General features: G+C 46.8%; 3 protein-coding genes across 4 annotated transcripts; all 3 read right to left on the bottom strand.

Annotated features, from left to right (window-relative positions):
• Positions 1-390: 390 nt before the first annotated feature.
• On the bottom strand, positions 391-9,377 carry LOC117060050 (uroplakin-3b-like). The gene is made up of 5 exons (XM_033172109.1): positions 9,146-9,377; positions 5,525-5,674; positions 4,384-4,609; positions 2,200-2,276; positions 391-521 (listed from the first exon to the last, which is right to left on the bottom strand). The coding sequence occupies exons 1-5, from the start codon at positions 9,321-9,323 to the stop codon at positions 391-393; spliced, it is 762 nt and encodes a 253-aa protein (XP_033028000.1). The 5' UTR covers positions 9,324-9,377.
• A 7,831-nt stretch (positions 9,378-17,208) lies between these two features.
• On the bottom strand, positions 17,209-27,810 carry UPK3B (uroplakin 3B). The gene is made up of 6 exons (XM_033172575.1): positions 27,747-27,810; positions 23,654-23,803; positions 22,440-22,662; positions 18,500-18,576; positions 18,108-18,237; positions 17,209-17,400 (listed from the first exon to the last, which is right to left on the bottom strand). The coding sequence occupies exons 1-6, from the start codon at positions 27,808-27,810 to the stop codon at positions 17,229-17,231; spliced, it is 816 nt and encodes a 271-aa protein (XP_033028466.1). The 3' UTR covers positions 17,209-17,228.
• Positions 27,811-33,339: 5,529 nt separating this feature from the next.
• On the bottom strand, positions 33,340-57,864 carry DTX2 (deltex E3 ubiquitin ligase 2). 2 transcript variants are annotated; one of them, XM_033171719.1, is made up of 10 exons: positions 57,767-57,864; positions 51,758-52,158; positions 48,743-49,361; positions 45,862-45,920; positions 42,973-43,107; positions 39,366-39,436; positions 38,319-38,477; positions 35,805-35,966; positions 35,055-35,144; positions 33,340-33,865 (listed from the first exon to the last, which is right to left on the bottom strand). In XM_033171719.1, the coding sequence occupies exons 2-10, from the start codon at positions 52,035-52,037 to the stop codon at positions 33,641-33,643; spliced, it is 1,800 nt and encodes a 599-aa protein (XP_033027610.1). In that variant the 5' UTR covers positions 52,038-52,158; positions 57,767-57,864; the 3' UTR covers positions 33,340-33,640. The 2 variants fall into 2 exon arrangements, with proteins under 2 accessions (XP_033027610.1, XP_033027611.1); XM_033171720.1 differs by lacking the exon at positions 42,973-43,107.
• Positions 57,865-60,948: the final 3,084 nt, after the last annotated feature.

Genomic DNA, 60,948 nt, shown 5'->3' with positions numbered 1-60,948 from the left:
CAGGCGGCAGATGCAGCCGCCTCTGCTCACTGCCACCCACCCACCCTTGTGGATGTCTCCCCACCAGCTTGTCTCCTCCTCCCCCTCCTCTGCAGGATAAAATTCCAACAAATAAAGGAAAAAACATTTGCCCAGACCTTAGCTTGTATTCAGCTAAGTCCTACTCAGAGGCGACCCATTGAAATGAATGGACCTGTGTGTTAGCCATCTCCATTCGTTTCTGTTTCGGGCATGACTAATGTCAGAGGCAACCCCTTTGCTCCAGAAGGCTCAAGTAAGCAAGCCAAGCTGCAGACGGCAAGCAAAGGCCCTTAACTCCAGGGTGACACGGCCGTCGGGTTTCAGGCAAGGCCATAGACAATTCCCTCCGCAATTCTAAATGGAAACGTACTATTTATAGACCAAGGCAGCGATTAAGGCAGCCAGCAGGATGGCAGAGAGGATGGAGAGGATAGTGGTGATGGCAATCATTCCTGCGCTCCGTCGCCCGGGGGAAGTGTCAATCGTCTCGGGATCCTTCCCTGATAAGGACAAGAGAATACATTCAAAGCTGTAATTCTCAGACAGGCCATTCCATTGAAAAGTGACTAGAAGGAATGGCATACACAGTGTCATATATGTATATGCACCTAGAAGTCTAGATTCCCTGATTCCTGAGCATCGCAACCGGGGTTGGGGAAATATTTATTTATAATAATAATAAATGTATGCCGCTACATCACAAAAGTATAACAAAGTGGTTTACAGCAATAAAGCCATATAACCATACACCAAAAGCTTAAAAAAGTTAAACACAAGTTAAAAAAAAAAAAAAAAGTTGAAAACAGACACCAGTAAACGGTATTTGCGTGCATAGGCCTGGCAGAATAGAAAAGTTTTCAGCAGGCATTTAAAAGTTGCCACTGAAGGTGTCTGCTGAATCTCCAGTGGCGGAGAGTTCCACAGGACTAGGCCCACGGCACTAAAGGCTCAGCTTCTCATTGTCAAATGAGCCTCGCCAACTTCAGGTGTGACTAGCAATGCCCCTGCAGATTATCCTAGTGATTGAGCCTGAGGTACCTTGAGGTACCCTGGACCTAACTTGTTCAGGCCTTTGTAAATTGAGACAAGGACCTTGAACCTGGCTCAGCAACAGATGGGCAGCCAGTGCAGCTGTTTTAACAAAGGTGTTGCATGCTATTGGCCAGCTGCCTCCATCAGCAACCTGGCGGCCACATTCTGCACCAGCTGGAGCATTTGAACCAGTCCCAAAGGCAGCCCCACACAGAGCGCATTGCAGTAGTCCAGCCTTGAGGTTACCAAATAATGGACTGCAGTGGCCAGGCTATCGCTGCCCAGGACTGGCCATAGTTGGCAAACCAGGCCGAGCTGATAAAAGGCACTCCTAGTCCTTCGGTCCTCTAGTGATAAACATGTATCTGCACACAGTGATAGGGAGGCATTTGAAGGCATCTGCAGTGGTCCTCTTGAAACTGAGGGGTCTCCAACGTGCTTGGCAGTGTGCAGGGGCGTAGCAAGGTAAATTGGTACCCGGGGGCAAAAAAAAATTGCCCCCCCCCCAGGCATGGGAAGGTCAGGTGGTACCCGGTGCGGAAAATTTCTTGTCAACCCCCCCATTGATTCCACACACCCCCGCAAAAATAGTTTTACGTTATTTCATATTTTCTTACAAAGGAATAATAACAAGTAATAATAAAAAACTTTTATTTATATCCCACCCTCCCCGGCCGAAGTCGGGCTCAGGGTGGCTAACATCAGATACATAACATTGGTATAAAATCAAACAATAATTGAATTACCTCCTAAAAACATCTCAAAATCAAATTAAAGTCTAATTAGATGGCTTTCCACAGGGTTAGGGTTGGGAACAGTAAGTGTCCTCTGAACTGAAATTTCAGCCTTCATGACATAGGAAAACAGCTATTTTGGTGGAGGAGGGTCAAGATATTAACCGATATGCATGAAATTTCATATATAGCTATATAATCCCTAGTATAGTAAGATAAGACCTTCGGAGCAGGCATTTCCCCAAAAAAAATTTCCAAAAAAAAATTCAATAATTTCCCCCCCCCAAAAAATGTTCCTTGGTAATTTGTCACCCCCTCCATTATGGAACCCAGGGCGGGCCGCCCCCTCGCCCCCCCCTTGCTACGTCCCTGGCAGTGTGTGGATTGCACCCAGCAGATCCTGTTCAGTTACCTTGGATCAGCGGGATGGGATCCGACCATCTCGACTGTGCTGCGAGGCCTCCTGAATTAATGGCCAGAAACTTCACTCTGAGAAGAGAAAGGTAAGAACTTTGATGGACTCCGGCACACCCTCTTCCAAGCCACATGAATAAAGGAAGGAAGGAAGCTGCCTGGGACTGAAAGAGACCATTGTTCCTTGTTGACACTGGCTGGCAGCATCTCCCTCCAGGGTTTGAGATAAGGGGCACCTAAAAATGATTTACAGGTGGTATTTAACGACTGGACCTAATGGTCAGGGGTCCTTTTACCTTTACCTAGATTTGCTAGAATGAATCAGATAAGTGTCGGAGATGTAAAGAGGTTGAGGGTACATTTTATCTTATGTGGTGGACTTCTAAAAGAGTATTGGGATATAGTATATAGTGAATTAGGGGGAAAAGGTTTAAAAGAACATTTCCAAAAAAAAACAGGGACCTTTTTGTTGGGGATAATTCAGAGGGAAATTCCCAGGTGTCAATAAAAGGCTATTTATGTACGCTATTTCCACAGCCTGTGTTTGGTTAGCCCCAAAATGGAAAACGAGCGAGGTCTCAACCAATGAAGAATGGCAACTTAAACTGATGTTATGCGCACAGCTTGCAGACTTGACTTATAGAATAAGAGAACAAGAAGAATGCACATGTAAAGAAGACTGGAAAATGTTTACTGAATACAGGTGAAAATTGTGTTCATTTAAAAATGCTGGCAGCATTAAGAAAAATTCAACAGAGTAAATAAGTTTTGATGGATGTAACAATGGATTACTGAATGGTTTAGTTCGTGTAAAATATGCAGGGATGTATGGTATGCAAAATGAACCACATAAGAAGAGAAGTCATTGATTTAAGGTTGTTTAAATGAACATTTTGAAATGTAATTCAGAAAATTTAATAAAACTATTTAAAAAACAAAAAAGAGAGAGTTAAGGGGCACCCTGAGTCCTCCCTGGAGATTGTCAGGAGCTAGGGCCAGGGGTAGGTCAGCAATAAAACACCCAGTGTCAGTGACATTAGCTTTTTATTCAAGAAACCAAAACAGTGCAGGCCTAGTGATCACAGCAATTCTACCCAGTAGGTCTTGCCCCAATGAGGCAGTTGTAAGGACTGAAAGTCCCTTACTTCCCACAGCTCTCTAAGACTCCTCTCCTCCCCCAAGCAATCTGAGACTTCTTTGCTGTGTCTTTCTTTGCTCTGCCCTCTTCATACCTCTGGGAGACCAGGGGGGAAGTGAGCTGGTCTCAGCAAAAGGGGGAGACCCCCTGGTTTCTTCAGCAGCCTGCCTCATCTCTGCCTCTTTGCCCTCCTCCTCTCCACCCTCCTCTTCTGTCTTTCACCCTAGACTGCTCTCTGCCACAGCCTCTTCCTGCTCACTAAACTCAGTTGCCTCTTCAGTTTCTGACACCCCCGCTTCTCAGTCCTCAGGACTCTCCCCAGGTAACCCCCACCCCCACAGGCTGGAACGTGTCATGTGCTTTTTTTCCAGAAAGCACAAATATGATAGATTTGGCTCTAATTTCATTTTTTGTTTCATAGAATTTATACACTGCTGGATTGCAGAAAACAAAACAACCCTCAAGGCAGTTTACACAAAAAAAGATAAAACAATCAAAATTATCAATAAGGAAAATTAAAAGCGATATTGTAGGACTTCTGAAAAGCTGAAATAGCAACAGGCCAAAAAAAATTCAAACTGGCACCAACTTTCTAATAGCGTACTGAATCAAATTTCCACCCCTTCCACCTGTCCATTACATGTCAGCCATCAAATGCCATTGCATGTCAACAGTTATTTACTGGGAGAAAAATAGGACCATTAAGTTGTCTTCCAAGACCCTCGGCCATTTTCAAGAGTCCGGTGTGGTAGAGTTGTTGTTGTTGGGGAGTTTGGCAGCCACTGCTCTAGATGTCATTGGACTCCAACTCCCATCATCCTCAGCCAGTGTGGCCAATGATCAGGGATGATGGGAGTTGTAGTCCAACCACACCTGGCAAGGCTTCCTGTTGAAGAGGGTTGCACCAAATGGAAAACAAGCAAGCAAACCCTTTACCCAGATGTAGACAGTACTTTAATTCAGTACTGGTTTAATTCAGAAAACAGAGACACCATCAGAACTTTGAGTGATGGGTGGGGGAATCACCTGACATAGGTAACTCACTTGTAGGGCCCTGGGTCAGGCAGGGGGCCGTTGCAATCTGTCCTGGTGGGATCTGTCTTGCAGTCGACTTCATTCCCGACCCGCAGGACAGTGAGATCGCTGCTTCCTTCCGCTGGGCAGGGGTAGTTTGCTGCGGCAGTGCCCAGAGTCATGTAACAGGAATTGTTCTCGAACGACTGATAGGGCAGCTCGTCAGGGGATCTGGGGATGGGGCAGGTTTCTGCTGCTGTAAGGGGCAATAAGGGGAAAAAAGGATTATTCGCCAGGTCTTGCTGGGCGACTCTTACAAGAACAATGTGGCAAAAATAGTGCAAGCGCAGGAAGAAATGAACTCCTTTATACGGCATAAAGAAATGATAGAGGATGATCTGGCAATGCTTGAGATGCAACAAAAAGAAAATCTCTTAAGATTCCGTGGGGTTCCTGAACAGGAGGGGGAGGACGTAAGAGAAAAAACTGCAAAGGAACAGGTGGAATTTCTGGAGGAAAAGCCAGAAGTAACTATGGATGGCATGGGTGGTAGGCAAGAGATATTTGGGAATTCCTAGGTTGCTGAAATGAGGCAGAAATTACAGCCTCTGAGACTAAGAGGAGATTGTGAGGAAGGTGAGCTGGATTTTGAATCTGATTTAACTGATGGCTGCCTTCCAGTGAAATTTAAATATGCCAAAGTTAGGAAAAAGAATGGGAAATAATTGTTGTATATGTGAAAATAATGTAACTAAATGGATACATTGGCAGGCTTTGACCGCACATTTGCAATCAGCAAAATTTGGAAAAAAGGAGGAGGAGGAGGAGGAGGAGGAGGAGGAGGAGGAGGAGGAGGAGGAGAAGAAGAAGAAGAAGAAGAAGAAGAAGAAGAAGAAGAAGAAGAAGAAGAAGTATGTGTATAGAAATGCAGAATAATTTTGTTAATATAAGGAACCAGAAGAGGGAATGGAGGGAAGTCATGAGGTTTAAAGAACCTCAAAGATAAGGTTTTGAAAGGTGTTTGTGAATGGGGATTGGGGGGTTGTCTTTTGTAGTTAACTGTGGAAATTAATTGTGAAAAAAACCAATAAAAATATATTTACAAAAAAGAGCTCAGTGGAGGAAAAAGGCAGGATATACCAGTAATTGCAGCCAAACACACACAACATACCGCTGCTGCGGGCGACCACCAGCCATATCTCATCGGTGGCATTGACAAACTTGTTGAAGACGCAGCGGGGTTGTTCCAGAGTGAAGGTGGAGGAAGTTCTCTTCCCAGCCAGGTCCTTGGAAGTGAGGCGAGGTGTATATCCTACTGACACTAGAGAAAGGCAACGAGAAAAGGAAGTGAGTTGTTAATTTTGCTTAATACAGGTTTTTTTGGGTTTTTTAATCCCACTCTTCAGCAGAAAGTTTCCCAGAGCGGCTTACAACAGTTGATAATAAGGTGCTTGTTCTCAGCCTTACACTCTGAAGGGGGTAGCACAAAAGGAAAAACACATTGGGGGGGAAGAGGAAAAGAACGCAACTTCGAGAAGTGCTTCTGAAGTTCTGATGTCCTTGTAAGTGTTCTCCCCCTTGTCGTTAAGTTCTTCCCAGGAGGAATATTCCCAGAGGTCTTTATTTTTCTGGCTGATGGTAGAGACCCTGTACTCCATCTATGCAGGAAAAGTTCGTGCAGGTGATAATCCATTTGGTGGAAGAGGAAGCAGGCTTGTTTTTCTGCTGCTCCAGAAGGTAGGACCAGAACAAATGGATTCAAGTTACAAGAAAGAAGATTCCAACTAAACATTAGGAAGAACCTTCTGGCAGCAAGAGGTGTTTGACAATGGAATGAGCTCCCTTGGAAGGAGATGGACTCTTCATCCTGGAAGGTTTTGAACAGAGGTTGAGTGTCCATCTGTCTTTGGATGTGACTCCTGCATTTTGCAAGGGGTTGGACTAGAAGACCCTTGGGGATCCCTTCTAACTCTTCTATGAATCTGCAATACTGTTATCATATGGAAAACATATTTATTCCACTCTTCAATTCTCACCACATTTTCTTATGGGACTCGTCTACCGTTTGCCCTCCTTGCAAATTCTAAACTACTGAGTCTAGGGCTTGCTGATCAGAAGGTTGGCAGTTCGAATCCCCATGACGGGGTGAGCTCCCATTGCTCGGTCCCAGCTCCTGCCAACCTAGCAGTTCGGAAGCACGTCAAAGTCCAAGTAGATAAATAGGTACTGCTCCGGCGGGAAGGTAAATGGCGTTTCCATGCGCTGCTCTGGTTCACCAGAAGCGGCTTAGTCATGCTGGCCACATGACCCAGAAGCTGTACACCGGCTCCCTCGGCCAGTAAAGCGAGATGAGCACCGCAACCCCAGAGTCGTCCACGACTGGACCTAATGGTCAGGGGTCCCTTTACCTTTTTAAAGGAGGATAGAATGTTTAGCACACCTTCCTCAAGACTGTAAAAATGTGTGTGGCTTCTTTAAGGACTTGTTCCACTAAAACGGGGTTGAGGGGAGAGAAATGCCCTCATTAATCGCCTCATTAACCGCCCCCGCCCTCCTTGCCTTTCTACAGTTTAAGTTACTAAAACAATGTACTGTATTGCATTTTATGGGAGGTGTAAATTAGAGAAATCCAGTGTCTACCTTTCCGAGGCTTATTCTCTAAATGAAAAAGCTAATCCTCCTCTGGAATCTTATTAGCCACCCCCTCCCCAAAGTTTTCACCCCCCACATCGCTGTCAACCTTTCCCTTTTTTTGCGGGAAATCCCCTTAATATAGCATTGGGAAACAGCAGGGAGGGTTGACAGCTATGCTACAGACACACCACCCTGCCTTTTCTATTTTAATCTTTTCTCAAGAGGTCAAAATTCTTTGCCACCCTTTCCAAACCGATGGCATGTCCCTGGGGTGTGCCAACTGGGTAAGGGGAAATCTGGGGAGGAGGGAGGGCTCTGTAAACAAGAGGTTGTAGCTGTCATTCTATTATTTGTTTCGTTTATCAACTGCTTCTCGCGAAACATGCAAAGGGAAGGGATTAAACATTAAACCATCATAAAAGGCATCAATAAAAACACAGCCAACCAAAGCATGTACTGTATATAAACTATTCCAGATTTTGCTGCATTTTTCTTAACTGGGCCACAAAGCCTTTGTTAATTGCTCAGTTTTATCTATTATATAGTTTTAAACTGTTTTTATTTAGTTTTTCAAAAGTCTGAACACTGTTCTTGTATTCTTGTATTCACACTTCTCTGAAGTCTCTCAGCCCCACTCACCTCACAGATTGTTTGTTGTGGGGGAGGAAGGGAAAGGAGAATGTTAGCCGCTTTGAGACTCCTTCGGGTAGTGAAAAGCGGGATATCAAATCCAAACTCTTCTTCTTCTTTTCTTAATTTATATTGACTCCCCCCTACATTATATTTTACGGTATGTAAGCTGCTTAGAGATTTTTTATTTTTTTGGTGGGGGTATATCTATCATTAGTCCTACGCAAGAGCACACCCACTGAAATTAATAAACCATGGCCCATTAATTTCAAAAAGTCTACTTTGTGTACAACTTGTATCTATTGTTTGTTTATAATAGAAGAATTTCATTTATTTTAAAAAAAACTGATGAAGAAAGAAAAACATGAATGAGAATAAAAATAAAAGAAAAATACTCAATTACATTTCCATACATTGGAATACAGATGTGTTTGGTCTTATTATGCTATTACAAAGATCTTTATCAACAACCTAATATATTCTGTATAATTTATATTCTGTAGATCAGGGGTCAGCTAACTTTTTCAGCAGGGGGCCGGTCCACTGTCCCTCAGACCTTGGGGGGGGGGGGGCGGACTATATTTTGAAAAAAAATATGAACCAATTCCTATGCCTCACAAATAACCCAGAGATGCATTTTAAATAAAAGCACACATTCTACTCATGTAAAAACACGCTATTCCCGGACTGTCTGTGGGCCGGATTTAGAAGGCGATTGGGCCGCATCCGGCCCCCGGGCCTTAGTTAACTGCGAAACTCCCTTCCCACAGAGGTGTGTCAACACCTGTATTATGTACAGTACCTTCCATTGTATCTTAAATACACACCTCCAGACCACAGCCTTTGACGCCACAGATATACATATACAGTGGTGCCTCGCAAGACGAAATTTATTCGTTCCACGAGTGTTGTATAGCGGAAATTTCTTCTTGCGAAACAAGGTCGGAGGAAGTGCGGTTTTATGGGGGGGGGACCGCAAAACGCGGCCATAGGAAAATTCGTCTTGCGAGTCACCCTTTCGTTAGCGAATGCCTTTCGTCTAGCGAATTTTTCGTCTAGCAAGGTACCGCTGTATTAGGACTCAAGCTATTCTCTTGACAGCCGTTTGCTGTAACTGGTTTTCGTATTGTATTCTTAAATCGTTGTCGCTCGCCCTGGAGCAAATCACAGAATCAAGGAATTGTAGAGTTGGAAGGGACTCTGAGGGTCATCCAGACCAACCCCCTGCAATGCAGGAATCTCAGCTAAAACTTCCATGACAGATGGCCATCCAACCTCTGCTTTAAAACCTCCAAGGAAGGAGAGTCCAATATTCTCTGTTCCACTGTTGAACAGCTCTTATGGTCAGAAAGTTCTTCCTTATGTTTAGAGAGTTCTTCCTGATGTTGAATTGTTAGTGATCTCTCTCTCTCTCTCTCTCTCTCTCTCTCTCTCTCTCTCTCACACACACACACACACACAGGCAAAAATACATTTTACAAATAAATTAACGTCCCCATAAATTGACTAAGGCAAGGAACATCCCTACCTATTGCAGCTGTGATGCCGATTCCCATCACCAAGAGTATCCCAGAGCAAAGCATGCTTCCCACAGGTTGTCCTTCCTCCTTCTGGGTCTCGCACACAAAAACGCCACCAGGAGACTTGAGCAGACAAATGCCTCCTGCCCCTATTTGTGGTCCTGCCCCACTGGGCCTCGCCCACATTTGTCATCCAGTTTTTAGACAGCTGTACTTAAAAAAACAAAACCAAAAAAACCCCCAGCCCTTCATACACACGGGCAAGGGCTGGCAGCAAACAAGTCCGGCTTGTTTTCGAGAGCGAGGGATAGATGGAGCGTGAGCGATCCAACCGACCGTGCCAAAGAGGGGTGTGCCTGGGGGCTGGTGGGAGCAAGAGAAGGTCCCTCGCCTCACGTGGACTGGCATTCTCTGGGCGTCACTTAGAGACACTTGGTTTCTAAAGGCAAGAGGGGAATCAAGAGGAAGTCACTCTTGCCTCAGAGGGATGTCATGTTCTGGCCTGGCATCTTTGAGCCGGAATGATAATAATAATAATAATAAATTTTTATTTATACCCCGCCCTTCCCAGCCAAAAACCGGGCTCAGGGCGCTAACACCAATTAAAATCACAGCAAAAACATAAAACAATCAATTTAAAAATACAGATTAAAATACAAATTCGAAATTCGAAATTAAAACTGCAGTCTCATTTTCAAGTAGCCCACCAATAAAAGAATGAAGCATGAGTATCAAACAGAAACCAACCCAAAGGCCAGGTGGAACAGCTCCGTCTTGCAGGCCCTGCGGAAAGATGCCAAATCCCGCAGGGCCCTGGTCTCTTGTGATAGACTGTTCCACCAAGTCGGGGCCAATACTGAGAAGGCCCTTGGTGGTAGAATCGGGGGCAGAAAGGAAGAGAAAGCAGATAGAGAAAAAGTTTCTCTCCCCCCCCCATAACACTAGAACTTGTGGACATCCTATGAAGCTGCATGTTGGAAGATTCCTCACAGATTAGAGAAAGTCCTTCTTGATGCGGTGCAGAGTTAAACTGTGGAACCCCCTCCCGCAGGAGGCAGTGATGGCCACTGGGCAAATTCACAGAGAGGAAGTCTACCAATGGCAACTAGCTTGTAACTGAAGGAGCATCTCCACCCCATCGTCCAGCCCAGACATGGAAGTCCAGCTCTGAGGGCCTTCTGGCAGTTCCCAAAGAGTGGTGAGAAGTAGCCAGAATGAGATGGGGCTGAACAAGGGAGATGAGTGACCCTTTGTGCCACAGAGCAGAGGTCAATGGACTCTTGCTCCCCCAGACCAGGCAACATTTTTCACCACTGTCTTCTGATGTCGACCAGCTTTTGTGTTTTTTTTTATTATTGCCCATTCACTTGGGTTGTAAAGTTCCCCTCAGGTCATAAAAAACGTAAGACAGGGGTGTAGCATGGGGGAGGGGGGGCTACTGGAGCGATTGCCCCGGGTTCAAAAAAAGTTAGGGCCGCGCCTCTGCAGCTGACACCCCCTACTGGAGGCAGTCCCCATCTGGTCTCCCCGCCTTACCTGAGCAGCACACTGAGCAGGAGCTGGGAGAGGACAGCCACACTGATGGGGAAACTCATGGCATGTTCTGCTGCTGCTCTGTCTGGCAGCAATGCTGCGTGGAGTCGCCAGTTAGGGGACACAATACTTTCTTTGCCCTGGACTGGCAACACATGCTACGCCACTGTTGATGGAAGAGCCTGCTGGATCAAGCCAATGGCTCATCTAGTCCAGCATCCTGTTCTCATTGTGGCGAAGTAGATGCCCCAAACAGAAAGCCACGAGCAGGACCTCAGCACAAGAGCCCCTTCCCCTCCCTGTGGTTTCTACAAACTGGTATTCAGAAGCAGGACTGCTTCCAACTGTGGAGGCAGAGCAGAGCCATCATGGGTGGCGGCCGTTGATAGCCTTCTCCTTGACGGAGTTGTCCAATTAAAGTTGATGGCCCTCTCTGCCTCCTGTGGAAGTGAGTCCCATAGTTTAATTATGTGCTGTGTGAAGAACTTTATCTTCCTGAATCTTTTGGTATTCAGCTTCATTGGACATCTATGAGTTCTAGTGTTACTAGAGAGAGAGAGAAATATATATGTGATTTTATAAACTTCAATCTTGCCTCCTTTTCCCTGTCCCATAGTCTCCAACGTTAATCTGACGAAAATCAATAAGTGTGTCTTTCGGAGCAGCGCTGCCACGCAAGTCAGCTGGCAATTGCAAGAGTGAGGCACCAAAAGATGTGCGTCTTCCACACTCTCGTGGGAGACAGATGACTGGCATGAGAACGTGGCACCACTGCAAGCACCCGCTCCTCCCCAGGATGTTCCAGTATCAAATCAGAAGCCTGGATGGCCTCTGTAATTCCGGGAATGTTCCAAGCCAGGCTTCTTCAACCTCAGCCTTCCAGATGTTTTTGGCCTACAACTCCCATGATCCCTAGCTAGCAGGACCAGTGGTCAGGGATGGTGGGAATTGTAGTCTCAAAACATCTGGAGGGTTGAGTTTGAGGAAGCCTGTTCCAGGCAAATACTGTAGGGACAGGTGGGGGTTATGCTGTTCTCTAAATTTAAAAGTCAGAAACACTGCAACCTTTCTTCGTACGAGGGTTTCTCTATCCCCTTTATCATTTGTGTTGCCCTTTTCCTACTCTACAATATCCTTTTTGAGGCAAGGTGACCAGAACTGTGCATAGCATTCCATATGCGATCGCACCATAGATTTGTAAAATGGCAGTTTTATTTTCATTTCCTGCCCTTATCATCCCTAACATGGATTTTGCCTTTTTCACAGCTGCCACATGCTGGGTCAACATCAGAGGTAGACTGCATCCGAACCTGGAGGTTCTACTGGTTTCTTGTGGCTAATAGTTGTCGAGAGACATCTCTTTCCGGCAGATACGTCTCCAAAGCACCGTGGTGGCCGTGTGGCCACACCTTGTGGGTCAGAATTCCAGAATTATGTGCTGTCGAAGAATTTAAGAACGCTACGCAGCTCGACTTTCTTTCTGCTCATTGCACTCCCATTAAAAAGACCCCAAACCCTGCCCAGAAAGAAAATGGTGACAGGCAACACAGCTGTCATCCTTCATGAGGACTCGGTCACACCCGACAGCACAGGGTTGGGGCCTTGTCGAAACCGAGCCCTTTTGCAACGGAAACACAATGCAAAATGTCGAGGAAAAGTTCTCAAGTGCGTGATTGAAAGATCACACGCTGACAAGCCCAAGCAGGTGAGCAGAAGGCTTCCAATGCGCTGAGGTCAGCTTGGCCGCACCTAACAACAAGGCTTGGTTATTTTTAGCAGAGTGGCGCTTCCTAAATTGCGAGGAGCCTGGGCTCGGGTAGGCAGCTCAACCTGCCTTGGGGCCTTTCGCTCCTCAGGTACAGGTATTTAATTGTCCAAATATGGGCACAGATTTGCTTAACATTTGCATGTGCCAGTTTATACAGATCGTTGTGAACTATTTGATGGATTGCAACTGATAAAGAACAGGGAGACCCTCAAGGCTGGGGGGCCAGGGATGCTAACAGGATTTCCTGGGCCCAGTATATTGTATGGGGATTACTGCCCCACTTATTGAAAAGATCTGCTGCTTCTCTGCATACCTTAACTTAGCCTAGCAGGACTGTTGTTGTAATCAGTTTGGTTTCTTCACTGCTAATTGAAGCTCTCCAGGCCCCCCCCCCTCTGGCCCTCACGATGCCAGAATCAGGCCTTTAGTGGGGCAGCACCTTTCCTCTGCAACATCCTCCTGCCTCTCAATACCTTTTCGGTGCTTACCTTCCACTTCCAGCGAGATTTTTCCTTTTAAATCCCAACCTGCATTGTACTGGATCTGAAACGGTTGTTGTTTGTTTCCGTCGGTGTTTTCATTAAAGATTTCCTCGTGTTACAAAACAAGCAAACAAACATGGGAATGTGCATCTAGCACCTCCACTTTCAATTCATAGAGCCTTTTCCACAGTTCACTTACGTTAGGGATGAGACACTAGTGCAATGTTTTTTGGTTTTTTTATTAAATCGCTTTGGGGTGCTTGTTTTCAACCTCAGATGCGGCCCTCAAGGCCTCCTGTCAGGCCCTTGGGACCAGGGTTCCTTTGTACTCTCCTTGAGCATTTTGCCTGACTGGAACATGTCCTTGAACTCTGATGATAAGCTCCTAAGAAGAACCTGCTGGATCAGGCCAGCGGCCCATCTAGTCCGGCCTCCTGTCCTCACAGTGGCCAACCAGATGCCTCTGGGAAACCCGCAAGCAGGACCCGGGCACAAGAGCCCTCTCCCCTCCTGTGGTTTCCAGTAAGGTAAACAAAAAACAAAAAAAAACGCAAAGGAGCCCTGAACGGTTAAGTCCAGTTAAAGGTGACTATGGGGTTGCGGCGCTCATCTCGCTTTCAGAACGAGGAAGCCGGCGTTTGTCCACAGACAGCTTTCTGGGTCATATGGCCAGCATGACTAAACTGCTTCTGTCGCAACGGGACACCGTGACGGAAGCCAGCGCGCACCGAAATGCCGTTTACCTTCCCGCCACAGCGGTACCCTGTGGGAATACGTTTTAAGGTGTTCCTGCACCTGTTCACTTTAAGGTAACCTTCCGCGCATTGCACGGAAGGCAAGGAGATCCGGCAGAGGTTGCTGCCTGGATCCCTCCGCGCTTGGGGCAAAGCGCGCCAAGAAAAGCTTCATTAACGGTCAGTTAAGAGTTTCCTGCCCAGAAACTCACCTAGGTACAACGTTGTGATTGGTTATTGACAATGTTCAACTTCCTAATAAATAGCCCCTGCTCTCTAGCGGTGTGGAGAGTGCGCGAGACAAGCTAAGAAAGAACATCCGTGCGAGACAAGCCAGAGAGAAACCGAAGGAGAAACCAAGCCGCACAGAGCAGTAGAGCGCAACTTCACCATTGACTGCAGTCTCTTAGTCTTATTTCATTTTATTTCAAAAGTTTATTTGGCCTTCTTAGTTTTGGCCGCTTCTTTAGCTTTGCCTATCTTTCCTATCCGGAAACCTCCAGAACCTCCGTAACCTTCAGAAACCTTCGGAAACCTTCAGAACTCCCAACAACAATCTCACGACCTTCAGGTTCATAACCAGCGGACCATTTCACGGCCAGTGGGAGTAGGAACTCTGGGAATTACTGGTCGTCCCAGATGCTGGTTATCGCCACAGTACCCAGTGCTTTTTTTTTCTTAAAAAATGTTTAGGGGTACTCACATTTTCCTACTCATAATGAAATACTACCCCTCAATGAGGCCAAACTTAGATTCACAAAATGTTTAGGGGCATGCATACCCCCAGGAAACAAACCACTGGTGGTACCTATTTATCTACTTGCACCGCCGACCTTCTGATCGGCAAGCCCAAGAGGCTCTTTCATTTCCAGCGGCAGGAAGGAGTCCCACCCGGTGGTGTTGGGGGGTGAGGTGGTGTTGGGGTGGGAATCCCCAGGCACCAGCGTCCAGATCTGTGTATCCAGGGTGGGGCTCATATGTTACTACGCTGGGTGACTCAAACCCTTTCACACTTCAGTGGCAGAGAAGTATTTTCAATCTCGCCCAGCCCTGCTTTAGGATTTCCACGTTCGGATCTCCAAAGGGCTTCTTCTTTCTTTTTTCAACGTTTATTTATGCAACGTCAAGTTGGCACATGCAGAGCTTTTTGTACATAGATTCTATCGGCAGAATTAACTCTCATTTTGAGTAACTTGCTCCTAAAAGTAAATAAAAGAAAAATAGGAACAGGGAAATTCAGGAAATGAAAAGAAGAAGAAAGAATAGTAGATCTGTTTAAGGACATAAGAACCTGTTTGTTCAGGTCCAGGGCCGCTCTAGTCCAGGATCCTGTTCTCACACTGGCCAACCAGATGCCCATTCTCTGGCTTCCAGCAACTGGGCTTTTCTCTTAGCCAAAATTCCCAAATGCTACAGCCTTTCTTTATTATTATTATTATTATTATTATTATTATTATTATTATTATTATTATTTGTACCCCGCCCATCTGGCTGGATTTCCCCAGCCACTCTGGGCGGCTTCCAACAAAAATCACATACATTAAATATCACACATTAAAAGCTTCCCTAAACAGGGCTGCCTTCAGATGTCCTCTAAATGTCTGGTAGTTGTCTATCTCTTTGACATCTGATGGGAGGGTGTTCCACAGGGCAGGCGCCACTACCGAGAAGGCCCTCTGCCTGGTTCCCTGTAACTTTGCTTCTCGCAGTGAGGGAACCGCCAGAAGGCCCTCGGTGCTGGATCTCAGTGTCCGGGCTGAACAATGGGGGTGGAGACACTCATTCAGGTATACCGGACCGAGGCCGTTTAGGGCTTTAAAGGTCAGCACCAACACTTTGAATTGTGCTCGGAAACGTACTGGGAGCCAATGTAGATCTCTCAGGACCGGTGCTATGTGGTCCCGGCGGCCACTCCCATCTTGGCTGATCTGTCCCCACCTTGATTATTTTGGGTCCCCTTTTCTGAACTTTTGCCAACTCTGCAATTTCCTTTCTGAGGCGAGGCGACCAGAACAATTTAAGCTTCAGTTCCTTCAGTTCCTTGTACTGTAGCAAATAAAATTGTCTGATCCATGCCAAAGGCAGCAGCATGCCTTGTGTCCAGCACCAAATTTGAACCGTGCTGGATTCAAGACAACAGGAGGGCATGGTAGGGGAGGGGGCCGGGTCTGCATTATAATATTATTGTTGTCATATTTTTTTAATGTCCCACATCTTCTACACACATGGTGGGTGAACATACAAAAACCCAGCCTTTCTGGAATTTGATATTCGGAGAAATTGATAACAAAACAACAATTGGCAGTCGAACCAGAATTAGCTTTATTAAATATATTTCAAGGCAACAATATGGATTTCCATAGTAAAGAATGAATAAGCCATTTATTACAAGTGGCAACATGCAACATACTGGAGAGACCTTTCTGGCACAATGATAAGACAATTGGTACAAAACAGTTTGAGAAACAGCCCTCCTTCAGTGATTAACAAATATATTATGGTTGACACGTGGACAGATGGCTTGAGCCCATTGTGGTTGAATTTCATAACATATCCTTCACTTGGGGGGGGGGTTTAAGCAGAGGTTGGATGGTCATCTGTCATGGATGCTTTAGCTGAAGTTCCTGCATTGCAGGGGGTTGGACTAGATGACCCTTGGGATCCCTGCCAACTCTAGTTTTTTGAGTCTATGCCAGTATTCCAGAAAATGAACAATCTCCCCTCACCCCATCAGCATTTGTCTCAATCTGGTTGATCGAAATTTAAGTTTAAACATAAAGTATAATTTTCACTTTGAATTCCCCCTCCCACATTTATCAATCAACCAACGTTTTATATTTTTTTCATTGGTAACGTAAGAGGAAAGATGTCTATTGCTCATACTTAATCGAAGCACAACCCTGAGGGCTCCCGATTGGACATTTAGCTATGCGATGCTGAATGTTACCTGATAATTCTGTTCTATCCTGTTTCCCATTTGTGCTTGTTTAAACCAAGAACCTTTACATTGATCACTAATGCACCGTATGCCGCAGATGTCACTGAAAATTTATTGTGGTTTTTTTGTGATATACAAACGACATGAGAATTTTGTGATATACAAATGACATGATTATTCGCGTCTTTTATTATTCCCAGGACCATTGGTTACCAAACCCCCCAAAAAAGTTATTTAAAGGAAAGGAAAAGAGGAAACAATCACAGCCAGCTTAGTAACGTGAAAAAGTGAACGGAGGACAGGCTTATTGCTGAGTGGAAGAACAAAACCTGGAGGTGGTCAAGGTGGTGGGATTAAATTGTGAGTGTTGATGTAACAGGGCTACTTTTGGGCGAGTGGGTGGCTGGTCTGGATGGAATGAGACTGCAAACAGACTTGGGAGGGCAGAGCCACACTTAGACAACTTCCACCAAAGAATTCTGGGAACTGTAGTCTTCCTGTCACCAACGTCCTCAGTGAGCCTAGCAAACTACAGTTCCCAGGGTTCTTTGGGGGAAGTCATGTGCTTGAAACGTGCGTTTTAGACGTATAGTGTGTGTTGATCTGACCAGAGACCCAACGGGGGGGGGGGGGCCTCTAGGAAGCAGTGCTGATGTGGTGGGGACTTGGCATGTCCATGGGAGGGGGAGGGGGAGGCGCAGGGGGGGCAGGAGGGATGTGGTGCGTATCATAGCGGCTGCCTTGGAAGGGGTCTTGGCGCGGTGGCTCCTCTTGGTTTTCTGGTGGGCCTGGGCGGCAAAGCTTGAAGCTGCAGAGAGAGAGAGAGAGAGAGCACAGAGCATGAATGTCGGAGGAAAGCTGGGAACGAGTGATGGGGGCAGCATCAGAAACTGCCTTCTTATACTGAGTCAGACCACTGCTCCATTTAGCTCAGTACTGTCTACACGGACTGGCAGTGGCTCACAGGGAATTCAGGCAGGGAGCCTCTCCAAGCCCAAACTGGAGGTGCTGGGGCTCGAACCTGGGATCTTCTGCCTGAGAAACAGATGCTCTCCCATGGAGGTTTGGCCTTAGCTTTGCAACTCAGTGGTGCTTACATCTGACATTCGTTCATTTTTTAATATATTTTGAAATATCCCACTTAATTTAAGCACAGATCTTCCAGCGGTTTACATACAAAGCAGTGCAAGTGCAACTCAGTTCTGCTTGTAGGAAGATGCTGAGCTTTAGCAAAATGTGACACAGCTGCTGTTGGAACTGCTAGCATGAATCAGGAACCCCATCAAAGGAAAGGGAAAATGTACCTAGCCTGTGGGCTGGGTGGTTTTCCTCATCCTCCGACTCTCTCTGTGCTAACGAACCTGAAAGTCCTGTTATGAGAGGATCCCTTTGTTTTAGCAGAAAGCCTCACTGGAGTAAAACCCGGGACCTACCGTCTGCCGCAATCCCCCTCCACTACCCCACTAAGCCTGCCGGCTTCTCCGAAATCTAGGGTGCCAGGCAGCAAAGTCTTACCATTCATAGCTGACGGTGCTGAGGAAGCCGATGGTGACAACCCCACAAAGGGCAGAGAGAATCACGGTGATGACGATCATGTCCCCACTGCGACGTCCAGGCCAGGTATCCACTGTCTTCCACGCTTCAGCTGAAAGGAATAACAAAAGGAGGCAATTTTCTTATCGGTTCCTCAGCTGCCTGAAATTCTGGAGAGCAGCTGCCGGTCAGTGTAAACAATATTGAGCTCGATGGTCCAACTCAGGTGCCTTTGTGAGGACTCTGCCAGTTACCCTGCCCGCTTGGTCAGCTTCTGGCTACAGGGCACCATGTTGCCCTTTGCCTCAGGTGGCAAACCACATTGAGCCAGCCCAGATCTTCTCCTCCGCGAGCCTCTTTGTTTTATAACATACCTTTTTTCAACGTAATTTGAGCAGACCACCTTGTTTCAGCTTTGGGTCCTTTGGAATCCATGACGAGGAATTTCACTCTGAGGAAGAGTTTAAAAAGAGACAGATGTGGGTGGGTGGGAATATCAGGGATGTCTTACTGAACTCTATTGGAACAAATCACTGGTTGAATCTAGGTCTAGCGAGTGCATCTGGCCTCGGTTTTTCTCTGTCTCTCGTTTTCCCAGCCTTAAATTTGGCTTTTCACATTTCCACATGGGCGTACCCGGGGGGGGGGGGAGGGGGGCAGCTGCCCCCCCGAAGCAAAAAAAATAAAAAATAAAAATAAATGGTTATCGGCAGCCTAAAAGGAAAAAAAAGCTCAAGACTGGTCTTTCTCCCCCTCCCAAAATCTCAATAACAATTGAGCTCTTCTGCTCTTGCCGAGGCAGTTGGCCACTGTGTGTGTGTGTGTGTGTGTGTGTGTGTTTTGCGCCGGCTGTTTCCCCCTCCCCTCATGCCGACAAAGAGCTGGCGTGCCTATCAGAGACCGGATCCTAGCCTGCACCCTGCGTGGTCAAATGGGGATGCAGGCTGAGACTTGGGCAGTGTCAGGGGGCGAATTCATTGTTGCCGGGATTCATCGTTGCAAGGGAGCTTGGCAAACTGAGTTCCCTTGCTTGGTGAGTAGTTCCTTTGCGAGGACTGAGGATCCTGGGAAACTGAGTTTTTCAGCCATTTGGGGCTTTCTGTTTAGGGGGGAAAGTTTTTCTGTTTTTTGAAGCTGTTTTTGTTTTTGAACCTGAACGATCATGGCTTGCCCCCCCCCCCAGTTTTGATCCTGGGTATGCCTCTGCATTTCCACATCACTCTGCCTTAGGAAAATTACACCTTTGTATGCAGTCCTGCTTAATATACACATTCTTTGCAAGATGTATTTCCCCAACTATTTATATTTCCCCTAATATAAAGCATTAGTGTATGTTATTTTCACTAATATACGCAATCTTCTGCACGCTTTACCCCAGTATATGCATTTGGGTACGCATAACGTAACCAGAGAATTTCAAAGGATGGCTGGGATTTTTTTTGGTTTGCATGTTCTTTTGGAAATAATTATGTGGGTTCACCTTTCAATGTAAACTGAACTGAATCTAATGGAACCACGTTTGCCATCAGGGCCTGCTGATGACCCCAAGATCTCCTGCAATTATTTTGCAAAGTTCTTTGCAGATAAAGTCGCTCGGATTCAGAAAGAGGTAGACTCCATCATGGGAGCAGGGCTGGGGCGGGAGAGTGCTAGAGCCCTGTCTAGTCAAGTTGTGTAGGATCAATTCCAATCTGTTACCTCCGAGGATGTGGACAGGCTGCTTGGACGAGTGAAACTAACCACCTGTCTCCTTGACCCTTGCCCATCCTGGCTTCTAAAAGCGAGCTGCAAAGGGCTGGGCGATGGGCTCCAGAGGGGGGTGAATGCTTCCCTCAGTAAGGGAGCCTTCCCAGACCCACTGAAAGAGACGGTTATTAAACCGCTTCTTAAAAAACCATCTTTAGATGTGGGCCAATATGGTCAACTATCACCCAATCTCAAATCTTCCATTCTTGGGCAAGGTGATTGAGCGAGTGGTTGCTGAACAACTCCAGGCACGCCTGGAAGAAGCGGACCATTTGGATCCCTTCCAGTTGGGATTCAGGCCTCATCATGGGACTGAAACTGCCTTGGTCGCACTGGTGGATGATCTCCGGTGGGCTAGGGACAAAGGTGAGAGCTGTTTCCTAGTTCTGCTGGATCTCTCAGTGGCTTTTGACACCATCGACCATAACATCCTTCTGGACCGTCTAGAGGGGTTGGGAGCTGGGGGCACGGTTATACAGTGGTTCCGCTCCTTTCTCCTGGGCTGTGTTCAGAAAGTGGTGGTGGGGGATGAGTGTTCAGACCCCTGGGTTCTCACTTGTGGGGTGCCTCAGGGTTCTGTCCTCTTGTAGCAGTGGCCCTGCAACACTCTCCCCCATGCTTTTTAACATCTACATGAACCTGCTGGGAGAGATCATCAGGGGGTTTGGGCTGGGTGCCCATCAGTATGTGGATGATACCCAGCTCTACCTCTCCTTCAAATCAGTACCAGTGAGGGCAGTGAAGGTCCTGTGTGAGTGTCTGGAGGCAGTTGAAGGATGAATGGTGGCTAACAGATTGAGGTTGAATCCTGACAAGACAGAAGTACTGTTTCTGGGGGACAGGAGGCGGGCAGGTGTGGAGGACTCCCTGGTCCTGAATGGGGTAATTGTGCCCCTGAAGGACCAGGTGCGCAGCCTGGGAGTCATTTTGGACTCACAGCTGTCCATGGAGGCACAGGTCAATTCTGTGTCCAGGGCAGCTGTCTACCAGCTCCATCTGGTACGCAGGCTGAAACCCTACCTGCCCGCAGACTTTCTCGCCAGAGTGGTGCATGCTCTAGTTATCTCCCGTTTGGACTACTGCAACGCGCTCTACGTGGGGCCACCTTTGAAGGTGACCCATAAACTGCAAGTAATCCAGAATGTGGCAGCTAGACTGGTGACTGGGAGCAGCCGCCGAGACCATATAACACCGGTCCTGAAAGACCTACATAGGCTCCCAGTATGCACAATTCAAATTCAATTCAGTATGCACAATTCAAAGTGTTGGTGCCCTTTTAAAGCCCTAAACGGCCTCGGCCCAGTATACCTGAAGGAGCGTCTCCACCCCCATCCCAATCAGGAAGCTCCAACTTGCTCAATAAATGTCAATCTAAACTTTCTCTGCAAGGGAGACTCTCACCTGATCGCAGGGCGGAGACCTTTTCTGTATCTTCCAGGCCTGTGTTTAAAGTAGGAGACAGAGCCCTGACTGCACCCATAATAAGCTCCTTCGCCTGAGGCCTCGTTCCAGTCCCTCAGAAATGTCAACTCACGTGGAGTGCAATGTGGAATTTCTGGCTGAACAGATCTGCCCTGCCATAGATGTTTGGGTAGAGGGAGGGTCCCGAGCCGTCAGAAACTCAAGGTGCCTCAGGCTTCAAACAAGCCAGGACTGACGACACAGTCACTTCATTTCTAAGAGGGGTGTGTGGCGTTTTCAGACATCTCTGGAAGCCATGTTTTAATTTTACTTTGTTTAATTACTTTTTAATTATTGTCTTTGAGCTTTCTATATTTATCTGTGTTGCTTTAATTTGCTTTAAGCTGCCTTGAGTCCTGGTTTGAGGGAAAGGCGGAATGATGATGATGATGATGATGATGATGATGATAATAATAATAATAATAATAATAATAATAATAATAATATAGTGTTAAGAGTTGAGGTGTTAGGATGTATGCCGAGACCCTTCCAATCCCTGGATCCAGCAAGTGTTAGAATTTAATCAGGCTTCTAATGATGGGAAGAGCCAGGCTAGCCTTCTGGTGAAGCGATAGCCTGGGTGATGAGCCATTAAGGGGAACAAAGGAAAGGGGCTCTGTGCGAGATGGCCAGTGGGTGAAGCCCCTCTCTCAACTCCAGGTAGTTAGAAAGACAGAGTGAGAGTTGAGAGCAGAGAGATGCAGTGATGTGAGCTAAAGGCAAAGCAGAGAGAGAGAGAGAGAGAGAGAGAGAGAGAGAGAGAGAGAGATGTTTGGTTTCTGACTGAATCCAGGGCTGCATCCATACGGGAAGCAAGGCCCCATTGGAGTGTTAATGCTGTGAGCCCCTCCATCATAGGCTCAGGTTGTATATAATTGTCAGTAAACCGTTATATACTAAAGACACCACGGTCTCCGTTGTGCCACATTTCCAAAAGGGAACACAAACCCTGGGGAAGTGCCTGGAACCCCTGGAATCTCACATCACTCAGAGATTGGGGTGGCAGGCAACAACAATAATAGTTGAATTGGCTATGGGTCTCTGTCTGAGTTTCCCGTGCAAATTCAGCTCCTCTGTTCTGCATCAAATCAGCTGATGAATTGTTACCTGAAAGAGGCAGGAGAAGGCAGCGGCCCATTGCAGCTGGTCTGGGTGTCGTCGTTCTTGCAAGACGATTCGCCTCCTACGCGGAGGACGGTATTGGGATTACCGCCTTTGCAGGGGTACTGGGAGACGGTGGACTTCATGGTCATGTAGCTGTGAGTAGTGAACAGAGCTTCGTATGGCGGGATCTCTTGAGGGGTTTTGGGGTTCTTGAAGCTGGCTGTGGCTGTTGGGTGGAGGAGGCAGGAATGAAACATTTTGCTGGTGAAGGAATATTTCTGTAAGGACCAAGACAGGCCCCTCTGTTTGTGGAATACCTCCAGCCTCATATAACCAACATGCTTAACTCTAATTAATGCACAAAGGGGTTAATATCATAGAGTAAGCTGTCCTGCCAGGTTTAGCGAGTTCACACCCCATCACCCTGGGAGGAAGGACTACCAAACTCTTCTTAAGCCTTTCCCCCATGTGAACCGACCAGTAAGAATGTTTGGGCTGGTTGCTCCAAACCCAGACTGCATGTTTTTAGCAAGCCATCTTTGCATTTCTATCAGGACCAGATTTAGGTTTGATGAGACCCTAAGCTACTGAAGGTAAAGGGGCCCTTTATATGTCCAGCTGTCCTTTGTCAACAACAAATTGTCGCTGTTTTTTTGTGTTGAATATATGCTGTATGGTAATTTATGGACCTAATAGGTATCTAAAGCCATTTGCACATAACAAAATATGCATTTTACCAAAGTAATTGTTGAACTGGAATACAATTAAGAAGAAGTATATTAATATTAAAAAATTGGGGCTCCTCCAAGAGAGTGGGGCCCTAAGCTATAGCTTGTTTAGCTTATATGTAAATCCGGCAGTCGTTTCTATACAAATGATTTAGAAACCACTTTGTAACCTAAATTAAGCTGCCTGCCTTTTCTTACTGCTTCAAGTTGATTTATTTATTGCTGAAAGCTTTCAGCCCTGGTTTTAAGGTGGTTACATTAACTGCCAACATCTTTACTCATCTACAACCCTGGCTTGCTAAAATATCTGAGTGCTGCAGCAACTCAGACTGGGAGAGATGGCAAAAATAAAAACTGGGAAATAGAAAAGTAAAAGTTGCAGGTAGTTTTGAGTCGACAAGGATTTAAATTGAGAACCCCCCCCCCCACCTCTAACCCCGTTGTCCAGATTTTGGTGGGCTCTACAAAAAGCTCACCACACAGACTCACCGTTTGCGTACGTAACCGCCAACCAGATACTGTCTGAGCCATTGGCAAATCGGTCAAAAACGCAGCGGGGTAGTGCCAGGGCGAAGGTGCTTTGTGTGAGTTTCCCTTCCAATTGCTGGTCGGAGACATGGGGGGTGTAGTTGATCACCTCTGAAAATACACAGGGAGATTCAGTGGGTTTCTACTCCCAGATGCAGAAAACTGTGAGGTACGCAAACAGACGCCATCAGAAGGGTATCAGGAGACGCCTGCAGTGGCATCGGGCCAGAGGCGGCCTGGCATCCACTTGTCATGATGGCAGCCGGCCAGACACTCCAAAGCGAAGTGAGGCAGTGTTATCTAGTGGTTAGAGCACTGAAACTTAGGACCTGGGGAGACCAGGGTTCAAACCCCCACTTGGCCATGAGGAAGCTCATTGGGTGGTCAGTCACTGTCTCTCGGCTTAACCTACCTTCCAGGGTTGATGTGAGGATAAAACAGAGAGAGGGAGAACCATGCATTTTATTGATTGATTACATTTATATAGCACCTCCTCCTCCAAGGAGTTCAAGGTGGTGTTTGTGGTTCCTCCACATTTTATCCTCACAGAAACCTTGTGAAGTAGATTAGGCTGAGGAATGTTGACTGGCGGTGCTCCCCCCCCCCCCCTTAATTTTTTTTAGGGTTACTCTCATTTTGACTCAAGAAAGTCACCGTTTTATAGTTCAAATTGGGGGAAATAAATACAGTAAATGGACAAAAGTACAAAGATTCAAAAAATGTTTAGGGGTATACGTATCTCTGCGTACCCCCAGAAAAAAAGCCACTGGTGACTGGCCCAAGTTCACCCAGTGAGCTTCTTCATTGCTGAGTGGGGATTCGAACTCTGGTCTCCCAGGGGCTGATGCAACACTTCCACTTTACACCACATGGGCTTTCCTTGCTGCCTTGAGCTCCTTGCAGGAAAGGTGGGAGGCAGATGGAATAAGTAAATAACCCCCCAATCAGGACCAGGAGCATACTGCCTTTCACGGTGGAGAGAAGACATTGTCATCACAACTAGTAGCCATTGTTAGCTTTATCCTCCATGACTGTGTCTAAGCGCACCTTTAAAGTTTAAACAAACTACTAACTTCCCCCAAATAATGATGGGATCATCTGTCGCTTCTTAAAGGTAATGATAGTTGTTAGGAGGACCCCACCCACCCATTCTCCTCCCACAGCTACAATTCCCAGACTTCCCTGCAAAGCGGGATTGTTAAACCATTATGGGAATCGTGGTTCTCTGAAGGAATTAAAGTTCTCCTGGCAACCCACAGCACCCTCAACAAACCACGGATCCCATAGTGGTATTGTAGTGCTTTGAACATATGAAGAAGAAGAAGAAGAAGAAGAAGAAGAAGAAGAAGAAGAAGAAGAAGAAGAAGAGGAGTTTGGATTTGATATCCCGCTTTTCACTACCCAAAGGAGTCTCAAAGCGGCTAACATTCTCCTTTCCCTTCCTCCCCCACAACAAACACTCTGTGAGGTGAGTGGGGCTGAGAGACTTCAGAGAAGTGTGACTAGCCCAAGGTCACCCAGCAGCTGCATGTGGAGGAGCGGAGACATGAACCCGGTTCACCAGATTACGAGTCTACCGCTCTTAACCACTACACCACACTGGTGGGAATGGGGCCTCTATCCACTGCTCCCTGCAATTTTTAGAGTGTATAAATTTACACATGACAAGCTCTTCTTTTTTTCTGGACAGATCAACCAGGCACCCACCCCCCCCAGTCCTTCTGTGCCCCCCAAATGGCCATGCAATCTAGTGTTTCTCCAGCTGAGGGCAGCAAGTCTGCTGCCAGGCTCAACAGCTCTGGGTACCTCTGAGCTGAAAGAGACCCCAGCATAGGTGCCAACTGTACCCCTCAGAATGGGAGACCCCCATGGTATGACCCTTCATCTCTCCAGTGATCTTAGAAGATGGATTTTCAAGAAAACCTGGACCACCATACGATACTACTTTAAACAGTCATGGCTTCCCCCAAAGAATCATGGGAGCTGTAGTTTGTTATTTGACAAACTAAATTAGCAAAAATGTATAGAACATCTGATAATTTATGTTGGAAATGTAAAGAAAAAGAAGGTAACTTTTACCATATGTGGTGGACTTGCCCTAAGGTGAAAGCATACTGGGACATAATCTATAAAGAACTTAAAGAAGTGTTTAAGAACACGTTCCATAAGAAACCAGAAGCTTTCTTGTTAGGTACGGTATTTTAGGAGAAGAGATCCCTAAGAAAGACCATACTATATTCTTACATGCAACAACAACGGCAAGGATTCTTTTAGCCCAGAAATGGAAACAGCAAGAAACTCCAACAGTAGAAGAATGGCAGAACAAGATGATCGAATATACCGTGTTTCTCCTAAAATAAGACATAGCCATAAAATAAGCCATAGCAGGATTTCTATGCATTTGCAAAATATAAGCCGTTCCCCGAAAATAAGCCATACCCTGAAAATAAACCATAGTGACGCGGCACCTCCCATTAAAACAGCCTGGAGAGGCGTGGCTATGCAGCATACCGATGTGATGCAGTTAAAATAAGAGATCCCCTGAAAATAAGCCATACTGTGTTTTGTTGAGGGGAAAAAAATATAAGACGGTATCTTATTTTAGGAGAAACACGAGGTACAGAGCTGGCAAGACTGTCTGGGAAAATCCGAGACCAGCGAGACCAACGGTTTGAAAAAGACTGGAGTAAATTTATTATTTATTTGAAAGTACATTTTAAACATCCAACAACACTAACAGGACTGGCTTAAAGGTTTGTCAGTTAGAATTAGAAACTTATTTACAATGATAAGGAATCTTAAAGTCAAAGGAAAGCAAAAAAGCAAAACAACATTTTACAGGATTCATGTCATCCTGGATATAGTCTGTTTGCATGGTTGCCTTCGGGCAAGAGATACAGAACAATTAAATCCAAGAGCTATAACTATTTTAAATGCTGTAACCAATTGATATGATCTTTGGGGAGTTGTGATGGATGGTATGTATGTGTATGTGTGGTTGTAAATGTATAAATGTGTATATGTGGCTGTAAATGTGGGATGGCATTCAATTTCATTGAACTACGTACAATGACAATAAAGTATCTATCTATTTATCTAGATAGGGGGAATGAGAAATGCGGATAAAATTATAATTGGAAGTTAGAAAGTCAGTTGGGTGGGATGGGGGGAAGTCGTTGACTCGAGAGAGTCAGAATATAGGTAATGTAAAGATAGGTAAAATCACACTGTGTTTTTTGAAAACGAAAATGCCAATAAAAATAATAATTTAAAAAAGTTGTTAGGAGGCCCCTATTTCTCTCTCCCCCCCCCCCGCCGCCAAAGAGCTAAAATTCCCAGAGTTCCCTCTTGTCTGTTAAGCTGCTCTGATAATTGTAGTTCTGCCAGGGGAAAGAGGTGGAGTGTTTGTTAAACAGCCAGTGTGGTGTATTGGGTAGAGTCTCAGACTAGGATCTGGGAGACAAGGGTTCAAATCCGCCCCCCTCCCCCAGACGGCCATGAAGCTCACTGGGCGACCTGCAGGAACGGGGCAGTCAATGCCTCTCAGCCCAACCTACCTCAAAGGGTTGTTGTGGGGATTAACTGGGGGGAGGGAGACCCACATACGCCACCTTGAGCTCCTCAGATAGAAACGAAATAAATAAAACTCTCAGCATCCTTCACAAACTACAGCTCCCAGAATTCTCGGGGGGGGGGGGGGAGCCGTTACTATATAAAATGGTATGAGAGTGCTTTAAATGTATGGTCTTGTTCCATTCCCAAGTCCTCCTTGTTAACTGGGCAAAGGGTAGGTGGTTTGCTGCCTGAGACAAAGCAGCAAACAGCGATCCTGCCCTCCTCAACAGAGATGGGCAAATCTATCAAGTTCTACTTCTCATTTTTTCTATTCTTCAAGTCTCCACATTTCCACAGGACTGTCCCTGGAAAATAGGGACACTTGGAGGGTCTGCCGTTCCCAGGATTCTTTGAAGGAACTACCCCAAAATCTTGGGGATGAGTCAGAATATATACAAAATTATCTCTAAAATTCACAGTGTTACCAAACAATAGTCACCTATGCCAGCGACGGTCCCTCCAGCTGCCAGCAGCAGCAGCAGCAGCAGAAGGAAGGAGGCCATCTTCACACAGCTGGGATCTTCTCCAGATGTTTCTCCTCACTAAAACAGGAGACGGTCAGGGTCACAGAAACCGCTTCTCTTGCTGTCCTGGGTGCAAGTGAAGAGAGGATCACTGAGGCGAAATATCTTCCTCCTCCTCCTCCTCCTCAACTGGCTGGCTTTTTCTTTTTCTGCTTTGCCTTCAGGGGCTGCCCTAAGCCCTTCCCCACTTTCCACATTCCTCCTGGCCTGTGTAAGGAGGATCTTGACCCTGATAGAGAGCAGGTTTGTCTTGTTTTTATTCTGCCCCACCGAAGAAAACACACACAACAGCCGAGAGGAACGTGGGAAGAGCTTGCCGGATGAGACCAGCAGCCCCTCTGGTCCAGCTGTGATGGATCAAGATGCTTCATAACCAAATCTGCCTTTGTGTCAAGAACAGGAGGTTTATTGGACTGAGTTCCTCAACCTATTGTCATTCCTGAAGTTTATTTTATAATTAACATGCAGCGAGGTCCCCTGTAGACTCCCATCCAGGTATTAACCAGTCCTGGCTGCACTTTGCTTGGCAAGATGGTTTTTCATTTATTAATAGTGCTTTTTAAAAAAAAAATAGAAAAAGAGAACTCGCCATGAACGCTTCCCTTTTTCTCTTGCAGACCCTCCAAGCGTCCCTGTTTTCCAAGGACAGTCCCGGATTTACAGAAGTCATCCCGGTTTCTGATCTGATCCTTTTCCTTATAACTATTTTCATCGGAGAAATGTTGGAGGGTATGAGAGGTGCCAGAACTGAGTTCCGGTGAGTTCCCCCTGAAAAAAACCCTTATAGTGTCCTCGAGGTGCATAACATTTCACAAAGGTAAAGAGAGGAGGCCTTTGCACTGAAGAGTTTACAATCTGACACTCCACGCAGAGGAAACACAGGCAGGGGATGGAAGTGGAAAATGGAAGTAAACAAGGAAGAATGTGACATGGTTTCAGATACATGTATATACTTAGTCTTAGTAGTCTTAGCCACTGGTCCCATCACCTGGCAAATAGAAGGGGAAGAAATGGAGGCAGTGAGAGATTTCACTTTCTTGGGTTCCATGATCACTGCAGATGGTGACAGCAGTCACGAAATTAGAAGACGCCTGCTTCTTGGGAGAAAAGCAATGACAAACCTAGACAGCATCTTAAAAAGCAGAGACGTCACCTTGCCGACAAAGGTCCCTATAGTTAAAGCTATGGTTTTCCCAGTAGTAATGTACAGAAGTGAGAGCTGGACCATAAAGAAGGCCGATCGCCGAAGAATTGATGCTTTTGAATTATGGTGCTGGAGGAGACTCTTGGGAGTCCCATGGACTGCAAGAAGATCAAACCTATCCATTCTCAAAGAAATCAGCCCTGAGTGCTCACCAGAAGGACAGATCCTGAAGTTGAGGCTCCAGTACTTTGGCCACCTCATGAGAAGAGAAGACTCCCTAGATAAAACCCTGATGTTGGGAAAGATGGAGGGCACAAGGAGGAGGGGATGGCAGAGGATGAGATGGTTGGACAGTGTTCTCGAAGCTACTAACATGTTTGGCCAAACTGCGAGAGGCAATGAAGGATAGGCGTGTCTGGCGTGCTCTGGTCCATGGGGTCATGAAGAGTCGGACACGACTGAACAACAACAACAAAGTAGTCTCATACAATGGCTGTAGCTCAGTGGCAGAGCATCTGCTTTGCTGCCAGTCAGTGTAGACAACATTATGATTAGGATTAGGATTGCTTCCAGCAACTGTGGAGGCACAGCATAGCCATCCTGGCTAGCTGCAATTGACAGCCTTCTCTTCCACGAATTTGCCCAATCCTCTTCGAAAGCCATCCAAGTTGGTTGGCCCTCACTGCCTCCTGTGGAAGCGAGTTCCATAGTTTTAACGATGCGTTGCTATAAAAAAGTACTTTTTAAAATCTGTTGTATGTGTTAGAATCTCCTAATTCCTGTTTCGTTAGCCTTTATGTTGCCATTTTATTGGTGAAAGGCTGAATTTTTAAAAACAAGTGCTCTTTTAAAACATACATTGCACATCACTTAAAAGACTTTTTTAAAATGCCAAAAAATAATTATTCTGTTATTTGTACCGCCCAACACTTTGTTAAGCTACAGGTCCATACACTCCAACATTTTTCTGATTAAAATAGGGATACCCTATCCCATAATTGTAGTAGTAGTAGTAGTAGTAGTAATTACTATTATTTTATTATTTGTACCCCACCCATCTGACTGGGTTGCCCCAGCCACTCTGGGTGACATTCAACATATATACAAACATAATAAAATGTTAAAAATAAACTTCCCTATAAATGGTCCATAAATGCTTTTAAGTTAAGAAATAAGCAATATCTGAGGCGAATGTTTGTGGGTCCATCAATCAGGCCAGCGGAACACAGGAAAAGAACAGTGTGGCAGGTGGGAGAAGCACTTGAAAAATGCCGCCAGACTTGTCTGGACTGGGGAGTGGGTACACATATGTGTCAAATCCTAGCCATGCTACCCGTCACACAGGTTACGGACAAGACTAGGGGCTAATGCTGCCAAACCAGTTCCACAAGGCTGGGTTGTACTGGACAGTCCATTAATGTGGGCAGGCAGGTATGAGCTGCCCCAAAGCCCAGGTGTTCCCAAAGAGACTTGAGATTAAATGAGTAAACTCCTGAGACCACAGGGCACTCATTCAAAGAGGAGGGTGTCTGCTGTCTCTCTGGATGATCCACTGCCTTGGCATTTCCTCCTTGCAGCCAAGCTTCTGTGGGGAGGGGGCAGAACGATAATGTCTCTCTGTGCCTTGGAAGCAAAGATGCACTGGGACTGCTTCTTCTCAGAGGAGATAGCTCGCTCTGTCTCTACACGCAAGTGTTGTGTCCTTCCAATGAGCTCCTTTTGGGTAGGGTGGCTTATTGACCCACAAATAAGACAAAATCCAGATATTTCCAAGGCTCAACAGTCTACAACACTATAGGATGCCTGTTCTTGAACCTTTCCCTCTCTTTAAATTGGCGTTTTCACCCCTTGCCAGAGTGAGAAGGATGACCTCACCAAGCGGCTGTGTTCGAATACAGCAATGGTTATTAAGTGTGGAACTCTGCAGCTGGAGGGATGCATTTTCAGTTTACTTCATTACTGTTAAGTGCAAGGGACTAGTCCTCATGACTCCTAAGGTAGGCTTTGAAAAGGAGGTGGGGCAGGGGAGTAGTTTAAACAGGACACTAGAATCCAATTTTTCTCCATGTAGAATTTCCAACACTCACCGTAAAATGTGAGGAAGAAATGACCAGTTTCCAAGTTCTGTGCAAAAGTATTTATTGTTTAGAGGTTATTATGCTCTCTGTTCCCAGCAGCTGAGCATTTACGGTCTAGATTCAAAACTCTGTCAGGATCATGAGCCAAATACGCGCAAGTAACAAGCCACGCAGAGCTCAGCTTTAGGACATTCATACAGATCAGCAAAGACAGCACAGGGGTAAGTTGGCTGTGCTTGAAGGCTGGGCCCGTTTTGATGTCAAAACCAAGTTCCTAGTCCACAGGAGCCAGAGAAATTCAAAAAGTGTCTGAATCCTCAGAAGCTGGAAAACCTGGAAAGGTCTGCCAGTAGCTGGCAAAGAGGGGAAAAAAGCCTGGATTGCTGAGACCTGCCCACTGGGATAGGAATCTCACATTTGACAGAGATTTGATTTTCCATCTCCAATGTGGAGCCTATGTCTCCCTCTCATGGTCAACCTTGGCGTAATCTTTATTCATTTGCTATGCTGCAATAAAAAATGGCAGCGGTCAATGAGTGTGAGCTTTGTCCCAATGGAAGCTTCCATTCCTCCATTCCTTTGTCACAGTGCTTAAAGTGGGAAAATCACTACCAAACTACAACACCTTTACCTTCCAAAATCTTAAGAGATCAAAGTTCTCTTGCCTCAGTTTTTGGCTGGATGGCCCTCCAGAAGTTACAAAAATTTAATGGAGAAGGGAATAGAGGGTTACACGTCATGTTTGAACAGGGTGCCAAGGCCCAGAGTCTGCTTTTTGCTGACCAATCAACACAGCCCCAAAATAGTGATTCTGATAGGGAGTTACCAAGAAACTTTGGTGACTCTGAGGATTCCAGCTCCGTAGCATTAAAACTAACCAACCAACCAACCAACCAACCAACCAACCACATAATGGTTATACAATTCAGCATCCTGAGAATCTCAGATTTGGTTATACAATTCAGCATCCTGAGAATCTCAGATTTCAGGGGTTCAGGCCATATATCTCAGAAGGCCGAAAGGGTAGCTGAGTAAGACTTTACTTTTCCGTATGACTAGCATAGTAATAAAAATTATGCAGAATTATGGAGAGTGACATTATGCAACCCTATTTGATTTGCATAATGCATGCAGGGTGTTGATTCCTGCTTTTACTGATGCAGGGGATCTATTTTACTTCAACGCCAAAGGACACAGCGCTGCCAGCAGCTTTTCTGTAGGTAGATGGCACATTTCAAGCCAAGTGTTGGGGTTCTAGTGGTCACGAGTGCCTCCTACGGGAGAGAGTTCCACAATTCAACTATCTGCTGTGTGAAGGAGGACTTCCCTTGGCTGGAGGAAGAAGAGTGTCCCTCTATCGTTTTACTCCACGCACCGTGCATCGTTTTAAACATCTCCCATCAAGTCCCCTCTCCTTTAATTGCCTGAATTCAGAAGCCCAAAGGTTATAGCCTTTTCTCATAGGAAACTCATTTCAGGCCTTTTTGGCTGTCCTGGATGTCCTGCTCTGCACACTTTGGTTCACAGAATCATAGAGCTGAAAGGGACTCAGAGGTCATCCAGCCTAACCCGCTTCCTGCCATGTGGGAGGCAACGGTGGCCTCCCTGAAAGGTCACCGTCCGGTGAAAGAGAGCTCACCACCTCCCAAAGAGCAACACCATCCTGGATCCCAACCATGGAAAGAGACCGCCTAAAATGAATGCTGCCCTGCCTCTACATCTCCCTGTGCAGAGAAGATGAGCAGATCACGGAGAAGTCTCAACTACAGCTCTTTGCCCTGCTCTGCCAACTTCTGCACAGAGGAAGTGACCTTGTAGGTTATCTAACATAAGAAGAACATGCTGGATCAGGCCGACGGCTCGTCTGGTCCTGCATCCTGTTCTCATAACGGCCAACTAGATAGCAAGCAGGATTCGCACACAAGAGCACTCTCCCCTCTTATGGTTTCCAGCAACAGGTATTGGGAAATGTTACTGCCCCAAACTGTGGAAGCAGAGCATAGTCAACGATTGCCCTCTCCTCACATATTTTGTCTAGCCCTCTTTTAAGGCCATCCAAAGCAGGCGGACCTCACTGCCTCCTATGGGAGGGAGCTCCGGAGTTTAACTCAGCGCTAAGTGAAGACAGACTTCCTTGCTTAAATGCAGGATCTGCAATGCAGGAGGAAGATGCAGCACCCCTTGCAGTTTGCCACCCAGAGAAGGCAAGCCCACATTGCATGCAAGGCACCTCCAAGCCCCCCCCCCCCATTGGCAACCACATATTGCGGAAGAAGGCAACGAGGGGAGAGTTAAAGTCACTGTCCTTTTATGCATTTCTTCTATACAGGGGGGAGAAGGTTTCGCTGCGTACATTCAGGCTGGGGCTAAGCCCTTAGAAAGATACAAAATGGAGTAGAGAAACCTCCTCCCTTCAACTAGGCGATCCCAGAGACAGCATTATTGCTCAGAGAAAGGGGGGCAAGCGAGCTTAAGGCAACAGGGGCGACTGGCTGTAGCAGCGGCAACCCTCGAGGGGGCTGCCCACAGTCTGAAGGTGCAGGAGCGGGCTCCGTCCGACTGACGCGGCTCCGACTGATGCGGGTGATCAAGATCTCAAGCAGTCTTCCGTGACACCCTGAGCTGCCAGCTCGGCTAGCACATTGTCCAGGTAGTTGGGGTCTGGGTAGCCGTGCCCCGAGATGTTGGAGTCCATCTCCGTCTTGTGGTGGATCTCGTTCCACACCACAGTGTTGCTCTCTCCTGTTGTGCTGGACGTCCCGATGGTGAAGATCAGTCTCCTCCTCCAGGCCACCTTCAAGAGCTCCAAGACCTGGCAAGAGGAAGGCAAGGCAGGGAGGGATGGAGAGGTCACTCAGAACTGACTTGCTGATTCAGTAGGGGCTACCTCTGCTGGTGACACTGTGTGGCCGTGAAGCCAAATCAGAGTGAGGGTGTGAAGCTTTGCCCTCGCCCGGAACTAACTTGTTGATGTAATGGAGGCCACTGCTGCCAGTGATAATGCATTGTTGTGAAGCCAAATTAGAGTGAGGGCACCCCTCCCCATCTTGGCCCTGGCAGTTTGGGGTGGTAGATGGCAGTAGATGGCACCCTGCAACCATGTGGGCGAATGGACCTTGGCTGTAAGTGTGAACTGTTTCTATGAAGCTGGTGCCGTTTTGAGCTGAATCTGAGCGATGGGGAAGTTCTAATTTGGCTTTGTTCTGCATTCATCAAGAGGTGTTTGCCAGTCCTTATATCTCACCTCCTTATTAGCCTTCCCTGGTGTTGGATGGGGTTTTGGCCAGGACAGCTGCCAGTGTCCCCCACTGCATCTTACATTTACTACTACTACTACTGCTACTACTACTACTACTATTTATATCCTGCCCTTTCCCTCATACTGGGGCTCAACGCAGCTTACACAAATTAAAACACGGTACAGCTAAAATACAAAAAAGCTAAAAACATATAAAAGATTATCGTTAAAAGTAATCAAACTTTTAACAGAATCTAAACAATCTAAGAAGCAAGTCTATTAAAATACAGACAATAAAGAAGACAGACATAATCTTGTGCTCACCCCCTCCTCTATTATAGCCTTCACCAACCTGATGCCCTCCAGGTGTTTTATAGAAAAGTTTTCAGCAGGCATTTAAAAATTAATACAGAAGGCCCCTGCTGAATCTCCAGTGGCAGTGAGTTCCACAGTACTGGGCTGACAACACTAAAGGCTCAGTTGCTTGTTGTTGTCAAATGAGCCTCACCTACTCAGGAAGCAGCCAGAGCTGCTCCTGCAGATAATCCCGGAGTTCGAGCTGGAATATAAGAGACCGGGAAAGTCCCTGAGGTACCCTGGACCTAAGTTGTTCCAGCTCCCAGCAGCCCTTGCTAGGGATGATGGGACTTGTAGCCCAAAACACCTGGAGTGCATCAGGTTGTCTAAGGCTGACCTCCTAGCTCCTTTGACTCTGTTGAAAGATGACTGCCACAGGTAAGTGCAGGTGATGACTCCGTCCTACCTTTCTTCCCTTTTCATTATCCGGCAGGTAACAGTAGCGTGGGAAGCCCCTCGCAGAATATGGGCGGCCTGGGTTGGGGTGCTCTGGACCCTGGAAGAGAGACAAAAGTCATGCATGTGCAATCCAGTCATTGGCTGTACTGCCCACTTAGCTTCAGAGGTGGCTGTGGGAAGGGGACAGTGCTGTATAGGAACACGTTGGAAGGGTTGCTGGTTAAATATCAGGTGGGTACTTTGCACGCTGTCATTCAGGCCTGTCGGCAGACCAACTCTTGAGTTACAAAGATGTCTGCAAATGTGGCATGAAGGCTGGCAACATCAACCGCCGCCGTGTGGGAATCCCTCGCAGATGACCACAGTGCCTGCAGGCAGTCAGGCTGTGACCAGAGGAAGCATGTACGCTGGGAGGAGCACAGAGAGAAGAAATGCCATGCTGCATCTGCAGCAGCACAACCGGATGCCTTCGTCTGCTCCAGCTGCAAGAGGACATGTCTCTTGCATGTCAGTCTCTACAGCCACAGCAGACGCTGCAACCTTCCAGCGGTTTGACATCGCCCCCAAAGGCACACTCCTCCATTGTCTCCCAAGACAGATGGATGCCAACAGTCAGGGGTAGCCAACATGCAAACCCTGACACTGCACCCGTGAGCTATGATTTCCCCTCTTCCTTAGCTGATGCCACTGCATAGCAGGGGGTTGGACGAGATGACCCATGGAGCCCACCTCTATGATTCCATTCTAACTTTCTCACCTGAATGCCTCTGTTAATGTGGTACGTGATCTGTATCGAGCCACAGTCCTCGTTCCCCGGAAGGGACTCGGAGAGTATGGAGATGTCCATCTTCCCGTTGGGCTGGGTGCCTGTCTTCTCCCCATAGATGGTCTTACAAGACGGGCACTGGAGGCTGCCGTCCTGGAAGGTAAAAAACCAGGTCAAATAAAGGTTTAGAACCTTGATAACCAGGGGACATGTCAGGGTGGGGAGCCTGAGCCCCAGGATCTTTTGAGGCAGGCTCCAGATCTCCTGCATCTCGTCATTACTTTTACTTCCTTTTTTAAAGAAGTTTTGCTTATACTTAGAGAGAACAACTCTGAAGCACAGCAGCCCACCCCTGGGATCCAGTTTACTACCCTGATTGTCCATGGCAGCCAGGCACACCACAAAGTGTGGAAGAGATTGCAATCACTCACCTCCTTAAGTTCCCAGAAGCACCTATTCAACCCCACTCTGGCTGGAACAGGTTTTACATAGACTGGCATGCCTACTCTCCTTGAGCCCACAAATACGGTCACCAGTGGCAGCCAGAAATTTAATTTTGACGGCTGGAAGGAAAGAGTTCTTTCTGCCATCGTTAAAGCTGGCAACAGGAGGCAGAGAGCACCTCTTTCAAATTGGAACCAGGCACTTAGTAATATAGAAATATGCCTCATGCTGAGTCAGTCCAACAGCCCATCTAGCTCATCGTCTGACTGGCAGCAATTCCTCTCCAGGGTTTCAACCAGGGAATCTCTCCCAGCCCTACCATGGGAGATGGAACCTGGGACCTTTTGCATGCAAAGCAGATGCTCTGCCCCTAAGCCATAGCCCTTTCTTTTCACCCATTATCTCCTGGGAAACCCGCTTGCCAGGCATGCGACGTAGGAGGAGGATGTATTTGTTTTTCCTCTGCAATACAGGAAGGGAGGGAAGCCAAGTTTAATGGCTACCAAGGCCAGGCAAAAAAAAATAACTCCCGTGTGTGTGTGTGTAGTGGGAGAGAGAGGGGACTGCTCAGCAAGAAGATAGGTCACAGCAAAGAAAAGAAAGCCGAGCTTGGGGGTGCAAGTCCTTGTACAAAGTCAGAGCTGTTTGACCATCTAGGTCACATTCACCCCATGTATTTACAGCTCTGTGACAGCACTTTAAAGAGTCACGGCTTTCCCCAAGAATCCTAGGAGCTGTAGTTTGTTCAAGGTGCTGAGAGTTGTTAGGAGGATGCCTCTCCAAGGGCTACAAACCCCCTTTTCCCCAGGGGGCTCTAGGGGATTGGTACATGCATATGTTGGATATTCTCTCTGTGTGTGTGAGAACCATTTGTTCCAGAAACAGAGAAGAACAAAGAAGTAGTTTCAAGAAGCAGCAGAAGGCTGAGATTGTTTTGTCTATGCAAGGACATTTTTTGTGGGAACTGTTCTTTGGACATGGACATTATGACAGGAAGCGCTGATAACAAAGGTTCTGTGTAACTTGTTGTGAGTTTCTTGCTTGCGCCTTTTGGTGAGAGTAGCAGAGAGTGAGTCTTGGACTTTTGTTGGACTCCAAGCATGGCTTGACCACGGCAGTGGTGAATGTCTGTATATATCTGCTACCAATATGCTTTTATGCCTGTCAAGTAAACCTCTACATTCGACTGAATCTTTATAGCATCCATGATTGTTTATTGCCTACTGTGTGTGCCTTCAACCCCAAAGACGCTTCCAAGGAATGAGCTGCATTGAGGTGTAACTCTGCTGAGTATGGATACTAGCACACAAGTGCAGCGAAAGTGGTGCCGGACTCAATCCTTCTTAATCGTCCATCAGTTTGATGGATTGATCCAACAGCAAATGCATCAGCTATATGCTTGTAGGCATAAGGAGTCCATACAATACTTTGTAAGGGCAGACTGGAGCAGGAAATTACCAGGACCACAATAATACTTCATTTTAGTAGTCAGTTTCTTGCTAAAGGTGCTTCCTGTAGCCAAACAACCATTGCAGAAGGGCACTTGATGTAGGCACAAGCGAGTTAGAACATTTCACAGTTTTCTAAAATTGAAAGAGGGCGTTTCTAAAGTTTGAGGCCTCTTTTCCTCTCAAGGACCAACAATGCAGTCAATCAACCATTTGCAAGACTTTTGCACAGAAATTCCTAATTGTGGGTGAAGATATTGATATATTAATGAGTTGTTCTGGGCTTCATAAATTAATACAAGAACCTTGAACCTGCGCTTGGTTATTTTATGAGCTAAAATCCTTATGGGATATGTGTGTGTGTGTTAATGGAAATCTAGATGGAGCATTTGCTGAAGCTGACGTACCGGAGGAGCTTGCTGGAGAATTGAGACTTCTGCCCCTATCCCTGGTGTTAAGTTTCCAGCAACCTTAAAGGTTACAACATGCTGGAGTGCCAGCATCATCCCTGCTATGATGATTACCCTCAGCAGCAGCTGCACACCATGTCGATTAGGGAAAGGGTAGCTGCTTCTTCCCATGAACACATGCACCCTCCCCACCCACCAAGTACCTTATTGCCGCTCGTGTACATGGCCAGCACACAGAGGAGGTGGAAGGTGTGGGTGCACTTGGCCAGCCTCCCCACACTCTCCGGTCTGATCGTCTTGCTCTCGCAGGCGTCGCTGTAGCCTGAAGGGGCGCCTAGTTTTTCCATGCAGATGATGCAATCCTGGACACAGAGAATCAGTATTTCAACTCAAGCAGAAGAGGACGCTGGAGAGGAGCAGGGTCAAGAGGGGGAGTGGAGGCAGGCTGCTGAAGAAGCCAGGAAGTCTCCCCCTCCTGCTGCAACCAGCTACCCTCCCCCCTGGTCTCCCAGGACACTCAGAGAAATGAAGAGCGGAGGAGAGATTGGCTGTGTGCATAGTCTGCGACTGCTTGGGAAAGACCATGGAGAGGAGGAGCTGTAGAGAGCAGTGGGAAAGACTTTCAGTCCTTGCAACTGCTTTATCGGGGCAAGACCTACATGGACGAGTTGCTGTGCTCACTGGCCCTGTGCTGTTTTGCTCTCTTTGAATAAAGAGCTAGCTTAATGGGCGCCATGTTTACTATTGTTGACCTAACGCCTGACTCCGGCTCCTGACAACTAACTTAAATTGTGATGTTTCTGTAACCGATTTAGCAAAAACGAACAAATAAAGAAAGCTGCATTTCCCCTTCCATTCTCCCTCAACTTTAAGCAGGGGTGAGGAACCTCAGGCCTGGAGGCCAAATGCAGCCCTCCAAGCCTCTCCACCTGGTCCTCAGAACTCTCTCCAGGCCACAGCCCTCCTCAGCCCTGCCCTGTACCCGCCGTGAGTAGCTCTGCCTGGCTGGAACATTTGCTTGAACTCATGCCACTGGATTGCCTGGATGGAGGAGAGAGAAGGCTGGGTGGGTGGGTATAGAAACAAGCCTACTGTAGAAATTTGCATTCATTGCCCTGCCCACTTTTGGCTCTGGCCCCACCCACCACCTGGAGGTTTGCCTCAGGCTGAAAGAGGTTCCCCACCCCTGGTTTCTAGGGAGGGCTCCGTTCCAAGCTTGGAGGGGCTCCTGGGGCCGTTCTTCAGCTCACCTCGTCAGCAGGGGGTGCCTTCAGCTCCTCCAAATATTTCTTAACCACCTCTTCAGGATTGCTGGAGCCACCTAGAGAGAGAGAAAGCACAGAAGGAGACATCAACCTAAACTAAGGCACAAATCTGCTTGGGAGACAGCAGATGCAATAGGAGCAAGCGGCCCACAGGCAAGTCAAGGCGACGGGCCAAGGAGGAAGGGTTAGAGAAGGTGCAAGAAGGTTAAATCCAGCAAAAGTAATTTCTGAGCAGTCACAGCCAGCGCTTCAATGCTACGTGCATAAGATCACAGAGCAGGGCGAAGCCGTTTCCACCGATAGGCACAAGAGCTGGGTAGAGGCCATTCGCCCCATATGTCTGAAGTGTGATAAAATCACTTTAAACAATCATGGGAGCTGCAGTTTATTAAGGGCGCTGTTAGGAGGCCCCTATTCCCCCCCCAGAGCTACTTTCCACAGCTGGGTTAACAGTCAATCCCTCTTCCCAGGGAACTCTATGAATTGTAGCTCTAGGTGCTTTCAATGAACGTGGCCTTGGTCTCTCGACTTGCAATGATGACAGAGGCTTTGCTCTGCTCCTGCAGTGGGTCTGTAAGGAAGGGTCCAATACCTGGGCAGAGGACCACCTGCCTAGAGAGACTTCTTAATACCATTCTACCGTTGTTCCCCTTGAAAGAAAAGGTAATATCAAAATGCATTGAGATCCAGTCATTGGGAAAAAACCCTCTGTGCACCTACTGGAAGCCACAGTTGTCTATTGGGGAGAAGAGCACCTCTGAACATATGCAAAGTCCTCTCCCCTCATCCCAGAGAGCAGATGCAGCTGGCCAGTGACATACAACACTACCCTTAAACCAGGAGTGGCTCCCCAGATTTTGCTGGCCTACAACACCCCATTGACACTTGGGTCAGACTAGAGGGGTGATGAGAATGAAGACCCATAACAGCCAGGGGGCCACAGGTTCCCCACCTGTGCCTTAAGCTACTGGTGGGAGAGGTAAGCAGGTTGTCCACAAACTGCCCAGAGCTAAGGATCCAGAATACCACCTCCAAGAATGCAAAAATGTGGGCTTGTGGAGCAATGCAGAGAGAAAACATCAGGACAGTGGTTCTTTACAGTGATTTCTGACCAGTCTAGAGCCTAAAGCAAAGCCCTTTCCTTTCTTTATACTTAAAAGTTTTACTGCTCTTACCACTTTCAAAGCTATTTATGATTCTGACTTTACAAGTCACAGGAAAGCCAATTATTAGAAACAGATACTGATTTTCTTACAAATTAGTTACTGTACATCTGCGGTAGGCAAATACTTGTGTATGTCTGGTACGTACCCATATATAAATATATACTGCTCTAAATTCCCTTCACCTGTATGCTGTCGTTGGCAAGACTGAGTAAAAATATTTTTCACGCACAATTCTTTGCTGCTTCTTTTTTAGCTACAATATTAGATCAGAGCATACATCTATTTCTGCATTTATTTATTTTTTAACTAAATGTGCAGTTAATTGCAACTGGCTTGAATGTTACTGTATTATTATCTTCCTTAGTGGGTTGTGCAAACTGCCCTGCTGAATAATACTTTTTATAGCAGGCATAGGCAAACTCGGCTCTCCAGATGTTTTGGGACTACAACTCCCATCATCCCTGAGCACTGTTCCTGTTAGCTAGGGATGATAGGAGTTGAAGTCCAACAACAGCTGGAGAGCCAAGTTTGCCTATGACTGTTTTATCCCTAGTAAAGGGCACTGGAGACGAGTTTATGGAAACAAGAGGGCAGTGGCCGAAAAATGTCTGGAAACCTATCAGAAAGCAGTGGATGGGATTCAGCTAAGGAGTCACACCAGTGGAAGTGCTGCCCAATAGCTTTCCTTTCTACAACGACACCATCTGCCCCCCCCCCCCTTGTGCCCAAAATTGCCTCTTGTGGGGTTGAGAAAAACCCAAGAGTAGCAACATGGGATGAGGATAATTACTTCTGGCATGCTGAAATCATTGCCCTGTTGGAACGATCCCCCTAGTATATCTGTTTTGAAATGTTACGCTATTCTGGGCTGCATCAACAGAATTACAGTGAAGGGAAGAAATTGTTCTGGGCACCACAATTTAAGAAAGATATTGACAAGCTGGAACGTGTGCAAAGGAGGGCAACTAAGATGGTTAAGGGCTTGAAAACCATGCCTTATGAGGAACGGTTGAGGGAGTTGGGTATGTTTAGCCTGGAAAAGAGGCAACTGAGAGGAGATATGATAGCCATTTTCAAATATCTCAAGGGCTGCCACATGGAAAATAGAACAAGATTGTTTTCTCCGGCTCCATAGGGGAGGACCCAAACCAATGGATTCAAGCTACAAGAAGGGAGATTCAGGCTAAACATCAGGAAGAACTTTGTGACAGTAAGAGCTTTTCCAACAGCACAACAGACTCTCTTGGAAAGTGGTGGACTCTCCCTCATGGGAGGCTTTTAAGCAGAGGTTGGATGGCCATCTGTCATGGATACTTTAACTGAGATTCCTGCATTGCAGGACTAGATGACCTGGGGAACTGCTCCAACTCTAAGATTTTATGGTTATTCAATTGTTTTGCATTACAATACCCATTGACTGTGTGGCAGCCCAAAATATCTGGAAGGCACCAGCTGCTGGAGAAGGCTGAAAGCAAAGGGGTTGGCCAAAACAGGGATTTTGGAATTTCTTTTTAGGATGAGCCAGATGGAGGCAATAATGGTTCCAAATACCAGTTGGTGGAAACCACAGGTGGGGAAAGGGCTCTTGTGCTCGGATCTTGCTTGAGGATTTTCTGTAATGGGCATCTGGGTGGCCACTGTGAGAACAGGAGGCTGGACTAGATGGGCCATTGGCCTGATCCAGCAGGCTCTTCTTATTTCCCTAAAGGGAAATGTGTCTCAGCATAACAAACACAAATGGCAACAAATAGGAACTTGATTTATCATTAAGTGATCTGGGAATCTTTCTAAATGAGCAAATTAAGAGGAGCTGTGATGGATGAGCCCTAAGACTAAAGGACACAATTTTTTTTAAGGGGGTCAGTATTATGCACATTTGCAAACCTGGGAAACCCAGCTGCAACCAAGGTATCACTGAGCCGCCGTTCAGCCCAACATGGCCCAAAACATTTTACTAATACCAGTTTAACCACCTGAGACTGTTTCTGTGTCAGCCACCAGAAGGTGAACCTCGGCTAATCCGATAAGCTGCAACAGGAGCCTCCGCTGCTATAAATATAGCCTCCTCCTCCACCACCACCACCCTTCTCTTCGTTCTTGTGTGTACCTTGGTTTCTAAGCATAGAAAGCCTGGAGACCACCCGACTTCTCTGTTTGGGAGCACAGAGGCGACTTTAGAAAAGGTCATGCAGATTCTGGAGAGACTGCGAAGCAGCAGCGTGTAGGCAAAGATCGCGTCAAGACCCTCTGCGGCAGAAAAGGGCCAGGCCATACATAGAGCATCCAAAGCTATCCAATTTGCCAGAGAAGCCAGAAAGAAGGAAGGAAAGGAGAGCAGAATGCCGCAAGGCGGAGGTGGTGGCGGCAGCCGGGAGGAGATCTCCCCCACAACCCGCCCCCCTGAGGAATCCAAGCAAGTGGGCTACCTTTGGTGAGCTCTCTCCTCCTCCCCTCCTTAACTGAGCTGTGTTTTTTAGAGGCTCTAGGGGCTCTGGCGGGCTGAGGTGCCAGGCTGAGGTGCACAGGGAATCCAGGGACTGACATCAGAAAGGCCATCATGCCTACAGGGGGGCACGAGATCAGCATGCAAGGTGGGGAAGGGAGGGAAGGAGGAGCGAAAAGAAAATTTGCATCACACAATTTGCCAGGAAATAACAAAAGGAAACCTTGATTTGAGAAATTGATTCGACCAATGTAAAAAGAAATCATAAAACAAGCACAAAGGAAAAGGAGGTGATTCAGTATTGCAAGGGGGTGGGGATACAGATGGGTAAGACAGAGACACCTAAAAACTCACTTTCTCTCAAAAGGGTGGAATTGGGGTGTGGGTGGGTGTGGGTGCAAGGAAGCGAGTCAAGCAGCAGACACGTTCACAGCTGCCCACTTCAAATGATCACATAAATCAGGGATTTGTAGCCCACAACATCTGAAGGGCCATAGCAGATCTGAACAGTGGCCATGCTGGCTAGGGTGGATGGGAACTGGAAGACCAAAATAAATGGAAGGCACAAGCTTGAGGAATGTTAATTGGCACAGGGAAATTTTCCCAACTAAATTTTCCCCAGAAAAAGCACATTACTGGTGATAGGGAATGCAGGCTCCCAGCCTTCAGTTTAGCAAAGAGCAAAAGCTTCCATTTTTACTTTAGAATGAACAATAGTTCCATGTGGCATAAAAGCTTGGGGGAACTGTGGCTTGATATAACCAACATTCACAAAAAAAACCCAACAACAACAAAGCATGATCAAGCTGGAGATTTAGAGGGTGGGGCATGCAAGGCTCACTACAGTCCATTCTCAATCACTAAACCATGGTTTAGACAAGTCATCTGAACCATACTAATACATAATACGACAAGAAGTCACAAACACACCACTGTTTTTCAAGGGGTCCCTCCTAGGTTCAGCTGGTTCCTGAAAAGCCCTGAGCTGATGGCACAGAACAGAATTTTTGTGTGGCAGAGAATTCTGGGGTGCTCCAAGTTCATGTGAGTCCTGAGGCCTACACTCACCATGGCGACCATATTGAGGGCTGCTGCAGTGCCTACTCTAGTCCCAAAGCGAGAAATGGGCAAGATATCATCCCAGCAGCTGCAAAGCGTTTCTGAGGCATGTAGAAGCTGCAAGACTCATTGCTGTTCCCAAGCACCCATGTTGGAGACCAGCCACCTGCTTTCCAGAGTCAGGGATGGATAGGTGGTGAACAGATTTTGGAGGAAAAAGAAGACCACACCCTGCTTTTTTTTTAAAAGGATGGGAGATGTCAGGAGTGAATCCTCCATCTCCCATTTTATGACTTCACTGGGTGTCCCCACACCCTCCTGGGCTTTTCTTCCTTGCACCCCATTGCAGTGATACTGTGCCCAATTAAGGCAGACACTCTCCATGCACAGAGCCAGCCACAGGGGAAAGTAGTATGCATTCAAAACATATAGCACATGGAAGAGAATTTGTGGACTGTAGTCTCCCATTAGATCGTCTGAGCATCTTATGGAATATATGGGGCAGGGGTACATCTTGGCTGTGAGTCCGGCAACACCTGCTCCCTGGCTTGCTACCTAGCTGGGGAGGGTGAAGTCCTGACTGACTGACTGACGCTACAAAAGCTGAGACTGCCTAAGAGGCCGGGGACCATCTTGGCTGCGAGTCCTTCAAGCCCTGCTTCTCAGGATGCCTGCAGACTCTTGGGGTGGGTTATTTATTGTTTAGGGTTTTTTGTTGGGGTCATGATTTAATTTTGGAGAGGCTTAACCTTGCTGTTATTAATAACAATTTCTTGTATCTTTAATTTTAGATTTTATTATGACAGCTGCAGATTGTTTATATGCTTTTACTTTCTCTGCTTATGTCTACTTCTGTTGTACTTTTGCAGTTGTGTACATCTTTTCATGTTGTGAGCCACCTTAGGCCTGGTTTTAACTATGGAAAGGTGGTCTTCTCAATACCTCTGTCAGGGAAAGGGGACCAATGGTCTGAACTCCAGTAGCAGCCTCTGAGAAGCAGAAGGGGAGAGGGGAATCTGTATCAAGTATGGAAAGACAATCTATTGGGAATTCAGAAACCCTCATTTTAAGGTGAAGTGGACTTAGGGACATTCAGGAGGAAGCAGGCAATATGTTTACCCCAACAGGACACAGGCAACTGCTAAAAATAGGGAACCCGTGGCCCTCCAAAAGGTTGCTGGACTACAAATCCATCATTCCTGACTATTTGCCATACTGGCTGAGGCTGATGGGAGTTGCAGTCCCACATAATCCGTGAGGGCACCATTTTGTCTTTTTGCTATACAATTGAACACCTAAGAGATATTGCAACAATTTTCTTTTTTTGCTTAATGGTTTCTGGGATCAATGAGCAAGGGTTGTATCCAACTAACTTTTATACAAGAGTTCAAGTTAATGGCCATGACTAACTTAGGTTGGTTAATTTCAATGGGTCCACTCTGAGTAAAAGTTAGCTGACTACAATCCCAGGTTTTTGTCTACGTTTGGATGAAACCGGATGCCATTTTGAATCAAGATGGAAGACTGAATCGCTCAAACCTGCATGGATTTTAACCACACTTTGCATGATGGGTCCTGAGATCAAGGAGCATATTTTTATCTGTGCCAACTGGATGCCATTTTGAATCAAGATGGTGGACTGAACCTTTCATAACTGCACCTTTTTAGTTTCTTAAAATTCCCAAGGAACACCGGGTATGAGGCTGCCAGTTCCTTGTAAGCCCAGTTGCCAATGTAAGCCATGGGCGCGGGGGGGGGGGCAGGGGGCGGGACGGGACGACGACAACAAAAGGAAATAACAGGAGCCATTTACCTGCCAGAGCTCGGCTCACTTTGCTTGGTCTGGACATATTCACTGGTAGCTTTGGGACACTGGGGAGAGAAGAGGACAATGTTATTGAATGTGTTTTAAAGTGGATAATTATAGCAACCACAAGGAATAAGCAAGAGAATCAGACATACCTAGGGCTGTACATACTCTAGGCTAAAATTGCATCTCTCTGCCTAGGCAATCCAGGTTTGGCCCCCTGAACAGCTGACTCCTACAACCATGGATAAATCAAGCAAACTGTACACATGGGCACAGTTTATAGTGACTTTATCAGATGGGGGAAATGAGGCATACACAACCCCATCACCACCACTGCAAAACCTATTTTCAGCAGGATATATTATCGGCTTTCTGAGATTTTAACAAGTACTGCCCAGTTTAAAACACTCACACACAGCAACTTGCTTTTTTAGAAAAAGAAAACAGACGATTCTCAGGAAGTTAAATTCCAAGCCCAGTACCAGTTTCTTATACTCCAGCTCAAGATATACCAAGTTTTCTTACAACACCACCACCAAGTGCTGGGACAGCTCAGTTGGTAAAACATGAGACTTTTAATCTCAGGGTCATGGGTTCGAGCCCCATGTTGGGCAAAAATTCCTATGCTGCAGGAGGTTGGACTAGATGATCCTTTTGGTCCCTTACAACTCTACAGTTCTGATCTGATCCAGTATTTCCTGGCTTTCTATCTAGGTTGATTCATAAAACAAAACCTTCACAGTCAGATTAAAGACATCGTCTGCAGCTCTAGGGGGGCTTTCTGCTGTGTGCACAAAAATGAAGAGTTTCCAAATCTAACAAAAATAAGAAATATTTTAATCTGGGGTGCTGACCAACAAACAGCACAGCCCAAGAGCTGGATAGCAATGGCTGGCTGCTCAGATTTCCTTTAATCACATACATGGGAATATTCTGTTTGAAGGTGGGTTTTTGCAAACTTAAAGTATGTGAGCCCGGACAGAAGTAATTACACACTTCCGACAGGAGGCTATTATGTGGAGGAAAGCTGCCCAGGGCTGTCTGCTGGTGCTGAAACAGGACCTTTCCACAGCTTAAGCTTCTACCTTATCCCCCAAACACCAGCATCACCTTCAAGGCCTGATCCCCACTTAGCACTGGCAAGTGAAAGAGGAAGTCTAAACACCGCATAAAGAGCAGCAGCAGCAATACAGTGACCCTAACCTGAAGGCCAGTTCACACATGCAGGGTGAATCACTTGGATACTAAATACTTGCAATCAAATGTGTGAACCCATGCCACCAAGAGGGCATAAGAGCATGTTGCAGTCAACATGGCTTATCCAAATGCCCGACAGCCGATAAGATCGTGTCCTGAAGGAAAGAGTCACTCGAATGTAGGAAGCTGCCTGATATCAGCTCAGACGATTTAGCCCTGCATTTTCTACAAGAGGGGTGCGGAGCCTTTTTTAAAACTCAAGGGCTGCATACCCTTCTGAGCAAGCTTCCGGGGGCCACATACCAGTGCTGGATGAGGCCAGAGGCAAAAGTGTGTGGAACAATGAATGTGATTTTTATATTTGTACAGGAAGCTGGTTTCTTGACACTCAGGTACCCCACACTATATTCCATCCAGGCAAGAAAGAGACACGATCAGAGTTTAAAGCCACATTTCAATCAGGCAGAAACTCTCAAGGAGGATGTGAAGCTGGCCCGGCGAGAGTTGTGGCCTTAGGAGTAATAAGGGACAGTTAGAGGGGACTGGGCATGGGGTACATTTGGCCCCTGGGAGGGAGGTTCCCCACCCCTGAGCTGAAACAGAGTCCACTAACTATCAACAATTTAATTTAATTTTTCACTGTGCTGAAGTTGCATCTCTTTTCCAACAAAAATTAATTGGGAGATTCACATGATTTCAGTTGCAGGCTTCAGAGGCTCTTGTAAAGCAGATAAACATCACCATACAAGAGAGAGAGAGGGGAACAATCAGCAGTGGCTTCACAGTGATTGGCAGTGGCACAGCAGAGTCTCAGGCAGAGGGAATCTTTTACATCTCCTGCTACCTGAATCCAGTGTGCAGAAGCAGAGACAAAGGGAAAAAACCCCTGTTGGGGATCATTAGGAAAGGGCCTGACACCTTCCACACCTTGCCGATATCATAATGCCTGTGGCACGACCACACATGGAATGCTGGTTGATGTGTCTCAGAAAGTTTATTGCAGAGCTGGAAAAGGTACAGAATAAGGGCAGTCAAAACCATCAGACAGGTGGAACAACTCCCCTACCAGGAAAGGCTACAACATTTCGGGTCTTTTTCATTCTGAAAAAACGTGAGTTGGGGTGGAGGGAAGAATGTGATATATAGAAATTGTGCATGGCTTGCGATAAATTTGTTATCTCTATAAAAGCTGCGCGTAAGCAGAACACCCTATTGATCAGCTCAGAAGAGTCTGTCTGATGGGGTCTTCTCCAATGCAACTGCCTCGTCCTAATAAAGAGCCTTAAACAGACTTTTAGCCTAATCACAGAGTGACAACTTGCTTTCCCCCCACTCCCACAGGATGAATGCTTTTCTCTCCCCCTCTCATAATATGAGAACCCAGGGACATCCAATGAAGGGTGGAAGATTCAGGACAAAAGGAAGTCCTAATTCAGACAACACATAGCTGATGTATGGAATTTAATACCAGAAAACATAGTGACTGTCTAACCTGGTTGGATTTAAAAGAACACACACAATTTTGCACAGGACGAAGCTATTGGTGGGTTGTGAAGTGGGAGAGGGTGGCCTGGGGGAGAGTCCCATGGCTGAGAGGGCCAGATTTGGCCCACAGGCCTGATGCTCCCCACCCTTGGCTTAGAAAGGATGTTAACAACTCAAGAGTAGATCAACGAACATAGCTCACCTGACTCCTTTTGATGTGGTGTTTGCTGGGCTTGGCCCAGCGATGGCTCCGGACTGTGGTGCTGCCCCGGCACTGTGTACATTCAGCCTTGGCATTGACCGTGCTCCGGACAGGGCTGGCTTGTTATAAGGCACAAAGCCCACCAGAGAGGAACTGAGCCCCGCTGTCCTGCCAGCAACCAGATTCCCAGCAGAGGGTCTGGGGGCGGTTCCGGCGGAAGGTCCAGGGAGGTTCACCATGGAGTGCCGAAACCGTGATGTAATGGGGCCAGTCCCACTGTTCAACAAGCACTGCTGGCATGTGCATGAGGGTCCTGCATGGGGAGGCCCCGTCACTGTGGTGACTGGGTAGGGAGAGTCCACCCGCCTCCGGATCCTCCGCTGGTAGCCCGTGACCTTGTTGGTCTGGGTCTGCGAGATGAAATCGATGCTGTACTTGTAGCCAAAGAGCCCGAGATCTGCCTGGGGGGTGTTGACTGTGAAGGCTTGCTCCAGGTAGGTGCAGACGGTCATCTCATAGGGGAACCAGCCACCCTCATCATTCTGCCACTCCCAGACGACTCCCTGCCCAGCGGCTGAATCCAACTGGAAAACGTGTCTGCGCACAGAGCGCATGGTCCCTGCGAGGAAAGAAAAGGGGTACCAGCAATTTGTAAGATGAGCAACAATGGTAAGGAACAAGCCTTGCATCTTTTGACAAAGGTCCAGGCCCCAATTGCAAAGGAAAACTCTTGATTTTAATGATCTGGAGTATTTTGGTACCCCAAGGCCTGGCAAATCACCCAGTCCTCAGGGCCACACCCTTCACTGACTATGCTTTGCTCCAACCTTGAGTGCTCTTGTCAGGCTGGAATGGGTTCTTGGGCTCTGATGCATTGTCCTGTGTATTTGGACATGGGACTAACAGCCCCGTTGTTTCTGTGCCTTAAGGCTCTTCTCCTAAATTCTTCAGCACATAGCAGGTCTCCCTGAACACGCTGTTCCTGCAGGACAGGAACAGAGAATGTGGTGGACTCCAAGTGTCATAGGACTACAGCTCCCATCATCCTTCTCTGCTGGCCATGCAGGCTGGTGCTGATAGCAGTTGGAGTCCAATATTGCCACTTTGGCTAACCCTACTGTGAAGAGGAAAGGGATCCTGGGGCCAAAGGAACTTGGCTGGGAGAAGACATTCCTCCCCCTCCAGGTTGGAAACACTTGTAACTCTTATTCTAAATACAGTGGTGCCCCGCAAGACGAAAATAATTCATTCTACGAATTTTTTCGTATTGCGGTTTTTTCGTCTAGCGAATTGGCAATGACAGCCACGCTTTCGCTAAACAAAAAAAAAAGACGAAAATTTTTCGTCTTGCAAGGCAGCCCCATAGACTTTTTCGTCTAGCGGGGCAGCCTTCCGCAAGACGAATGCCTTCGTCTAGCGAGTTTTTCGTCTAGCGAGGCATTCGTCTTGCGGGGCACCACTGTAACAGAGAATAGAAGACCCAACAGTGACCCGCATTCTTGTTCAGCTCCTCTATTATTTAGTGTATTTCTATCCTGCCTTTCTCCCAAGTAGGGATTCAAGGCAGCTTGCAACATTTAAAAACATATTTATTAAATACAGAATAATAAATACAACCTAGTTGAAAACAATAGTCAAAATATATCACAGCACATTTAGAGCCAGCAGTTAACACTGGGTTTGCCCTGACAGTAGCCCAGTGGTCAGCATGGTCTGCACCTCAGTTTCCAAAAGCCCATCTGAACAGGAAGGTCTTTGCCTACTGGTGGTAGGGTAACAAAGAGGAACCGAGTCTGACCTCTCTTGGGAGGGTATTTCACAACCTGGGAGCAGCCACAAAACAGGATTTCTCCAATGTCACTCACTACCTGCTGTGCCTCTGATGTTGATGGGACAGAGTGAACGTGCTTACCTAAGGATCTTAGCACCTGAGCAGGTTCACATATGGAGATGGGACCTTTCAGGCAGCCTGGGCCCAAGTCATAATGTCCTCTAGATGCTCCTGGACTCCAACTCCCACCAGCCTCAGCCAACATGGCCAGGGATCATGGGAGCTGTAGTCCAGCAGCAACCAGAGAGTGTTTGCTACCCCCACATCTGCTAATCTGTCCACTGCTGACAGCTGAAGTGCCACACTCCTGTGGCCTGACTTTGCATCTGTTGCTCTCTTCTACAAAGATGTTCAGAAACTCAGGAAGGAAGATTTCCTGCCATTCTCTCTGGCTTCTGATGAACAGCCCAGATTGCCTGGGTTTTTTTTTTAACATTGCAATTACAAAGTTTTGCAGAAAGGCATTTCCTGCTAGATTTCCTGCCCACCCCCCAATGGTGTGTTTGTGTGTGTGTGTGTGTGTGTGTACGTATGCATGCACACACACACACACACAGTTTGTCCTACTCTAAGTAGGCAATTGGTGCATCTTAGTAACATTAAGCCATCCATTTTAATGAGTTTACTTTGAGTATGACTTTGTTGGGTATTACCCACTAGGGCTGGGTGATATATTGATACATCATTCAAAACCGTTTTGAAGTCTGTATCGTGATAACTGCTTCTTAATTTTAGACCTGGCCAATATATTGCAAACCATGACACGTGTGTGTGTGTGTGTGTGTGATGCAAAAATCACGAAGGGAAAACCGTGAAGCCAGCCAATGCCTCTACATAGCTTGATCCTTATTTCAGCCATCATGATAGATCAATATATTGTGATGTTTATCTGGTGATATATCACAATGTTGCAAACCAGGTATTGCCCAGCCCTACAGTATTCACCTCTACATAATCTCGTCCAGCCCTAGTGTAATCCTCTTTTAAAGCCATCTAGATTGCTGATCATCACTGCCTCCAGTGGGAGCAAGTTCCCTAGTTTAACTCAGTGCTGTGTGAATAAGTCCTTCCTTCTATCTGTCCTGAATCTTATCCAGCTTCATCGGACATTCATGAGATCTAGTGTTATGAGAAGGGCCACTGCTAAGTCACGACCAGGCCAGCTGGCATAGCAGCTTTCCTACCTGTATCTTGCCGGAACTGCGTGAGATTCGGTATGTCGATGATGTAAGGTGCTAGCGTGGAATCCGCTTGCCCCAAAGGAATGCTGCCGTTGACAGGCCAGGAGGGCAGCGACTGCCTCCCCTTTGCCATGAGAGCCTGGAAGGACTGCTCGATGTAGCTGCACACGCCGCTTGGGTACGGCCTCCACCTGCCGAACTCATCCTGCCACTCCCATACGGCCACTCCTGGATCTGGCAGGGACGGGGGAGGCCCGGCGGAGGTACCTGGCAAAGTTGCCATCTTCAATGGGCTTTTTGCCCTTCCTCCCAAAAAAAGTGTGTGGGGGGGGAATATGGAAGGTTTGGGGTGGTGTCAAGTCAGAATTCAATTTTTCATCTTTGGCAACAGCAGCTTGTCACACCTGCAAATTAAAAAAGGGGGGGGGATGTTAGCCTTGAGTCTCTGTGTTGTTACTCAAGGTTCAAACAAGTGGGTGCCAAACAAATACAGTATACATGGTAATATCACCGTCCACCAATACAATGGTATGCGCAAGAACAGAAGGACTGCAGCTAAGTGGTTAGAGCATCTGCTTTGCATGCAGAAGGTCCCAGGGCTCAATCTCAGGTAGGGCTGGGAACATCCACTGCTTGAAACCCTGGAAAGCAAATGTAGGTCAGTGTAGACAATTCTGAACTAGGTGGAATGATCTGACTTCCTATGTTCCTAAGAAGAATGATGAATGAGGGGCAAGTTTCCTTCCTTCTCCTTCATTATTTCGTATTTCCTACTGCATTCTTATTTTTACCTCTTGAATTAAAATAAAAATGAGTGGAAGGTTAGAGCTGAGCTGAAGCAGCCTACCTCTGCCCCTTTTTCAGAGTCACTGGCACTTAATTTGTCCCATCTTGTGTGGTGTTTTTGAAAGACTGCACAGAAACACCTGCATTTAAATTATAAATTCCTTTTTATGCACACTCTGCATGAAATGTACACATTTTTCAAACCTTTCCCTCCCTGTAAAATACTTTTAAAAATACATAAAATGTATATTTTGTGCACATGTTGCATGGACTGAAACTGCACTGCAAAGATCCACACAAATCCACACTATGTTCCAATCCACCACTGCAGAAAGTGGACAGAATGAATTCATCCTATGGGAAGATCAAGTAACAGCACAAAAAGCAGGTAATTAAAAAAACAACAACACCCAAACAACTAGGATTGTTCTGGTCTGTTTGGTTCATGCAGGAGTCTGGGAACATGGCTTCATGTGGGGTGAAGCCTCTGGCTGCTGGTGGCAACAAGTAGTTTTGACAGCTGCTACAAGCACACAGACAAAGCCTCCTTCTGCCCTTTCCAACTGCTGCCCAAGAACCCTGCCTCTGACAGCATCAGCCCTGCATGGCACTTGGAAAGGAGGTAGGAACAAGGAAGAAGCAGGTCAGATAACCAGGTTTTTTTTCCACCCAGGAAAGAATCTAGGACAAGCTCAGAAAGAAAGCTTTTCCTTTCAAAGCAGAGAGGCTCCACAAAAGAACTGCTTCCTTCTCCTGGGGCTGTTGGAAGGGCAAAGAGGAAAGATCAGTTGTACTGGGCCCAGCATGTGTGGACAAAGAGGGGTGGTGGTATCTTTCTAACCAATGGCACAAAGGCTTTCATGCAGGCTGATTTTATAAGAACAGAAGGTTTCAGTTTTATTCTTGTATCCATTTTGCTTTCACTGTTCCTCAAGGAGACAAGAAAGCTGTGGAGCCTGTTCCAAAAGCTTTGCAGTAAAAAAGCTATGAGCCAGAAAAAGGCCCACAAGGTCATAGCTGGTGAAATACATGAGACCATGAACTCTGGTCCCAAGTCCAAAACTGGCAGCACATGCACCCCTTTTCAAGCTGGATGCATTGAACTCAAATGTGAACAAATGACACCAGGGAAGGAGGAAAGAGGTCACCAAAGCTTTTGCTGTGTGCTGTAAAGAGTGAAAGAAGCTGTTTTCAAGTCAAAACAGAGGGTTTCCCACCCCCAGAAAATACTTGGCTTCAAAACTCAGCATACAAGCAAAGTATAACCAGCTTACATAGAATGCTACTGTTGAGTAACCCAGGTTTGTAGGTCAATTGAGAGGAGGGTTAAAAGAAAAAATGGCACCCTGATATTCCTTATTGGTGGCACTTTTACAAAGCAATAAAAGGAAAGACCCCTGCCTCAAGAAGGCTGCAGTTTAAAGTATATCTAAAATGCACTCGGGCGTTTTGGTTTTGCTTCATCATTTGCTGCTACAACTACACAGTGCACTCCTGCCTAGAGAGAAAGGATGGTGTCCCAAACCGCAAGCAGAAAGGAGTAGTCTGGTGCAGGGATACCAAAGGAGGATCTTAAAAACACTAAAACGGTCAATTCTAGTGCTTTATTAAAGGTGAAAACTTGCAACATTGAGTAAAGAGCCCTGCTGCCTTTACAGTCATGGGGCGAACACAGCAGCAGCAAGCAGTTGCCATGACTTGTCCACACGCAGGTAAACGTGTATACATTACTTATAAAAGAAGCTGCATATGACAGCTTGGCCAGAACCTCCCATCAATCCACCTGACCCTTGAGGGCATAGGTGACAACTATCCAAAGCTCTCAGATAGCTCTCTGGGCCCAGAGCCAAGATCCCAGGGCCCACAGAAAAGCATAGCACCAAAACAAGCCAATTAGCAGATATCCAAGCAAGTGAATATACATATGTGAGCTCATTCTTGCAACAACTACCAATTAGTTTCAAAGTTATTTTGACTACCAAGATGGCCTTGAGGGCCTTCCGAGAACAGTATCACCTTCAGTTCAACACAGATGGGGAACTCGTGGCCTTCCAGATGTTGCAGTACAACCCCCCTAACACCCTGATCGTTGGTCACGCTGGCTGGGACTGATGGTAAGTGGAGGTCAACAACATCCAAAGGGCCACAAATTAGCCCACCCCAGCTATGGAGGGTTTAAACGTGACCAGCACTACTTTGCTGCTGAACACTTTCAAGCACTCCAGAATCTTGGCCATTTCACATTTCTGATGCATGCTTCCGCTTACTGGTATTTACATACGATTTTGCCTAAGGGCTCAAAAGAGCACTCTTTCAGTATTCTTATTATTTTTAAAATTAGGCTGGTTGTCTGCTCTGGAAAGGGTTGAACTCTCCCTTAATGGGGCTGCCCTTGGAAGGAAACTTCAGCTGGTCCAAAATGCTGCAGCCAGATTACTAGTCGGGATTGCATTTAGATCTCATATAACACCTGTTCTAAAACAGCTGCAATGGCTGCCAATGCATTTCCAGGCCCAATTCATGGTGCTCACAGTAGTGTTTAAATCCCTAAATGACTTAGGCCCCAAATAACTGAAAGACTCCCGCGTTCCCTACAGACCCTCTCAGTTGGTAAGATGGGCAGAAGGAGCCCCTTAGTAGTTCTGCAGAAGCTCAGAGTGGGAGTGGCAGCTGGGAAGATGGCCATGACAATTAGTGAGCAGCTGCATAGTTTGAAGGTACCCCACGATCAATCACTCTCACTGGAAATCTAATAAGCTGGGAATGTCTCTTTTCAGTTTAGAGTCCGGCTTTTTGAACTAAACAGCCAAATCTTTTAACTACACTCCCTTAGAATGAAAGCACAGGAATGTTCACAGGCATTTCCAATTAATACCAAAACCAAGGTACTGTGATTATTTTGTCACTCTTCATAGCAACCCTGGCAAGAGAATGAAGAGGGTCCACCCATTCACAGACAAATTGCAGAAGCCACTTCCAGCAACACTGTGGTGATGTGGAAGAAAATTAAGTCCAGAAAAATGCAAATACTCCACCAAGGCCTGTGGTGTTGGGGTGGGTATTAAATGTAGGGGAAGCAGTTCCATATGCCCTTCTGGCAACGTGGAATGATTACCCAATGTAAGTAAATGGAGCCGAGAATGACACACAGAGGTGCTGGGAAACAGCTGGATGACATCTATCCCCTCTGCTCTCACATATACACACAAAGTTATTACTCATCCTTCCCCAATTAGATTTGCTGACATATGAATGATAAAGGAACAGAGAGGAATGGGGAATAGCTGTCTAGGACCATAAAGTTAGGTACCAAGTCAGCCAAACAGCAAGCCACCCCAGAGGCAGGCCTGTTTATTCGAAGGGCGACAGATTCTTGCAGCTCAGACCCCTCAAGTGAAAAGCGGCTAGACCTGAAGATGCCTGGTGACCTCTGTCACGAAAAGGCAATCCTGCTAACACAGTTAGAAACATACCGCTGGATCGGACCAAAAACCCTACCTAGCCTAGCATCCTGGTTCCAACCAACAGCCAATGGAATGCCTCCTGGAAGCTTGGTGAAGTTGAGAAACCTTCCCCAGCAGAAGGGACTTAGGGGCATACTTTTCATGTATAAAGAGGACCCCTCACACACAAACATATATACCCACACCCTTAGGGGAGGGACTTACATCCCAATGTACAATTCTGCCAACAGCTCTGATCACTCAGCAGCCCACCTTTCTTGGGAGAGGAAACCACAACACCCCAAAATACCCATCCCACACCCACACAGCTTTCATGTAGAAGAAAAGTTGCACCATAGCATGTGTGCCTTAGTGCATGCACACAAAACCTCCCCCAAGAGAAGCCTGAATCCTTAAAGGAATGCCACCTTGCCCAGGGGACCATTAAAGCACCCCTAAAACAAGTCCACCGTTTTCTAGACAGGTGACTATAGCAATGTCTGGTGTATTAAAGCCAGTCAATGTGCTGTCAGACTCCAATCTCCATCGGCCCTGGACAACATGGCCAATAGTAACAGATGATTGGAGCTGGATGTCTAACATCTAGAGGCCACCACTTTGCTACCCCCCTCCTACCCACAGAGTTCTGGCCTATGACCAGGCGGTCCTGGGTTCAAATTCTCAAGTCAGGCTTGAAGCCCACTGGGTATCGCTGGGTCACACATCATCATCATCATTATTATTACAATTATACCCCACCGTGCCTCCAAGGAGCTCAAGGTGGTCCACATGGTTCCCCTCCCACTGTAATCGTAACAGCAGTGTTATTTTTCTAGAAAAAAAGGTGCTGGAAATCACCATGAACACCTCCCTTGTTCTCTTGTAATGGCAATGGTGTCCACCTGAGAGGTGCCAGAACTGAGTTCCGGTGAGTTCCAGCTGGGGGGGGGGAGCCCTGTTAGGTAGGTTAGGCTAAGAGGCAACAAGTGGCCCTTAAGGTCACCCAGTGAGCTTCATGGCTAAATGGGGATTTGAAACCAGGTCCTAGTCAGACACTGTAACCACACAGGGCTGATCCCCCTTGCACGATGGTTCGGTGGGGCAAGGGGAGAGAAGAAGTGAAACTTCCTCTGCTTACCTTATGTTCCTCCTTCAAGTAAGGGCAGGGTTTATTAAAAATGCAAAATGCGATAAATGAATAAACCACAACCTACAGGTTTTGAGAGTCATCCCTGGGCTAGAAGGAGTGGCGAAAGAAAGAAAGAAATCAGAGTGGGTGGGTGGCCTTGGGCAAGTACTTGGCTGCTTAGTAACTCTCTCCGTCTCCGAAGTCTTAACTTACCTTACCGGGCGTGGGGGCTGCGAGGGTAAAATGGACAGGACAGGAAAGAGAAACAAGAGACCACAAACACCAACGGCCCCTCCACCCCGAGTTTCTGGGAGGAAATGAAATATGTCACGTTATTAAAGGGCCGCTCCCAATTTTCTCAGAAACTCCACGTACCAAAAAAAAACCACACAAATTTATTTTTATTTATTTTTTTAACCCTGGAAGCACTGCCGGAGACTGAAAGGCACGAGGGGTCGTGGACCCCCTAAAATCCCCCCCCTCAGTCCTTCAACCCACTTCCCTCAGACCCGCAACACTTCGAACCCCCCCAAAACGATTCCCCAAGCCCCCCAGTCCTCAGCCCCCCAAACTCTTCAAACCCCCAACTCCCCCCCCGCCCCACCTCCCTACGTGTAAGTGGGGCTGAGCCGCCTCGCCCTCCCAGCCCCTCACCGGAGGCCGCTGCCAGGAAGCTCCTCGTTGCCGCTGCTGCCGCCGCTGCTATTCCTACCGCGGCTTCCTCTCGGAACACCTCCGCCACAGCCAGAGTGAGTAAGCACGCATGCGCCGCCGCTGTCGTTATCGGCACCGCCTCCTCGCTGCCGAGCAGCATCATGGGAGTCGTAGTCTTTCCTCCCCTCTCCGCTGAAACGACTCTTCATTTTCCAGCACAAGCATTCCATTCGATTCCGCCCCCCGTCCACGAACCACGCATGCTCGCCGGGCGTACCGCGGTGCGTACAGGGAAGGGTAGTTTCGGGAAGTGAGAAGGGCTGCAGCCCCTCCGCCTCTTCCCACGTGGTGGTGGTGATTCCTTTGGAAGGGACCTTTGCAGGAGTGCAGGTGGTGGTTGTAATAATAATAATAATAATAATAATAATAATAATAATAATAATAATAATAATAATAATAATAATAATAATAAACCTGGATTAGGGATGTTGTCATATTATTAGTTGTGGTCTGGATTAGATGCGATTAAAAACAGCTACTGCTCTCTTTCACCTCATGAGAAGAGAAGACTCCCTGGAAAAGACCCTGATGTTGGGAAAGATGGAGGGCACAAGGAGAAGGACGACAGAGGATGAGATGGTTGGACAGTGTTCTGGAAGCTACTAACATGAGTTTGGCCAAACTGCGGGAGGCAGTGGAGGATAGGCGTGCCTGGCGTGCTCTGGTCCATGGGGTCACGAAGAGTCGGACACGACTGAACGACTGAACAAGAACAACTGCTCTCTATCAGGCTAGCTCAAGGCTGAGTTTTTCCTGCACAAACATGTTTGACACATTTTTAATACAAAACAAAACAAAAAAAAATTCCTTCCAGTAGCACCTTAGAGACCAATTAAGTTTGTTCTTGGTATGAGCTTTCGTGTACATGCACACTTCTTCAGATACACCTGCATGCACACTGCTTCAGATACACTTTTAATACAGTTTGAGTAAGCAGGTTTTCCTAACAATATCTTTAATGCAGTAAGGGGAACCAGCAGATTCTCCTTACGTGTGTGTGTGTGTGTGTGTGTGTGTAGAAACTAGCCTAGAGTACACAAGCAAAATTTGCACTCATTGCTGAACCCGCTTTTGCTTCTGGCTTTGCCCACCAGTGGGATGTAACCCTTGGAAGCAGGGGTGCCAAGTTGGGTGAAATATGGGGGGGGGGCGCAGGTGAGCCCTGCGCCACATAATCACTAGTTGCGGTGCAACACACACCATTTGAATGGCACTGCCCCTCATCTTGGGGGAGGGGTGCGGAGCAGCTCCCTCAAATATTTTATTGGGAGGTGGGTGAAGGCTCCTGCGCTTTTAAGGCTGCCCAGAAGGGCATGTGTCCCTCAGGCTGAAAAGGATTTATCTGAGTTGCACAGCTTTAAAAACAAAACAAAAATGAATAGCAGATTAAGCAGCAGCTGCTGTGCAGTTATTTTGTATCCTGTTGTTGGATCAAGGTCATACAGATAAAAGGGGCTTATTAAGGCACAACTGAAAAGCTAGTTTGCGCTTGGGAAATACGATTCAAGGCATCTTTCAGGATCTCTCAGGCTGATAACTGTGAGAAGGATGTGATATGAATTCCTGGGGTGACAGAGTCATAATTTGACCACCCAGAACGGCCTAGGAGCCTTAAGAACAATTATTTCCAGTCTATTTGTTATTTTATCAAGGGGAACCTTGCCAAGTTAGCAGCCACCATGGAGCACTTACCTGTAATCGTTTGGCTGGTATCAAAGAGGTAGCCTAGAAAGACTAGGCTCTGATGGAGCAAGGTTGATATTGGATCAAAAGGCTATTAACAGCTGGTGAGCAATGCCAGCTCAGAGAAATGGGGCAGAGGGAAATCACCAACAGCATTAACTCAGTGGTTGAAAACCCAAGGGCAGTGCAAAGGCATTCAGTTCTCAGCATCTCCAGATAAGCCTGGGATAGACCCCTGTTAGAAACCCTGGTGAAGGTTGTCAGCTTTCCCCTGCAAATGTCTCCAGATAAACCCATTTCTATAGGCAGTTTTGACTAATCCAAAAATTTGCCCAAAGTAATGCATCTTTTAAATGCTATGTTCAGTAGTATATGCATTGCTTGGCTGCAGAACTGTGTTGCAAAATTTGGAGAAAAGTAAACTTCCAAGGATAGCTGTGTTTCAGTTCATTTATTGGTTCAAGAACTGCAGGTTAAGAAGGTTCACATTAAAATGCAATCAGAATAAAATCCCCTCCCATCCCTACCCCACACCTTCCAAGATGAAATATACTCGGAGTCAAGTGTGGATTTCGTGCTCTTTATTCAGCTCATTGTAGCGAGGAATGCAGTTCCCGCAAAACGTCTGCTTTATATACACTATTTACACAATGGGCCCCACGTGATTGGCTAATTCCGGGATACTCCTGTATGCCAATCGGGTTGCGGATTCACTTCCACCTGGAGCTGGATTGGGTGGCTCCTGCGGACCAATCAGACTGCTGCATTCTGGATCCTATTGTTCTAGGACCAATCAGACTGCTGCATTCTGAATCCTATTGTTCTAGGACCAATCTGACTGCTGCATTTTGGATCCTATTCAACTCAGTACATAACACAAGAGATGCTTGCTTCTACCTGCATTTGATGAATCAAACCCTTCAAGTGATCAGAGTCTCTGCCTATCTCTTGCAAATCACCTAGAGATCTACTAGTATGTCCTGATGTACCTCCTGGGTCCCCTCACCCCTGCCATTGTAAGCAATCTAGTCTAACCCCCTGTTGGATCCAGGAGATCCAGAGCTAGAGTCAAGTTTGAAGCTTGGCAAAGCCTACACACCACTCGTAAGTCATCAGTTCCATTGTCAAACACCTCTTAGCTTCAAGAGGTTTATCCTAACATTCAACCAAAATTCCCCTTCCTGTAATGTACGGTAAGCCCATCTTGACTTTGTCCATTAAATACAGATCTAGTACACTGTGTTTTAGAGCCGTGTTTGTGTGATTTGAATTGTGATTTCTCTCACACACAACAAACTGCTTTGGACCATCTTCCTGGGCCAAGGCATTACCCATTGGACCTCAGCGCTGCACTGGACCATGGAATCCCAGGCCTTTGCTCTGGCTCCCCACAGGCAGAACCACCACCCCACAAAATCTGAGGGGCGTTATACTGCAAG

Source organism: Lacerta agilis, chromosome 15 (assembly GCF_009819535.1).
Source record: "Lacerta agilis isolate rLacAgi1 chromosome 15, rLacAgi1.pri, whole genome shotgun sequence".
In the NCBI taxonomy this organism is placed as follows: Eukaryota; Metazoa; Chordata; class Lepidosauria; order Squamata; family Lacertidae; genus Lacerta; species Lacerta agilis.
The sequence above is the reverse complement of the archived record's forward strand: the minus strand, read 5'-3'. Positions and strand labels throughout refer to the sequence as shown.

What these genes read in the sequence shown, in the direction of transcription:
- LOC117060050 (XM_033172109.1), bottom strand. Translation starts at nt 9,323, where the DNA reads ATGTGGGCGAGGCCCAGTGGGGCAGGACCACAAATAGGGGCAGGAGGC. An exon ending in CCTGACCCAGGGCCCTACAA is followed by an intron (nt 2,277 to 4,383) that starts GTGAGTTACCTA and finishes TTCTCTTCTCAG; the next exon opens with AGTGAAGTTTCTGGCCATTA. An exon ending in TCCCATCCCGCTGATCCAAG is followed by an intron (nt 522 to 2,199) that starts GTAACTGAACAG and finishes TGTCCTTATCAG; the next exon opens with GGAAGGATCCCGAGACGATT.
- UPK3B (XM_033172575.1), bottom strand. Translation starts at nt 27,810, where the DNA reads ATGGCCTCCTTCCTTCTGCTGCTGCTGCTGCTGCTGGCAGCTGGAGGG. An exon ending in GGCGGTTACGTACGCAAACG is followed by an intron (nt 22,663 to 23,653) that starts GTGAGTCTGTGT and finishes TCCACCCAACAG; the next exon opens with CCACAGCCAGCTTCAAGAAC. An exon ending in AGCACCGTCAGCTATGAATG is followed by an intron (nt 17,401 to 18,107) that starts GTAAGACTTTGC and finishes CTCTCTCTGCAG; the next exon opens with CTTCAAGCTTTGCCGCCCAG.
- DTX2 (XM_033171719.1), bottom strand. Translation starts at nt 52,037, where the DNA reads ATGGCAACTTTGCCAGGTACCTCCGCCGGGCCTCCCCCGTCCCTGCCA. An exon ending in GCAGTTCCGGCAAGATACAG is followed by an intron (nt 49,362 to 51,757) that starts GTAGGAAAGCTG and finishes CTTTCCTCGCAG; the next exon opens with GGACCATGCGCTCTGTGCGC. An exon ending in AGTGAGCCGAGCTCTGGCAG is followed by an intron (nt 43,108 to 45,861) that starts GTAAATGGCTCC and finishes GCCCCCCTGTAG; the next exon opens with GCATGATGGCCTTTCTGATG.